Below are 72,089 nucleotides of genomic sequence, written 5' to 3'. Positions count from 1 at the left end.
AGTGGCATTTATTTTATTTTTTATTTTTTTGCTATTTATACCCGACTTGCCATCCTCCTCACGGGAAGTACAACTGTCACAGCTGTTTTGTGCACCATTCAAACTCTATTGCATGTCTTCAAATTGTCTAAATATTTCAGTCACTCATGAAAACTCATCATTTTCTCATTAAATGTCACCAAAATGTGTAATTTCACCTCTATATAGCCGCATCACAACCTAGTCCAAGTGTCAATTCCATAGGTAGCTTTTATAAGTCTTTCTAAATGTTCTTTAATACTAACGAGCTAACCAGTTGTTTCTCTTCCCTGTCATGCATCCATTTAGATCAGTTGTGTACATGTGCTACTGATGCTGTAGCATGCGAACTGTTAGGAATATGTATGGGTCCTGAAGATGAGGTCACACTATGCGATTTCTTGCCCAATTGTTTAGAATGTTGTTTTGAACTATTTAAAACACACTGACATTCAATAATTGAGTCAAATTAGCTGACTAACTGTGAAATAATGCAAAAGTCCTAGAAAACTGATCTATCTTTAAAGAGATATGTGTTTTATGACTTGAAGCCCAGAAAAATATTACAATACATCATTAATAAGTCAATTCCTGCACAGAGAAATCTTTGATGTGGATGTTGGCGCCTGCAGAGGAAGAAGAGGAGGAGTGAGTGAGGAATGCTGGATGGGGCAGAAAGAGGAAAAGAGAGAAGAAATGAGGAGTTTAAAGATGAATTGAAGGTTAATGACGAGATTGCCAGCCTCAGGGAACCGTTTATTGGCTGCAGACGTACATGCAAACGTGCACAGACACCTTAACTGCATGGTAAAACCCCAGCAAAAGCATTTGACCTGTGATTTAGCTTATCAGTCACCAATAACACAAGACAATTGCCTCCTTGAGTCACATAAACTCACAAGGCAACACATGCTTTTCCTCTTACAAGGAAATATAAGTATATATGCATTCCATCATTTGTTTATTCATCCATTCATCCATCCACCCAATCAAAATGTTTGCCCAGAAGACCATTGAAGGATAACGTGCTCCTTGCCTGTATTTATGTGCTTTGAGTAAATATAAGATGTCCAAATATAAGTGAATGTATTGAAGAATAGTAAGTGAACGTCATTTTAAATAAAAATAAAATTGCAGTGGTGTTCCAAAGCCAAAAAGTAAAGCTGAAGATTGTTAGGCAAGGGAACGATGCATCCTTTAAACTAGAGGACATCAATCCTGGTCTTCAGGACTCACTGTGCTGCATGTTTTTGATGTTTCCCCACTCAAGAACAACTGCCTCAAATAAGTGCATTATCTATTTTGAATGCCTGCAATTGATGCAGAAGCCTGTTAGTCACCCATCAATGGATGCACGTTGTGCAGCAGCATCGAAAACCTAAAGCATGTAGGACAAGTAGGTCTTGAGGTCCAGGGTTGGGGACCTCTGCTTTAAACTGGTTTACTCAGAGAAAAAAGAACACAAATGCAACACAAATTCCCCAGTACCTCTTACATAAGTCAATCAAACAGATATTGTTTATGGACATAAAGAAAATCCAGTGTAATTCACCTCAACAGTCAGAAACTTGTATCTTATTGGTGTAATTGGCACAACTACAATTAATTGTCTTTTTTTGAATTACACTTATTTTCTGTTTTGATGTACCGTGACTAAATGGTGTTGAATGGCTTCTGATCATCATTGACTCTGCTCATGCATACCAGCTTTCCATAGTTAACTAAAAAAAGACACGTTTCAAGCCAAATAGTTAAATAGGCACAATACGTACAATGTCTGTATTTGTTGTTCTCGTGGGGCAATGGTCTCAGTAAACCTTGACCATCTGGAGTGAAGACAATTTTTTAACTAATTTATCGTTTGCTGTGAGGTGATTAGTGCCACATGCAAGCACCCACACACACATACCCAGGGCCCATGCACACAGCTGTCCTTCACAGTGCACAGTTTCTGAATGACTCTGCTGCCAAAATTGGATACAAACAGACCTAGAGAGTAAATACAGAAACTGCTGAGGTGTAAAAATGGCAATCCAGCCTGTATAAAACCAAACCCTCAGAACCAATGGTGCTCACTAGAGGCACATTCATTGGAACAAAGCTTAGATAAATGTGTCATGTTGACTTAAATAAAAACTAGCTAATTTAACACATTTAGAGAAAATGTTTTTTATATTGTAAGAAATAGAAATCTAAGACAATTTAAAAACAAATAAATATTGTTGAAGTCAGCATCGTTAGAGCTTCCACAAGCAAGTGAACAATAATTATGCTTTATTTGGAAATGCTTCCACTGCTGTCATGCCTCTCTAATTTATTAACTTATTAAATTTTTCCACATGACAACACTAAATTTTTATGTATTTTATATATTTTTTTTGTCATAAAACATGTAATTGAAACAGCGAACATGTGCTCTGGTCAGATAAAAAAAAGTTAGTTTATTGATCTTTATGCCAACTCTTTGGCTTAAAAGTTACATTGCACATCACTTTCAACACACCATCCACACTATGAAACATGTGGTGGCATCATGCTGCCAGAGCAATTTTTGAAGCCAGCTATGGGACAATCCTGGGAGAAAATCTGAAAGAAGCTGCAACAGTCTAGAGTGAAAGTTCCACCAGGGCAACAACACAAAACAATGGTCAGCTAAAATAGCTATGCCATTTTAGACAGTATATCTAAGATGGAGTGGTTTCTGCAGTAAAACAATAACTGACTTCACACCTCTCCATTCAACCAATCAGAGCTTACACCAGACTGTAAAAATGAATGGCTGAAAAATGTGTTTCCATATGTATAAAGTTGGTGGACAAATACAAAAAGTACTTTGCAGTAAAAAATCATTAATTTGTGGGAGCTGATTTCAAAAACACACTTTGCTGATATACAGTAAATTTTGGAAAATAAAACAACTGGTCTTTTCTTTCCTTGTACTTCACAATGATGTGTCACTCTGTTGATTTTTGTTCGTCTTCGGTTGATTGATTGTCAGACTTTTGATCCAGTGCCTTGAGCCAACATCTAAATGACTTCCACTTGTCTGTGTCAACCCCAGCAGGGTGACATGCTGTTTCAAGTTCAGAGATTGGGCCGGGGATTTGGCAAACGGAGCTCAAAGTAATCATGTGATCTGATGGTGACAGCCCATTGAAAGGAAAGTGGATTTGGAAGACAAGCAATTGAATGGCCAAATTGTAGCAGAAGGACATTGAAAGATTCAGTAAGTCAGAAAATGTGCTAAAGAGCTGAAAGGATGAAGACCGCATAAGAAACAATGTAAGGTCAGTGTAATTCTTTAGAAGGATTAGTGCTATCTCCCTCAGAGTTTTGGTCATTAACGCACAGCTCAGCGAATCACACCACAGAAGACATAGGCCTACTGTCTGAGCATGTGCACACTCACATGGATTTATTCTGATCCTGTCATAATCACATCACATCTGAGGCTTTTTTTCATCACTTCTGGCAGGATGTACATAGACTGGCTGTTTGTGTGTCTATCAGCCTGACCATATGCATCTCATCCTAAAAGAACAACATATCTCCTCTTTGTGATCTGTTCACAATCTATGCTTTGAGGAATGTCAAAAGATCAAAAAATTTGATGCTTCATAAATGGAGTGAAAGGGAATGATGCAAATGCAGAACAATTGAAAACAAAAAGGGTAACTGAGATGTAGAGATAAAGAATACAGGCAAAATGAACTCATTTCCAGCTGCTTTTGCAAGCAGAACTTTTATGTTTAACCATTAAAAATAGTAGAAGGCTTTAAATTAAACCATCATGCATATTAATTTTGAAAAACCTTAGAATATGGACTCTTTTCTTGTGGTAAGATCATGGAAGTTTTTGTTATATCTATGAAAACTCAACATTATGTACGGCCAGTTAGCTCAGCTGGTCAGAGCGTGGTGTTAATCATGCCAAGGTCATGAAATCAATCCCCATACTGGCCAATTGAAACATAAAGTCTTCAGAAAATCAACACTTGAAAATACCAGGAGGTCTTGAAATAAACTATTATGCATATTGATTTTGAAAGATATTGGAATATGAGTTCTTTTCTTAAATCTTCATTGTGGTAACATCATGTAAGTTTTCTTCAAACCATGGAAACTCAGCATTCTGTAAAGTAGGTTAGCTCAGCTGGACATGGTGTGGTGCTAATAACACTGAGGTCAGGGGTTCAATCCCTGTACTGAACAATGGAAATTCTTTCAGACAATCAACACTTCAAAATAAAAAAGGGTGGAAAATAAAATCAACACTTCAAAATATCTAGAGGCTTTAAATTAAACCATTATGCATGTTGATTTTGAAAAACATTAAAATTTCACTGCTTTTGTCAAGATCATGTAAGTTTTTCTTACATCAATGAAAACTCAACATTATGTATGGCTGGTTAGCTCAGCTGGTCAGAGTGTGGTGCTAATAAAACCAAGATCATGGGTTCAATCCCCATACTGGCCAATTGAAATCTAAACTCTTCAGAAAATCAACACTTAAGCAGTGTTGTTTTTTATTCCAATATGATATGCTGGGATTTTCAAACAAACATTTATTGGACTTTCAGTGAATGGCAAATATATATATATATATATATATATATATATATATATATATATATATATATATATATATATATATATATATATATATATGAAAAACTAGTGAGCAGCAGTTGTGTGGGCGATAATATCTTCTTGTCCGATTTCAGTAGCGAATGAACACACTGATTTGAGATGACTGAAAGACAACAGCTCACATATCCAAGGTTTGGACAACATCAATATCTGAAAGCCAACAAATAGTCAATAGCCACACAGAGGATCGCCTAGAACAGAAAACAGACACAACAAAACTGAACAGACTGGATAAACATTGCCTGCTCCTATGAGTCTCAAATTCATCTGCAACAATCAGATGGTAGGATCAGAATTAGAGATAGAACATAAAAGCATCGAAATATCCTGCTGTTACTGATGTATGGATGTAGGAGACATTTTCTTGGAAGAAATAATATGTGCACTTTGTATGCAAAATATATGTCATTATATGCATATAAATGGCCTTGATTTTAATGATGGAACAAAATCAAACTCCACATCTGAAAACATCTAATAATGAATGAATTGCATCTGCATCAGGAACAAAGAAATCCTGACATCCCTCAATGAGCTGCAATGAAGAATGGTTAACAAAGAGTACAACATAATGCCTAATGGAGACAAAAATAAACATAAAAGCTTTGGACACTATTTCACACTGTGCACATAAATTCCTGCATATGATGTAGTTTGGTTTCATCATTAGAAAAAAGTATCAAAAGCTGCTCATTAAAAGAAGAAATGAGAAAATGCAGAATCTTACCCTAAATGGTGTCAGATGCTTAATAATGCCTGGCTCTGTCCCAACAGCTTTGGTTTATGAAATGTAATTATGTCCACAGGGTAAAAACTGGACACATTATAAATTGTTGCTGTTACTAGACTGATGCCTGAGCCTATTTACCCCCTACACTTTCTATTTAATTGATTTAACTCAAATTATTTTTTCTACCGTTGATTAGTTCTCACAGTTGATTTTCTTCAGTGTACTATTTAATATAGAAAATCGGTTTGTTCCTGTAAGTCTCTCCGGCTGGAAAAATGATAAATGGGGTATTCTGAATTATAAAATAATGGGAATGGGAAAATTCATAGACAAAAAGTAATAAAGGAAGACTTTATATCACCATTGCAGGATTTAATGTGCTTTCCAGTGAGTTTTCCTTAAGCCACTGACATCACCTGAGGCATTTTGTTGCTTTTGTGGCAAAGTCAGAAAACCCACAGAACAAATTTTAATTTTATTCTTCTCCAATAAATGCTGGTATTCTAGGCGTTATCTGTTGGATTTGTTATACACAATACAGCAGAGTGCAGAATGTCACCTGGTCTGTTCCTCGTGTTGTTAGCTAAGCTGACAAGGTCTGTTTGCTCTGGCCTGCCAGGTTTGTTTGCCGGCTCTTTCTTTCTGTCTGGTCAATTACTCCTTACCCACAGACAGTCTGATACTTGGTCAGAACATTCATGTTTAACCCTTGTTACCAATTTTCTTTTTTCTAATTATATCAATAATTGTAAGAAGCAACGCTAGGAATCTCTTCCCCTAAGGCACATTAACATATGCATCCACTTATTTCAAGTATTTTAACAGTGGCTAAAAATACTTAACAAAAGTCAGAAGGACATTGGAAATAGCCATTAAAAACAAGCAGCACATATTTATGCACACAAATAGGATATAGATTCACCATATTAGGCTCTAAGCATGTATAGAGGCTGTTTCTGGTTGGTAGTGAAAAATGAAAAGCCACAAGCAGGAAATTCTGTGAGATTTCCCAGAGATTTTTGTCTTCATGTGGTGAAGAGCTGGTTGCTTTTGGCCTCAAAGTTGGAAATAGAGTCGAGCTGTTTTACTGGTCAAATACAGGATCTATGCCAGACTTGTCTTGATTTACACCCTACAGGCAGAAAGTAAGATTGCCGTTGATATGTCACAACAAATCAAATAATTTTAGGTCAGATATGAGCTGGTTTAAATGGTGAAAATGTTCCTGCCATTTTGTCTCTGTTTGAAGTGCCCTGTGTTTTGCTTGTCCTGCTGGTTTTCTAAAACTAAGACAGCACACAAACTACCAGCATTAAAGCTCTAACTACTCATTAAGGCTTCAAACAGTCCTGTTTTAAGAACAATAAGAACTTAATTTGGTAGTAATTTCAAACCACTTCACACAGGATTGCTGGGGTGTTTTTCCTCTTCTGTTCAGTTTTCTAACATATTTTCTCTCCCAACTCAGCAAATAGTGGAGCTGTAATCAGAAGCCTCTGTTATTACATTTTTATCCACTGGATGTCCAGTTTGAGCAACCTTTTAACATGCAAAGCAAAACATTAATATTTCTCTTTCTGGGGGATTGATTGAGTCTGCAGTCAGTGGTTGATTGGAAAAAACAAAACAGGATTTCCTCAAACATCATAATTTGACACATGTGACTAGAAATAAAATGTTCATGACTGATAAACTAGAGCATCTTTATGTTTTACCATAATCAGCCATTGTCTAACAAAAATTATTTTGCAAAACTATTTTGCTTAGCACAGCACAACACCTAAGCAAAGTTACCTAAGTAACTCCAATGATTGTGTGCCATATTCACACCCAATCATCAATGGGATTATTCCCCTGCCCCAACCCCCACTCTGCCCCTCACTACAGGGTCTAATATTATTTTTACATAGAAATTAACAAGTAACAATTAACAAGTCTTCCTTACTAGTTGAAATTCAGACCATATTGGCTGAGTTTGGGTTGCAAATTGTAAACTTGGCAATGCAAGCATGCCAGTATATAGCAGCTTATCACTGCTGCCATTTATACATTTTGTGCATGAGGCAGCCATATTGGATCATGGAGTTGAGGTTGATTAGTAACCATTTGCTCTCCAACCTAAAGCTTAATTTTCAGTTGGAATTCTGCAAGACTTGTCCAACTTGTCATTTGGACTTCAATCATCTATAAATCACTCGGATTTTATGCCAAAAAGACTGAAAAAGCTAGAACTATTATTTACTGTTACATTTTCCAAAGATATCTTCTGTCAGTCTCATATGCAAAGAGAAAATGTAAAGATCATTTTCAATCTTTCAAAAAATCATTCCAACAAAAATGAATTGTAAACAACTATACATAATGCACACATTCAAACTAAATGTTCTTGTCATGTTGAGTAGTTTCTATAAACATGTTTTAAGCCAAGAGCTGGTTTTATTATGGAGGCTGAATGATGAGTAGATGCTTTAGAGAAGTTGTCCAGGGAGCATTGTGAAGATGATAAGAAATGTATCAACTACTGACTTTTTGCATGGTTGCAATTAACTCAGGAAAATTACTGTTGATCACTGTGTGGGGCAGGTAAGTGATGGTAAGAAAATTATCTATATTTTCTCTAAGGTTCCTTTTGATGTTGCTGTAGGGGTGCTTGAGTTTTGGTAGGGAAGGGGACAGGTGGTGCAGGACCAGTAGTTAGCTTCACGGTAGAAAGATGAGTTTCCCAGATGAGTTTCCCGCCAGATGTGGCGGTCTGACTAAGGAAGTGGCTTAAAGACCATAGAATTGCTCTGATATAAACTTGCGGGTTCCGTTTTTCTACGGTAAAAGGAAAGAAAAAGTAAACAGGAACTGTGAGAGCTATATCACTGCGACTTAGATGAGGAATCACTGAAGCATTGTGCGTAAGTGCTTTTGGCAAATGTTAGATCAAGAATATAAAAATGTATTCTAAAATGATAATATGTTATAAAACCAATCACTTTTTAAAATTGATTTTTGTACAAATGCAGAGTGTCTTTATCTAATATTGGAATGTGTGAGATTATCACATTTAACTGTAACAAAAAAGCAAAAACAGAGCACATACATTTCTCTGTAAATATATGAATATTTAAAGAGAAAAATAAAAAATAAAAATTTAAAAAATAAATTTTTTCAGACTTTTATTGAGACAAAAAGTGTCTCAGAGTTAGAAATGGACAAGTTTCATTACATCTAACCAATCTGCAAAGAGTAACTATTAGGGTTTGGACTCAAATCCCCAGTAATACCATACCAAACACTTTACCCCACAGGAAGCAAATGACCCAAATAGAATATTTCAACTAAACACAACTGAGCAATTGGGAAATTTGGCTTGTTTTTTTATATGAGATCATCAAGCTCTGCATCCACTGACTCAGAGCCTCCTGCGCGTCTGATAAAGAGCACACTTCCCTTCAATCTGTTCTCAAAGGGTGACCTTTGAGAACGTAGCAGAAAACTCCCTGGAGCCAGAGCATATTCAGCATTCACTAAAGCCCTTACTAAATGTCTGCTGATGAACAAGCCTTGGACCTGTAATCCCCTGGATTACTTCTAGCACAGACATGGGAGTATTACCTCTAAACTACTGGTGCTGAATTTTGTGACATGAATTTGAATTCCAAACAAGAAAACCTATTAATATCAGCAGTTATATTTGTAAATGTATTCAAAAAGCTATCTGAATAAAAGAAAACCATAGTAAACATTAATAGCCTCTTTTGAATTCTGCAAATATCCAATACACATGAAACCTTTATTTAAAACATGAACTGTGCAGACTTCTATCTGTAGAGAAATATTAAACTGCTTTCCACCTGTTGTCTGAGAAACAACGGAAGGAACATCAATCATCCTGCCATGCGGGTTTTAAACCTTGGTACTGTTGAAAATGTAACTCTTTCCCTCTCTCTCTCTCTTCCACCAAATCCTTGCTGCTATGACAACCGCCAGGGAGAGGATGTGTAAAACTCTGGCCTGTGTTTGGGGTTATGTAACTCATCCAGTCTTAAATTCTGTCCCAGCTTTCATTTTGCACCCTGAAAGGATCAACAGCAAAGCTGAGACACAGATCAGATCATCTTTGAGGCTTTCTTAAACTGAAATCCCTTTGGTCATCTAAATATGAAAGACCTACAGCAGACATGAAGTAGGATGACAGGAAATACAGCACGAAAAGTGTGTCAACATCAATGTTTTCCTCAGTAAATATACTTCTAATTGGGCTAACATAAACTTTACACCAGATGTCGGTACCAACCCAAGTAATAAAAATAACAAAAACAATATACTCCATACATTACATAAAACAAGGCTTACCAAAAACACCATGCCAACAATTTAAGCTTTGAACTGGGAACATTGTGTTGTGTGACTCTTTCAGCATAGAGTGCTGGCAGGATTTACATAATCAAAAGAGGAAGAATAAATAAATGTAGCAGGACATTCTTGGTCAAGAGCTAAAAATTAAACAAGGGTGGCCAAGACAACAAATCTGAACATTAATTAAAACTCAAAATGCTTAGGAAGCCCACAGAACTTCTAGACTTTCAAAACACTTTGTGTGGGAGAATTTAAAAAAAATAAGAAATCACATGTACGCCACTAGTTGCCACAAGTGAAATGTATTTACTTTTTAATTTCAGTAAGAATCTTCACATGTTATTCTCTTGTCATTTCATTTTATTGCACATAATATAGGAAAAAAATGTGTGTTATTTATTTTTGTGATGTCTTACATATGCACAAATTATTTGGATTGAACTTGTTGAATTTCATGTCAAGATCTATGTTAAGAAGTATATTTACTGACACAGAGGATATTAGTTACATTCTGATATATTTTGATTGTTCTTAAAAATAAGTATTAGAATTGTGAAATGAAGGCAAGATCAAATAAGATTAACTGTGAGTGAAATGTTTAATAAAAACCTACTTTGTATTTCCCATTCAGGCAGTAAATTTGTTAGAATGTGAAATCACATCTCACTTATGTATCCAGCCTTTGTTGAAAATGAATGAATCCAGTGTTTAGCTATTTGTCCAGACCTGCTGGTAGCAATAACACTGAACATCATTGAACCCAAGGTACCTATAAGACTGTTCCCTATTCTGCATGCATATACCAGTGCATTACATAAGCTAGCACACAAACAAGATTGCTCCCACACCAAGAAATGAACTAAATTATAGGCCGCTGCATAGTAAATGACAGACACTATCAAATGTACACATCCGTCACTGACTGACTGCGCTTCACCTCTTAATCAACTCACCGTCACACACGGCTGCACGGATATTAAACTTCCCCCTCTGGCCTTACTGTGACCACCTACAGATTAATAATTACCGACACACGGAAAATCTTTGAGCCTTAAAGAGGCAACTACAGTGTACACACACAGTCACACCCCCACTGTTAGATGCATGTAAAACATACACATGCAAGCAATTTTGGAGGGTGAGACACTCTGATCGTTCCACACTTAAAGTGTTTAACACTCACAAATCAGACCTTTCCGCATAATCCCATCTGCTTGCGTTTCCTCTGATGTGGCCTGTATGGTTGGGTTTGGTTGTATAATTTCTTGCAAAACAAGTAGAAGCTGTCCAGAGAAATGTGATAGCCCTGTAATTTGATGTTTGGAGATAGCTATACTTTCGCTATCAATAAATAAGCAATCAGTCACAGAGATGATCCCCGAACAGATGCCAAATTGAAATTCAGTGAAAATTTCCAATCAATCTCTTCATCTCTTGCTTTTTAAGCTGTGAAAGAGGTTAAATGTTTAATGCAGTTTATGTCCCAGTGAGATGTCTGTGGAAAATTAATGAAGGGAAAACCTTTTCATGTGGGATTACTGTCTGAAGCCAACATCTTATCTTATCCACGCTTGATTGTCAAATCAAATTTAGAGCCAAAGCACGCTGGAGAGTATATTTTCAATTATCTGAAAAGTGTATTAAAATATGGGTGACCTAGTGCAGAAAACTTAATCACTAGCTCACTGTAAAAAAAAAATGAATGAAGTTGTCTGAGAAAAAACTTATTTATGTGCATAATAAATAGCACATACAGAGATGTAGGGAAAAGTAACATTAAAAATCAAAGACTGTTCAGTTCTTGGACAGTTTTTGACTGCTACCATAACCAGAAATGACTGCATGTATCTGCTATAATCTGTAAAGTGACAACATAATCATGGTGCAAAAGGAAAAGTCTGTTTAATCTATTAAATTTAGTTGTTGGGGCATACAACTTTTACATTTTAAAGTGAAAACAGAAGGCATTATAAATAAGTTTAAATAGAGGAAAGAGAAATAAATCATTAATGCATGGTCCTCACTAAGACTGCCTGTGTTTGCAGAATAGCTCGGCCGCCTGTGTGCTTGTGTACATACACCCAAATGAAGCACCAAGCTCTCAATTTGGAGAGAAAATATTGTGGCTTTTTTCTGCATAAAATAGCTGAAGCCAGCACCCGAAAAACACAGGCTTCATCTTTTGTCCAACCTCCATCCACACACTCCCTTCCCCACCCCAACACACACGCACACAAAAGGCCCCTCTTTTGACATCTGGATAACGTTCCCTTTCAAGTTTGACATAAAAAAAACAGTGTTGCTTAGTTAAGAATTGTACAGTTCAATGCATTTATTCACATCACTGCCAGTGGCAAACTTTTTTTCACATTTATGGTCAATTAGACATACAATTATAATTTCTATTTCCTAGATGCCAAAATAAGGAGGGAGAGATTTTTTATTTTTTTTTTATCACTGTATTCAAAGTTGGTTTAAACTACATGGTTATTTTTGTATTGCACCATTTAAAATTTAATCAAAATTAAAATCTGTTTTCTCTGAAGATTGTCTCTTCTTGGTGGATATTCTACAAGAGGTTTTACTAGAGAATGGAGCCGAGTGGAAATAAGCTGATGTAGATTACAGTAAACTGTGCCAAGAATAAAATGAGCTTTCCATAAATCATATAAATTTGCTGTGAAGTGAAAACTGAGCCTGAGTTTTAGAAAAATGGAAACAAATTGTGAATATTATGAGATGATTGGAAATGATTACATTATAATGATTTTTAGATAGTAATTCCTTTAAGCTGTTGTTCACATGCATTGTTTAGCCGTGTTTATACGTTGCCATAAATTTTGGAGACCTCATAAAATATATGTTTTGTTTTGTGTGAAGCAGCTTATGGAAAACAATTAGATGTCTCTCTGCAGGGATGCACAAGAAAGATATCATTCTGACCTATTTGTGTGTTTCTAGAAGCAATTTATGTCTTCAGAAGGTAAAATATTGCAGTTATATTTTACTTGACAAAACAGATTGCAGCTCAGCTCTAAATTCTGGATCACTGAGTCTGAAAAAACGGATGTTTTATGCAGGCCCCAGATTTCATTAAAGAAGACAAGCTTTTCCTGCAGAAAGAGCTTGTTTGTCTAAGTTTTTTCCCAGTCTTTAATCTCAAACCACCTATAAGTCTGAAACTTACTGAAAAGGAGACAACTGTTTCTGCTTTAAAAGTAAAATACCAGAGCTACATGCTGTTCTTTGGCTGAGGAAAGAGCTACATTCCCAGACTGGATGTTACTTTATTGCCAAAGTGATTGCAAACCCACATATGCTTTCTATCGTGTGACCTAAAGAGTGTTGCATATGGGCATACCAATCATGCTAAAACAGACACAAAGGTCTACACAGAGTCACATGCATGCAGCTACATAAAGAGGCATACTTAAGCTTTATCGGGGACAAAGGCAGTACTTTGAGTACTTTGAGCTGCACTTACAGAGTCACTAACATTAGCGGTAAGACTAAAGCATAGCCTCTGGTCAGATCTGCCCCCCTGAAGTGAGGCAGACAAACAAAACTGCATACACACACTTCCAAACACACTATCTGGCACACAGTCACACGCACACACCTGTTTGTCGTCTTAGGTGTTTCCTGTGCTGGTCTTTACACACCTGCATCCATATCTTCCTGTTCAGACAGAAATTAAGGATGGAATTTGCAAAGTTTGGCAGCACTGGTCAATGAGCATACACCCAAGTTATAACAAAAATAAATAAATAATAAATAAATAAGATTTTTTTAAAAAAATGAATAGAGTGAAGAAACTATGTAACAAACTGGGAAATACAGAATGAAATATTTTTTTTACTTCTTGCAACAGCTGCCCCAAGGGGAAGCAAACTATGCTGTGCGGTCATAAAACAATCTGCTCCTCTTAGGAAAAGCAGACCTGTGCTGAGACAGACAGGAGATTCATAAGTTCAGCTGCATGTTGGTACAACTGAGATTTCCTTCCTATTTCTGGTCCTGTGAATATTTGAAGTGTCCTTGGGTAAGGCAATGAACTCCACATTGCCCCAGATGGTGTGCTGTATGAGCGTAAAGGGGTGAAGGTTAAAGTAATTTATGCATTTAAAGCTGTGAACATGTATTTTCTCCTCACTGGTTTTCTTTTTATGAGTTTTTTTTGTTTGTTTGTTTGTTTGTTTTGGGTTTTTTTGGCAAACTGAACAGATAATCAAATAAATATCAATATCAAAGACAGCCTGAGTAAAATTTAGTTCTCACAATTATTTTATTCATAAAGGGTAAATAAAAATCTGTTGACATGAACCTGACTCCGTTTTGCACAGTAATTCTCCCTAATCTGTAGGTTGTGTTTAGTCATGTTGTCCTTGTTTCATAGTTTTATAATATGAATTAATAAAGACTGACCTAAAAGCTAAAATAGAACGAATCTGTAAAGGAGTCGATGCTTTTTCACTGCATTTAAGTGGCTGGAATGACAGCATTTTCAATGGCAGCATTTTTCTTTAAAACTTCAAACAGGAAAGACTGGGCTGAGTCAAGACTCACCTCAAAAGAGAAATACTCTTAAAACGATTCAGACCATGACTGGTTCAGAAGTGAAGATATTGGTCCTATGAAACCGTCTGCTTAAAAAGATCACAGAAAAGTGAAATGAAGGAAATAGAATAAAACAGACATAAAAATTGAACTTTTGAAAGAATGGAAAATATAGACTAAGTTAGTCTGATTAAAGAGGTCTGAAAGTGATGAGATGTTGTTCCTCATGTGCCTCATTAAAGCTCTCAAGAAAGACTTGAAAATGTAGGAGCTGGGAAAAGGAGGAAATCCAAGATCAAAGAAAAAGGAAGGAACATGAGTTTAACCTTTTAAGAAGAGACTGAAACAGTTTGACCTCTGGCATCTGTAAAGTTAGAGTTACTCAGAAGCATGTTTAATAAACACAGAGTTATTTCCAAAATTTTTGTGCTCTGATATGCTTGTTCTTCAGTGTTTCATTATTGTTTAGATTAAAAGATCAAACTCAGAGACTCAGAAAACTGATGTTTTGGGTTTTTTGTTTGTTTTTGACATCTGAAATTTCGCTTGTTCATGGATTTTTATTTTCTAAAATATTAGGAAACAAAACAGCTTGAGAAGTTGAATGCTACTTGGCATGCTATTAGAGTGCCATTATTATTATTTTTTGTTGCTGATTGATTGGACCTCTAAGAGAGGAGATATATAGGTGACTGCAGACATGGCTTCTTCAGGGCAGTGTGTACAGTAATGCATATCAAGGGATATTTGGTGATTTAACTAAATTGAGCATTACAAGAGTTAATTTCTTTCAGTTATATGCCTCCGATTGTTTTGTACAGTTTTTTTCTTTGTTTTTATTTTTTTACAAGCACCTATTATCACTGTGATGAATTACAGACCAACTAGGCACTCCACAACATTTGCTAGATGTCCAAGATTCTCCTTCTCAGACAGCAGTTTTCCAGACTTCCAAATGCTAAATCACCAGCTGTTTATTCACCTTATGAAATCCAAGATGGAGACTTTGTCATTCCTTCTGTCTTCTTGGGTCAGAAGATCTGTATTTTCTGTCCAGATGTAATGGCATCACTTTTCTGCAACTTCTGGCTCCTTTGCCCTCTGTTTTTCTTTCTTCTTATCCTTTTCCGTTTTAGACATGAAAATATAAATAATTATGAGTAACAAATTAAAAACAACTGCAAAGAAATAGCAGCAAATTAATGATAAATGTGGCAAAGTATACGTACAGCTTTTCTGTGATGCAAAATTACAGCATGGTCAGACGTTCCTTCATTTAGCTCACTTTTCAAGACTTGTAACCTTAATTGAGAGACAAAGAGTACCAGAACTAACATTATGATTTTCCTTAATTTAGAATTTTCTCCAAAGGCTTGTTCACACTCACAGTAAAAGGGAAATCTTCTGACTAAAAGTAAAAGGGAGTTTAACCTATAATTTACTGATACCACAAAGACAGTTACAGTATGTAGGTCAGTAAATTAAGAAGCTACACTGTTATTGCAAAAGGTCTAGATTGGGAAGCTGATAGAAATCTGTTGCTCATGACAATCCATAAGTGTGATTCTGCAACTGTGCTCTCAAAGCACATTTTTGTTTAAAGTGAAAGCTCTGCCTTACAGGAGAAACTGAACTGCAAGCATGACTAAATGCATGAAGGCGATTTAGATCTAAGCCCTGGCCATAGTGAAATTCAATGAAGGATACATCTTTTTGTTGTTGTTGTTTCTCTAATCAAAGAAAATCCTATTGAACATTCTTTATGATATTTACCTACAAGGTCTTAATTGTGTAATCAGCATTGCTCTATTTAATATTTTTGACATCTTTTTAAGTATGACCTTTTAAAAATCCAGTTTGAAACATGAAACCATTATTGCCATTTTCTACATCATTTCTTCAATGCTTATTGATTCAGGTTCCATGTTATTGTTTCCTTCTTGGTCTGAAGTGCTGTGATTACTGACCAACAGTCCAAAGGATACGGCTGCATGACAGCTTAAGTAACAGAAATGTTGAAAAGGAGAAGCCTTTCTCCTCTCACTGTAAACATGTCTGCTATGGAACATCAGCCCCAATACTTATTTTATAATGGCTGCTTGCTGTGAAGGTTATTGTGAGTTCATTTCATACAAACTTCAAGATTTCTGAAAATTGGCAGGAGTCTGTGGGGTCCTTTTTAATGGATGTATTTTTCAAGCCCAAAAATACCTTTACAGAACTTTGAGAATAATGCCAAATGAAGTTTGTCAAAATTGGCACTATATTCCAAATGACTAGAGTATAGATCTCTATTTGGGCAAGTCAGTTCTTCTGAAAAATAATTCTTACTGGCCTCCTGCTGGTATCTTTATTGGAGTGTCATAACTATGTTTCCTTAAAGCAGCCTACGAATAGATTATCAAAAATTGCTTTCAGTCAGCGGTTGTCAAAGCATAAACAAAATGTCTACAAGCCGGTTACAATTGATGCATGGTTTGTACCAAATGTTCTGCGATAAATAGTTCCTTTTCATACTCTGGGTACAAAACAACAAAATGGTGAAGGGGTGAAACAACCTTTAAAAATAAAATAGATTCCTAATAAAAACAGAGAGTGTACAGCGGGTGTCCTGCAACTTTTAGATGTGTCTCTGCTTCAACACAAATGAGTCAAATAATCAGGTCCTTAGCATGACTCTGGAAAACCTGCCTGAAAATTGAGCAGGTAATTTATCCATTTGATTCAGGTGTGTTGGACCTGAATGTTTCAGCAAACAGACTCTTGGTCTGCAAATATTCCTAAAAAGAACAACAATTACATAAATTGTACAGTATTAAAGTAGTTCATTTAACACATTACCTTTTTAATGTAGATATTTAACAGGATTTCAGTATTTTATTATTTTTATGTCTATGGTGTAATAGATGAGGATAAGTACTATTTTATTGTAGAGGGTTTGATAGGGTTCCCTTAAGTAAAATAAGAAGATTTAATTGGTTTCCCAGATAAAACTTTCCAGTTTAACATTCATTATCCTATTAATCCCAGTTTTTACCACTAACAGTTCCCTTCACTCTAAAGCACACCCAAAATCAGAGATGCATGGGCATGTTTTCACTTACCAGGAAACTACTTTAAGGTTTTCTATGTTAGCATTCTGGTGCTGAATTTTCTCACCGCTACAAATCAGATCAGCCTTACCATGAAACCTGATCAGCCGAGAGCAACATTTCTCCAACTAGAGTCAACACGGCTGCAATAACAGCTGAAGCTGATAGAGAGAAAAAAACATAATTTCTTATTTTCTGCAGATACTAAGAAGAAGATATTAGAGTTAACAGCTTGGTGAAGTGGTTACCTATTTTACAATTTTATGTTTTTTTAAGCTTCCTGATTTACATTATTAATATTAACAAGCTTATTTGCTTTGTTTGGTTAATTTGCCTATTATGGACAGATTTTAATGCAGGTTTCTGACTGATGTGGCATACCAAAAAATCCAGATTTGTAATTGCTTTAGTCAGAGCCTTGCAAAAAAATATTCACTCCATTTATGCATTTGATCATTTTCAAAACAACACAACATATTGTATTTTATTTCATGAATTTACTTAAAGCTGAATATTGTGAAGTGGAAGGAAATGGCGGCATGGCTTTTCAATTTTTGTACAAATAAACACATCCCACAGTTCACTGTACTTTGTTAGTCATGTTGAGTGAAACTCTGTCGAGCTTTCCTGTCACTTCTGAAGCAAAACATATATTGTATATTTAATACATTTACAATATGCATTATGCAATATACACTTTTCTCCCTTTTTTTACATGTTATGCAGTTAAATGTTTGAAGTATTTAGTGTTCTGTTTGTAATTTTACATTTATTCTTTACAATAATAATAATAATAATTATTATTATTATTATTATGATAAATGATTTTGCATGCTGGCCTTCTGGCTTATGCAGTTATAGTTTTCTTACAATGGCTTTCATCTTATCGCTCTTTCAGCAACACAAGATTTGTGGAGTTTACGATTAAAAGTTATGCATCCAATTGATTTTCCCACCTGAGCTGTGAATCTCTGCTCCATAATTTCCATAACCGTCTTTCTTCTTTCTCTGTTTATCCGAGTTATACTGTCCCTGCAGGCTTTTTGTTTGACGTTCTGGTAGGTTGCATTTGTGTCAAACCCTTCACCTTCCAATGGTAGTAGACACTGGGTTTTATTTAGGGGTCTCAGATAAAAAGGGGACTGAATACAAGAGCATCTCAAATTTTTCCAGTTTTTACTGTTACAATAATTTAAAAAAAATGTACATAGTTTTTCTTTCATTTTGAAGGTATACACTTAGCTACATTGAACAAATTCTTGTGTATCCAATCATTTGACTGGAATTCTTGAGTGAAAGTTTTCTACTTACTGTAACATTATGTTTTATAAGTCACATTTGGAAAATGAAGTTTTTGTTATTAAGTTACAAGCTCCATGCTCTTGAATTGTCCTTTTTAGTAATAATATGTGTTTTAAGGAGTTTGTACTGAAACCTGACCTGACATTTGCTTGGTTTTCTGTCCCTTCTTTTAGAGGTCTGTATTCGGTCTGCCAAAGGTGTGAATACTGTCAGGTTTCATTATGTTGTGCAGAATAAACAGCTTGAGGCTATTTGGTCAGATTCACTAAGGAAACATAGCAACATCACAAGGTCGAGTGGGATCTTTGCTCCATTATAATCAGCTTAACTGCTTAAGAGTACACTCAGAGTACAAAGAATATTAAAATATATTGCACAAACACTAACATGTTTAAGTGGTTATCTGTGCCTTGCAGCTGTGAGCCCACAACTTACATCACAGCAAAACTCACACCTGGGAATATTCTAAATGTGCACACATCAAAAGCAACAACATGCAAAGACTCACATGGACAAATCTTTTATGTATTTAGTACACATAGCTGTGTAAGTTCCTGTGTTCAGGCATGAAGCAGGCCTGTTAAATTTAGGAATAGCTTGGTCTCAGCAGACTGTGGCTATACATCTGTCATTTGAATCAGAGCAGGGACACGGCACAGTACCTGGAGAGCTGGCCAAGTGATTCTGTTTGCCTCATCTATCTCTACATGACCAGACTGGGTAAGCAGAACCATTTGTCTGGGAGAGCCGTGCCACTTAAAGCACAGAGGCCAGAGTGGCTGCACATCCTGGCTGCATAATGACTCAAGGCTGTGGGTGACAAAGGGTGAAGGGTGAGCAAAGGTATTGCAAGAAAGAAAAACAGCAAATTGAATTAAAGATGACAGGAAATTCAATTTTGGAAAAATAACGTTATTGGTAAATATGAAACCACTAGTAAAACATTTAAAATTTCTGAAAGGAAGTTATTACTCACACAGCTTGTTGTCATACCATTGCTTTCTTGTTATTATCAAGTCATTCGGAGTTACAATGTTTTCTCTAAAAGGGTAGTACTCCATCCAGAGTCAGACTGATTGTGTACAATTAGAGGAAATTCAAGACTATCATTACCTTCCCTAGGAGAAATGTTAATGAGTAAGCCATCAGACAAACACTGAACAGCAATTGCATTCATAGTGTGACTGCAGGAAGATAGTTTCTGCACTTGAAAACAGAACCTTGCTGTTTGCCTACAGGCTATTGGAAATCACAGAACACCGGCTGTCAGAATGGATGCTATTTGGAAGAGATGAGATTAAGGTAACCGTATGCCTGGAGGAAGAAAACCACTGAATTCCAACATCAACCTAACAGCTATAAAACATGGAGGCTGTGGTACCATGGTTTGGGCGAGGCTTTCCAGCTGTACTTCTTGGCATTTTTGCAAAACAATTAAGTGTCAATTATAACAATTATTTCAAACCAAAGACTACAAGCAATTAGAACAGAGGTTGGTAGAGGAGCTTGTTAAATTTGTAAAAAAAAAAATAAAATAAATAAATAAATATATATATATATATATATATATATATATATATATATATATATATATATATATATATATATATATATATATATATATAAAAAATTCCCTTCTCACCCACCGCGGGTGGTTCTTATCCTCTGAGCTCGGGTCCTCTACCAGAGGCCTGGGAGCTTGAGGGTTCTGCGCAGTATCTTGGCTGTGCCAAGGACTGCACATTTCTGGACTGAGATGTCTGATGTTGTTCCTGGGATCTGTTGTAGCCATTGGTCCAGTTTGGGGGTGACTGCCCCGAGGGCCCCGATGACCACAGGCACCACTGTGGTCTTCACCTTCCAGGTCCTCTCCAGTTCCTCCCTGAGGCCCTGGTATTTCTCTAGTTTCTCGTGCTCCTAGAGCTCCTAGGCTGGCTGGATAGCTCAATAGATAAGGCATCGGTATATATATATATATATATATATATATATATATATATATATATATATATAGTAACAAGATAAAAAAAAAACATATATGTGTTTTACAGTGTCTAGAATATACAGTACATATTGACTAACTGAAATGCTGTTGACTGGTTGGGTTTTGATACAAATTAAAAAAAAAATCATAAGTTACTAAAAATAAGTGATGTACAGAAAAAATCTCCTCAGAAATCTCACCTCATCATATTGTCAACTCTGTCAGAAACAGTTATCCAGGTTTTCTTGCTCCTAGATCTCATTGTGTGGTGCTGGCCCAGAATTGAAATAAATCTGTAATTCTATATAAATAATCTATCAAAAATATGTAAAAAAAAACTCAAAAGACTCTGGTTCAGGACCTGAGAAAAACAGTATATACAAGGAACGTAGCATCTTAGAAACAAAGCTCTTCTAAAACAAACACATTTATCTGCTTACTGAGGGTTATGGATCCTTTGTTTTTGATCAAGTTTTAGAGTTATCTAATTTGGTTTTATTTCAGATAGAGATAGATAAAGGACATCAACTTTTTTAAGCGATATTACCAGAATATCGCTTAAAAAAGCTGGAATACTGCACCGTGAAAAAGTATTCACCTCCATACAGATTTCTTCTGATTTTGCTTCTTGTCACTCTGAAATGACCTTTAGAACATGCTTATATTAGACAAAGACAATCCCAGAAAATGCAAAAAAAAAAAAAACATAGTTTCTCAACATAGATTTGATGTATTATGGAGGCCTGAAGGCAGTCATTTTTGTGTCGTGACAGAAGGTTTTCTGAAACTGATAAACAAGCAGCAGACAAAAGCTAACTTTGAGGTCAGCAAAGATTATCCCCAGCAGTGTTTTGAGAAGTGATGTCTTCTATGCCTTAATTAGCTAAGGCTGTGATTCAATAGACCTAATTAGAAGGAATTATTTACAGATGGTCATAAAGTCCCAAAGACAGTTAATGGCCCATCCTTATAAATCGGGGGAACATCTGATTACAACAACATAATGTGTCATATGGGCCACAATCTGGATGCAATAACAATCATGGTTTATTTGAATTGTATTTTTTGTCTTTTTTACATTTTGTTTGATCCTTTAACTTTTGTCTGCAGCTTTGTTAATATCGAAGAGAACTTAGATTTAATAGCCAAGGAAAATGGCAGGAACTGGAACGAAGTCAATCTCATATTGCATAATTGAACCAATAAAAAAGCCCAACCTGTAATAACATGACCAATGGTAATGAGATGTTTCCAGCATTCATTTGGTACACTCAGCTACCCAGCTCATTGTAATGCTGCAAACATACTGGAAAATTAATAAATGAGGCACAGTCAGGATGCAGAGGAGCATTACAGCCTATAAAAACACAAGCCAGATAAACTTTGAGCACAGTGGGCTTCAGTGTGCTACAGGGGGTCACCAATTAGCCTGCTTTTTGTGCTATTGGAAGGGACATGGTGGCATAATGCATGAGATCTAGGAAGGAGCATGGAAGTGAAAAGAAATGACTTCAGCTTTTCCGCCTGCAGCTACTGTGGGGTTGAGGATGACCAGATTTTATTTACACATAATCAGAAAGAGTTTTTACACACATAATAAGAGTTATGTACCGTAATTTCCATTCCATAAGCTGCTACTTTTTTTTTCTTTTACACACTTTGAACCCTGCAATGTGGCTAATATATTGCTTTTTACCAACTGGACTGCTGCGTGATGAAGAGGACAGCTCAAGCTCAAGACCAAGGCAAAAGTGTTATTGCGAGCGACAACGAAAGACAGACTGAGGAATTGTGTGTGAGACCAGGGACGCCTGCAGGATAAAAAAAAAAAAAAACATCAATGCATCTGACTCACACAAGCCACTACATCTCCAACATGCATCATATGCACAAGTATGCTTAATGAATGTGATGCACATGGCACACAAAAACAGTCCTTCTGACCCACAGAACATGGACAAAACAATGCAACCAGACACATACAAATGTCTACATAGTCTATTTGTTGCAAATTACTCTAAATAACAAGAAAGGAAAACAAAGCTTACCTGTCTGAAGTGAACTTTCCTCCTGCAGGTTAGGTCTTGTGTCTGTGACATCCAAAGGACAAGTAGGTGAGGTGACAACATCTTCTTAACGGCTACCCTTTGTGGCAAACATTGTGACAAGATTAACTGTTTATTAAAAGTCTGATTACTCACTTTTGGCTGACTTTACCACACAGTCGCAATTGGCTTATGGAAAAAGCGTCAGCTGCCAAATAAAAAATAGTAAACTAACTAAAACACATTTTTGTTTCAGATGTATGTGGGCCCACCCTCACAGTCAGATACAAATGTGCATACAGGATATTTTGACACATATGATCATTTATATTTTTTTCCCCACAATTTTGTTAATAGGGTAAAGTCAAATAGCAATAATGAAGCATTTTTTTAACTCAAAGGAAAACTTAGAGACAATCCAGAGACAAATTCAACCTATAAATGTAATTTATCTTATTGTTTATTTGTTAGTGGTTGTGGGTTATATTCAGGTGCATCTGGGAATTAGTGTTTTAATGGTTGTGTGAACATGCACAGTTAACAGTGTAGGAAATCAAGTTCCTTGGGTGATTAAAAAAATAACGCATGCATACAGTACAGGTGAGGATGAATAGTCCTTTTTTTACCAGCTATCCAGTCTAAGCGGGTATGCAGTAGTAAATGATGGAGGCTTGACTTTGTGAGAGAGAAAGTTTGATAACAGTTTTAAAGAGGGGACAGTCGGTGCTGAAAAGCCAAATTTCCTTCCTGTCTGAGACATCATAGTCCAAGAATAACACATATATTTTCTCTTTTTTATCTCTGTCTCAGGCTTTAGATGCAGACCTTACTCACTGATCTGACAGAGAGAGAAGTGGATGGATGTTCCCATAAACACAGCCCCTGATCCTACTCTTTTGAAAAGTTCAAAAAGAAACACACATCCTTGCAAAAGTATTCATACCCCTTTAACATTTTACACAACAACAACAAAAAATAGAAAAGTTTTTTTCTATTCATTTTTTTTCTGGGAACATTTATTTACCAGTCTTGGCAAGTCAGTTATCATTTTGGTTTGATCTAAACCATTCATTATACCTCTGGTTGTATGTTTAAAGTTGTTGTCCTGTTTGAAGATGAAACTTCCCTCAGTCTCATGTCTTCTGCAGCCCTAGAATAAGTTTTCTTCAATGCTTGTATTTAGCTTCATTCAGCTTCTCATCATCTCTGACCAGATCCCCTGTTATTGCTGAAGAAAAGCATACCCAGATCATAAATGCTTTCACCACCATGATGGCGTTTTAGTTTTTCATCATACATAGTTCAGTTTGGTTACCTTTTAACAATTAAACAAAATGTTTGCAATGTTCCGTACATGGTTTATGGCAAGCTACAAATGGGAAACCTCAAGTACTTTTTTAAAACAGCTTTCTTATTGTCACTTTTCCATAAAGGGCAGATTAGTGGAATTCAAAACTCGTAGTTGTCAAGTTCACAGACTTTCCCATCAGAGTTGTGGATCTCTGCGGATTCTGTTAGCTGCATTCTTAAAACATGCATTTTTTTGCCCAGCCTGTCAGATTAGATGGACAGGCAAGTCTTGATTTGCAGTTTTGTGAGACCATTTTAGTTTTCAAAATGATAGCGTGAAAAGTGATCCGTAGATGTTCAAGTATTAGTATATTGTTTTAGAACCCAACTCTGTTTTTTTACGCCTCCACAGTTGAATCCCTGAGGTATGTGTTTGCACTTGATTGTACGTAGGGGAACTGGATAAAAGGAGGCTGAATTCATATTCATGCCACACTTTTCCCTCCCCTTCACAATTTAATTGGGCAACCAAATTAAATATCTATACTACACATTAAAGTTTGTGGTTTTCATTTGATAAAATGCAAAAAATGTTCAAGGAGGATGAAAACTTCTTTAAAGCACCCAAAGCAGGAGAAAATAATTAATGAATTCATTTCATGTTTTTTTCCCTCCTATTTACTTGACTAGATAATATTTTTACCACTCAACATAAAAGTTTACCAAAATAAAAATGGGTAAAACATGCAAAAATTATAGGTCACTAGTATGCAGCCTGGCATTTGAAGTGTTATGTTGAAGCTGTGTTAAAGTGTTTTCTCAGGTTTGAAGCTGCTTCCCAGCTCCAACCTCTGTGGTTTAGCACCATTATGGTTTCTTAATTGTTACGCTTTAAGATGGAAAGAAAAAAAAAAGCAAAATCTTCTCTCTAATCCCCTCTTCATCTCATTTACCTCCTTAATAACCAGGAACAATGCTGACCTCAGCTGGACCTGACGAGTTACTGCTGTTGTTTACACTCCGTTATGAAAAGCAGCAGGCAGCATAGATGATTGACTATTGTAGCCGTTCTCCCACAGACAAGAAGACTAACCGAGCGTGCAATCAGAGAGACAGGAACAGGGAGTGGTGAGACAGGGGAGGCAGCAAAAACAATTCAGACATATGGAGAATGGGCTCCTAACAGGTAGGAAACTACAACATAGCAGCAACAGGGAGGTGAGACAGACAGATGATCAACAGGAAGTGAGGCAGATGAGCAATATATGTGCTTAAGTGTCCCACACTTAATTAATTAGGGAATGGAAACACTGCAGGGCTTTTGGCTGCTTGAATCATATAAGATAACCACACCAGCACACCCACACTGCAAGAACAAACAGACCCAGACATGTGCAAAAACAAAGTGTGTGTTAGGACATGAAGGAAGAACTCTATTTCCCCTCTTTGTAAAGTCTTATTCAGAGGGCAGGTGAAGAAAACAGCAACAAAAAAAATAAATAAATAAGTTGTGTGAGGCAAAAAGAACAGCGGTGGGCGGGGATGGGTGTTAAATGGCAAGAGTGGGAAAGGGGTGAATGAAGAGAAGAGAGGAGGCAAAGAGCGGCTCAAAGCAAAGACGGAGTGAGGATCAGTTGGGAGAAAATGAAACCATTTGAGGTAAAGATAGATGGTCGCAAGGAAGGAGAGAAATGGAGTGTGAGATGAAAGAAAAGAGATGGATGCAGAGGGAGAAAGCGTAGGAGGAAGAGGAAGAGGAGGAGGAGGAAGTTGGATTAGATGAAGGAAGGAGATGTGGGGAAAGAGTGTAGTGAAGTGTAGTGGAGAGGAGAGAGAAGTGGAATGAGAGATGAGAAACAGGAAGCTGTGACCTCACATTCTCGGCTGCAATAACGCTTTGAAGATCATCTCAAGGTTGCTAGATAAAGAGGGGACCCATTCAGACCAAAGGGGAGGCGGGTAGGGGGCAGTGCAGCAAAGGTGGGGTGGTTGTTGGGGGAGGGAGAGAGGTTGATAGTGAGCAGACAAGCAGAGAAATAAAAAGCAGGAGAGAAGCAGATGAATAGGAGTGATGAAGACCATGAAGAAAATGATTCAAGATGCCTCTAGGTATGCATTAAGCATGTCGGAGGGGGTGTGTGTGGGAGTGTGTGTGCAAATCCATGCAGCGTATGCATCACTTGTTGGGAGATATGTAAGACTGTGCAGGTTTGTTTACCAGCGTGTACCTGTCTGTGTGTGTATTTTAGCAGTTCTCACTTTTCACAACAAATACTAACGTTGTAAGGACCCACTACACCTCATGGGGCCCAAACCCCAGGGCCCATAAGGAGCAGTGCTGTTTTAGGGTTGGGGGTGAGCTTTAGGACTAAAGTGTGAATTGAGTTTAGGTTAGCTTCAGGGCTACGGTCAGGGTTAGGGTACAGAAATGAATGAAAAATGAATGGAAGTCAATGCAATGTGAATATAGGAAGTGTGTGTCTTTGTGTGTGTATGTATATCTAAGTGTGCAGTTTGGCAGAAGTGATAAAATGCTGGGAGCCTGCCAGCCAATAAACAACCAGGACGGCTGTGTTCCATTCCTTAATGAGTTACTCTTATCAGTAACCCCACGCTTCTCTCCTCTTTACATGCATCCTTTAATTATTCTCTATTACATTATCTTCTTCACTCTTTCTCCTGCATATGTCCTATTATCCTTCGTCTTGCATCCTGCACTTCTTCCTCTCTTGATATTTTCTGGTTCAGCTGCTGCTTTTTTCTTTATCTAGCTGCTCTGCCCGTGCCTACTCACTTCCTTTAAATATTAAAAAAATCACAAGAAAATTACTTTATCGTATTACAAATTGTGAAATGTGACACCAGTAAATATACTTAATTTAAACATGAAATTTGATATGTAATCGTCTTGCGTTAGACTGCTTTTCTTCATATTCCATATTATAACAGTTTTTGGGTATGTTTGACAGCTGCTTAACTGCCCTAAACAGGACAGCTCTGCAGGGACAGCTGAGACTGTAATTACTTTTGGATGTACTGCCATGATATTTTGCTCAGAAAATCATGTTCGCTTGAGAAAGGTTAATGAGTCTGGTGATCTTTTGTCTCAAGACCAAATTGTTGCAAAATTAACATCTGCTTCAGCTGTAATTTCCCTAAGTAATTGTAAGCCAGTTAACACACCAATTCTATTATTTAACTCAAAACGTCACTGGGTGTAAAACACAGCTGCACAGAGAGAACTGTTCTCAAGTCTTCTTTTTTTAAATTTTTCTCTCAATGTGAACCATGTTTAGTTTAAATGTGGATAAACCCAATCTATACATATTTGGTTTTATTAATGCATAATTTATATATAGATTAGCGAGTTAAATATTTGTATCCATGTGAGTATTGAAGACTATTTCCTGCACCCCAACTACACATTTGGCAATTAAAAACAATCTGCAGCAAACACAGCACAGAACAGGAGTTTCAGTCTGGTGATAAAGCTGACTGTTGGTTAGGGTCAAACATACATTTAATCCCTTTCCACTCTTTGTTAAACTGCTGTCATACTTTCCCATCATGCCTTTCTAACATAATAAAAAAACATATAATATGGACAGATTTTGCAAACAGCATGTCCTGTCACATTTTTGATATACGTGTGCTGCTGTTTGTAATAGTATGTGTATACTGAAGTCAAAGGTGAGGATTTTAATCTTTTCTGAATTTACTTTACTTTACTTTACTTTACAGGAATTTACTTTAAACCCTTCCATAATTTTGAGTAGTACTAATGACTCAAAGGCAAGACTGGATCTGCTAGTTGTTGCAGGAAGACAATGGTCTATTAAAAAAAAAAAAAAAAAAAATTTGGGGAAAAATTTTGAGTTGCTTTGCCACAAAACAAACATCACCACAATTGTCAGGAACATTTTTGATGTAGATGATTGTAGCAAGCCAAATCAGAGTTGCAAACAACATTGTTTCAAAAGTGGTAAAATAGTGGTGGTAATTACTACACAGGGTTATTTTGACTGAGTTTAAGACTATTGGCTTAAACTCATTTTAATCTTTCCACTGAAAATATTTCTAAAAAGTATATATTTTTTCATAACTTTCTCAGTTAAATCTGTCAAAATACATTTGGAATAAGGAAATATTTGAAAATGTATAAAATATTCACATCTAACACACTTTTCTAATAGACCCATAGCATAAAATGAGTCTATTTAGAGGTTGAAATTTAAACCTTCAACAGTAAAAACTCCTCTTGAACTCCATCAGTCAATTGAATATTTATTTTTCTCTCTCTACTACAAGTCTGAGCAGATATATCACTTTCTATGAACATAAAATGTCCATTTATTGAGGCAGGAGTGAAATCCAAGACAACCTGCTTTTATGTCAAGAAAGGACCACCCAACTCAACCACCCACCAACAATATCATTTGCCTCATGGATCACAATTTAGCTCTGATTAATCAATCTCAGTAGCAAAGCTCAGTCTTGATAACTTGATAACCAGCCTGACAACATGGAGTAAATAAAAATCTCAAAAAGTAACACATCATTAAAAGGAATTAAACAACATATGGAAAACAAAGCCCTTGACATCTATTAGTCTAGACAGCCTTAAAAAGTCACTTGGAACAACAGCAAACCACCGTGAGGTGCATTTTCTACAAATGGAGAAAACACCTAAGCAACATCTAAACAGATATACTAACAAAAGTGCTTCTGTTTCTAATTGACCTTTGTTTTGTCTGCTGTGGAGCTAATAGTTGGCAAGATAAACAAAGCAAGAGTGTTTTCAGTTCTGAACCATTCCTAACAGGCCTTGACATTAAGCAAAGGAACACCTGGTCATGGATTCAACTCATGCATTCTGACATGGTGCCTTCCACAAATCAAATTAAGTGGAGTTAATGGGATTAGAGGAGGGACACAATGTTGGAGACATCAATCTGGTCTGGAAGTCAGCCATGAGTTTAGTTTGTTGACATCTAACAAGGTCTGCTTGGCCAGCTGACAGTTGGTGATGGTTCATTATGATTTACATTTATGCCTACTAATTGCCTCTGCAGTACTGACTTCAGTCAGATGCAATTCAAACCTATCCAATCTCAGGTAGAGCTTTACATTATATTTGACTTTAATCATTATCACATTTTCAGTCTAGAATATTGCAAAGAACTGCAATATGAGGTCAGCCTATAGATGTGAAGAGCTGTGCCTTCCATCTAGTTTGCTCCACATATTTGACCAGTTGCATTCATTCTGACCATCTTTCTACAATCCTTACATTAAAGTACAGAAAACAGTGAAGCACCTGTACTAATGGATCCAGTGCCTCCTAGTTAAGTGTTTACACCTGTTTGCAGCGTTTCACCATTTGTTGTACTATTACCTTGCATTTGCACCTGTCGGCCACAGTAGTGAACTGTGTTGCAGCAGCATGCTGATGCTGATCTGCAGGGGCTTTATTTGGAAATAAATATCTAAGAAACACAAATAGGACAGACTGCTGTGCCCTAGATATCATTAATTAGCAAGTGTAATGCCTAAAACAGATGTTATGTCACTGCATAGTTAATCTAATACATAAGCTAAGCTTATGTGTGTAGTATTGATTTTCTTAATCTTAAAGAAGTATCAGACTGGGATCCTTCCTCAGTGGGACGTCCTCTAGCATACCTTAGCAACGTAAAAATAAATGTAAACAGATCAGAATTGATATAACATTAGAAGTTATTTGACATAAATAGTTGTGTAATAAACATACCACAGTCAGTTTATAGCATCAAAAGATGAGCAGACCTTTCATTTAAAACACATAAAAAAAATCTCAAGCTGGGGAGAATTTTTTCACTGGTACAAATATGATGATTGTGTAATGAAATGTAAACTTCTGATAAATATTTAAATATTTTTATTTAGAATGTGGGATTAAACTAAATAAATATTCTGCTTTTAGATTTGCTGATGACATCAATGAATTTATGTTTATGAAAATATTCAATACGTTTTAAATCTTATTCTGAATTCTATTATGTTGGACAGAATACTTTTGTTTTTCTTTTAATTTTTGTCTAAAAGATATCAATTTTTATGGATTTAGATGTGAATTTCATTTTGTCATAGAGTCCACAAAATCTACAGTTATATAACCAAGCTCAATGTTCATTCACAAAAAACACGGCCATAAGCTTCTTGTTACATTGCTCATATGTTATTGATCTGCTACGTGCATTTTTTTTTTTTTTTTACCCCTCCAGGGGGTCTTTTGTGTGCTCTAGTGTCCCTTATATGATAGTAGGCTGACAGGAAACAGGGAAGGAGAGGGGGGAAGACACGCGGCAAATGTCGTCGGGTCCGGGAGTCGAACCCGCGACAGCTGCGTCGAGGACTGAAGGCCTCCAAATACGGGCCGCGCTAACCCCTACGCCACCACGGCACGACCCTGCTACGTGCATTTTTGCGAAGAAGTTATGTCCTCTGAAGATTTTCTAATTGCTATAAATAAAAGAACCATCAAGTTACAGAAAGAAAATACCCACAACAAATTAATTTTAAAGTAATCAAATATCTAATTTAAACAGTGCCATACATATTAAAACAGGGACAGTAAAAATGTAAAATGCACAACAATTGTAAAATACTGATATTTTTATTTTTCAAAAATGCAGCAGAAATGTTTTAGGCTCGTCACACGCCATCCGTCTGCTGAGACGGCAAACCCATAAGAAGAAACAAATATTCATCCAAACATCCTTTAAATATTATTTTTGTATCGTTTTGTAAAAGTTCTTTGTTCGCCACAAAGTTTTCAGCAATTTTAAATTTTTCACATATTCAGTTAACAAGTGACTAAAAAAACTCTGAGGAAAACTAATGAGGAAGTTACTTAGAATGAGCAGAGATTATATAGGTCTCAATGTGACAAAGCTGCTTGTGGTCACACATGTTGAGGCTGGGAAGGAGAAGGGATGGAAGGACCGGACTAAAGTTGGATGAAGGAAAAGGGCTGGGAAACAAATGTAGTATAATACATAAATGCTGCAAAACCTTTGCTAGGGCACTTGGTTCAGTTACTGGATTTTAAGTCATTACGGGTCCTATAATCATTTTTGTTAACTGGAGCACTGCAAAAGGCTTTTATATGGTCTCCATGGGAGCTCTTTAAGTTAAATACTTTACTTATGCATGGAAATTGTTTGTAATGGATTTGAGAAATGCTTGATCTCTATTGCTAATGTCGAAGACCAGTAACAACCATAGCCCTCCTACACTCACAGTGAAGTCAACAACAAAAACCTCAGTAATGTCATTATGTCCACAAGATGATGGTCAGAATTTCAGAGATAGATTTCTTTTAATTCAACATTTTTAATTAAAAAAATGATCCTGTTTGAGGATATAAAGGCTTTGGAAGCAGCATGTTTGGAGCCTTGTTTTCCTACAGTGTTACGTTGCTCTCATTATAACCCAAAGCTACTTTATCTTCGCCTCATTAATCAAAGCTTGCTCCAAACCAAGGTCGAGGAAAGTAAACCCAACTTCAAGCTGTAAAAAATTGATTTTAGGGAAGTTTTTTTAATCAGGGCCAGGATTTTTTTTTGTCAGCACTAGGTAGTTTAATCAGGGGAACAACTTGGAAAAACAGCGGCTCTTCGTGAAGTGTAAATATCAAGGGCACAGTGCCTTTCAGAAGTATTTGTACATTTTATGTTAAAACCACAACCCGTAAAATACTTTATTATAACATATCAACACAAAGTTGTTAAAAATTGTAAAATGGAAGACAATTTATGAATTGTTATTATTATTATTATTATTATTTTTTTTTTTTCAAAAAACAACTGCAGATCCACATTTACTCTGGTACGTAAAAATAAAATCTAGTGTGCAAACTTCACCTAAAGTTCCAGGGGTCTCAAACTCCAGTCCTCGATGGCCGCAGTCCTGCAACTTTTAGATGTGACTCTGCTGCACCACACCTGAATAGATTAAATAGATCATTAGCAAGGTTGGGAGAACTGATCTACACAAGGAGGAGGTAATTAAGCCATTTCATTCCAGTGTTTTGTACCTGTGGCACATCTAAAAACTGTAGGACAGCGGCCCTCGAGGACTGGAGTTTGAGACCCCTGACCTAAACTAACAGACAGTGCAAAACAGCATTGATCTGAGAAGCAGCCAATAGTAATATGTAAACTGATATGTAATATATAATTGCATCAAATCATATTGATGTGTTAAAATGATCCAGTCAAAGTCCAGATGTAAATCCAATTGAGAACCTTGGACTTAGAACCTGATGGTTACAAATGGTTCATCAAATTTGAGCTCTTTTGTAAAGAAATATGGACCAAAACGATTCTTTAAAACAAAAAAAGGTTTCTATTTGTGCAGAGCTGACAATGACAAAAGATTTATAGCTGTAAATTCATCAAAAGTTGACAAATCTTCCACTTTCCAATGGTGTACTACTGTGTAAAATGTCATTAAATTAAAAAACAGTTTGTGGTTGTAACATGAAAAAAGCGAAGAAGTTTCATAGATTTAATTACCTTTTAAGGATCTTTTACAAGAAATAATGCCTCATTGAGTTTTTTATACATTCCGTAAAATTCTGGGCCCCTCACCATCATCACCATCTGTCTGTCTTTCAAAAATCTCATTATGAGTTGGGGTTCAGAAAGGAAAATCATGTAAGAACAATCAGGGACAACAGGATAAAGGGTCAAAGGGTTAATGTTTTTTTTTTGTTTGTTTTTTTTGGCTGGTGCTTAATCATCAAACCAATATTGCATTATCTACACAGTACTAGCTCATTGATCAATGTTGAAATAAAAAATGGCAGGATGATGTGTAAATATTCTATAGTTCAGCTGCTGAACAAGTATCTATATGGTCACATGTAAAAAAAAAAAACATCTCTAAAATGATTCTGCATAGCAAATGTAGCTTTTATATCAATGTACTGTGTAAATACTACAGCAGGTGAGATGGAAAGACAACCAGCCTTGATTTAGGACACCTATACAATAATATATTAATATCTGAAATGAAAGCAATAATGTGGTTAAATAAGTCATGTTTTAATGCAAGTAGCAGGTAAATGCTATAAATCATAATATATCTGTATCTTTCCATTATATTTACAAGAGTTTGACACATAGCTGGTTAGAGTGACTCCTCAGTGAGTCTGGCAACGCTTCAGAGGACCGTTCTTCATCTAAATCTAACCTCTGTCTCTTGGCATACTTTCTATGTTGTTTTTTGATATCTATCCTCTTTTCCTCGCTGTCAAATATCACTCAACAAAATCTTTATCTCCCTTACAATCAATTTTTTTTCCTTCAACTGAAATTGTCTTTTAATCTTTCTCTTGTAAATCTTTTTTTTACAACCATCCCTTGCTTTTTTTCTTTTCTTTCCATCTTAGCTTAGTTGGATCCTTGGCAGATAGGGCCTTTGATCTATTTTAATGGAAAAAAAATGCTACATTCACATTTTAACAGGTTGTTCAAGTTGACATTAGCAGTCTGTGTGTGGTACTTCTCGACTCATTTCTACATCGGCGTCTGATATCCTCACTCCCAGGACAGTCACTCAGGTGTGGTAGTAGAGAACCAGAACTGACCCACGCACCATTTATCTTCTTCCTCAGGTGTAGAAAAAGCTGATTTAAAATCCAGAGCAGGTCTTGACATATTGGGTTTCACAGAGTTGTGTCTCTGGGGAACCCAGTTTAACTGCAGTTACCCAACATGCAACACACACACGTCTGCCTTCTCATTCTGACAGAAGTCTCTCTGTGGTTCAATCTGTAACAATCCTGCAGGGTAATTATTAGAGGTATTTCAGTCTGTTTTATGCATGTGTGTGAATGTGTATGTGTGCATGTATAGGCGTGTTGGATTGTGAGCTGTAGATGTGTTTGTCAGTGTCTGGCTGCGGTTATACACGTGTGGTGGAGTGTGTGTGCGTGGAGATGTGTGTGTGGGGCAAGTGTGTATTACTATACGGGCTATGGTGTGTGTATCCCTGGTGAGGGTGGCCCATCCTCATCCCAGCCACCGATCCTGGTGTCATTGGGGTCATTGGTGTTGCAGGAGTAACAGGGTGTGACCCCGGGGTCACGGGCAGCGAGCCCGGGGTCAAGGAGGTCATGAGAGGAACGTCATCTGGAGAGCGGCGCAAGGTTAGGGTATAATCAGGTGGACAGGTGAGTCGCACAGTGTCCAGTGTGCTGTAAATGTCCTGGGTGTCCAAACCGTCCAGGGCATCAAGCGTGTCCAAAGTGTGATGGTGGTGGGCGTTGTTTCGCTCATCCGCTGACGCAACATCACACTCGAGCTGCTTCACCTGAAACATGAATATTAGAAAGTAAGCACAATGAAGATAAAGAAAAGAGAATGAATTGTAGAGATTTTTACAGCATTTTCAGTAATAAATGCAGATTCAGTCAGTGTACAGTACCAAATGATGGAAACATTTTTTGGCTTTTGATGACAGAACAATGGTTCAATTTCAGTGAACCTTAAAAATAAAAATCATTTGCTCAAGTTTAATATTGAAGCTGATTTTTTTTATATGGACAGTATTATTTATTTTTATTTATGTTTAGTTATTAATCAGAAAATAAAGCATTTCATGGCAGGAGGCATTAGTAAAAATATAATGAGAGAGGTCATCTATGTATCATCTTGGCAAACCAGATTATTACTTAACCATTTCATTTTTTTTAATCCAAACACCAAAACACTAAAAGGGATCAAATTAAATAATGATCTTTTTCCCAAAAGACTTTAATTCAAAGTAGATTGCTGAAATGGTAAATATGATAATCAGATATTTATTTTGATTCATATCTGCTAAATCACCTTAATGATATTGCTGGAAATGTATTCATTTTCAAATTCAAATAAATATTAGCCGAGCAAATTTTCATTTATAAGGTTTTAAGAGACAATTGGCACTACAAAAGAATTTATAGGAATGAGTAATAGTCATAATTTTATGAAAAATAATTTTCTTTTTAGAGGCCCCTTAAACTGCTTGTCCTTCCTCTAACATAATTTTAAATACATTTGAAGCTCACAATTAGCTGCCATTGAGATTTATTCATCTCTAAAGGTATCAATAGTGAGGACATCACATTATTAGTTCATATTAGCTCCTATGTTATGGTGCGTTCACAAATTGAAAACAATAATTGGATATGTGTATCTACTGAGCACTAAGCTAGCCAGTAAAGAGGAATAAAGCTATTCTTATTTCATTAGCAGTTTTGCAATTGGTCCATCCATTCAAGCAACATTAGATATCATTTGGTCACTTCATAAAAGCTCTGCTATAAATCAAATGAGCAAACACACACTGTATCTTAATATCACTGGTTTACAGACTATAAAACTTATAAAGTTATTCTAGCACATGCCTAAATTGCATTTGAAACCTGTAAATTAGCATATCAGTCCTCAACTCAAACATGGATCACAATACTGTGTGTAAAAATGATGGAGTTTTTTTTTGGGGGGGGGGGGTTCTCACATAATCTAAAAAAAAAATAACATAACAGACCGTCTAAGCAGGTGTCCTGCTCAGCAATATAGTTGAATTGCAAATGATTAGAAATTGTCTGGCATAAAAAGTATGTAAAAAGCTTCACTCAGTGTAATATTTTCAACCGAAACACAGAAAATGCATTTGAGACATTCAGTGAATGAATTGGAGGCAATTTGCCGCAATTCAAGCCATTGTACATCCACACACGCGCACCCATCCGAAAGCTCTTTTGCATTTTCATACTGATAATATCCTCTGATGACAGGCTGTGAGTCAGAAGAGCGATCTGTCAGCAGCTGTGCTTCCGGCAGGCCAAGAGTTTAGTAAATCTTTCCTCACAACCTCAACCAATTGAATCTCAGTGATTGACTAGTTCTGTATAACTTTTGTTGTTATTAAAGTCCTGTCAAACTCACTAATTCACACAAAAAGAGTTGAGTTATTTATTTAATACAAATAAATAACTTTATGCTGTCAGGGCAGATGTTTAGTAGTTTTAGCGAAACACTGGGTCAAAAAATGTGACCCAAGTTGTTGGATTGGACAAAGGACTAGAATTGTGTTACTTTTGTTACTCTATGTTACTTTTTTGCATTTTTGTCAAGATATTATTTCCACTTTATTCTCATTGTCATTATTTTTTACATTGATCACAAAATACAAGTTAAACTTTTTCTTTTAATAGAGTTTTGATAGAGTTTAATAAAGTTTTAATAGACTTTATGTGGTTGTTTTTTTATTGGTTGGATAATTTATAAATGTAGTCCACTTATTTATGCAGAATTAAACTAAACCCACACCTCAATATTAGTTATTTGTTGCTCTAACAATTTTTGTAGAAAACCTAACACAGGAATCTATAGTAAACTCATAACACAGTCGGTTAAATTAGATCAGCTTTGAGAAGGTGCACATGGGGCTATTTTAGAAATGGACAGAAGATTACTCACCTGTAATGACATCAGCCCCTCCCCCTGCAGGTGGGCTGCAACATCTGCAGGAGTTATGTCTCTTCTAGGAGGAGGCAGCGGACGTGGTCTTCTGTGCTCAAGACGTCTTTTGTCTTTCTTATAAAGCAGAGCCGCGAATGCAAGAATATTGAGAAACAGCAGTGATGCTCCTACTGCTATGGTAACTGAGAGTTCAGTCGAGTAGTCCTCATTTGGGATCCGAACTCCACTTTCCCCTCCGTCCTGACCCAAAGCGGACTCCGGAGGCTGTGGCGTTCCTCCTTGTGAACTTGGATGACGTGTGCTTATAGGAGGCCAACCTTTGGATAGACGCTTGGTATAGGAATAAGGCGTATCATCTTGTGGAGAGGGACTGTGTGTGAAGGAGGAAACAGATTGCAAGAGTTCATTAACATGATGCAAGTGAGGAACAAGCTGGAGCCAGAAGGAGATCTTGGTGGCGCGGTAGTGGTCTCTGACACGCGGCTTGAGGCCAATGTGGAGGTACAGTTGCTCTTTGGGGGTGTATTTAGACCAAGCAACTTCTTCAAAGCGATTGGGCTTTGTGTGGATGAACTTGGTGTCTTGAGGAACTGGCTGGTTTGGATCCCTGAAAAAAGGAAAAATATTGACTGGTAAATCATTGTGAGAACATTCAAAGTGGGCTTTTTTGGTTTTAATAATTAAAATGTCTCATTTTAAATTTTTTGAATCATTTCTTGAATTAAGTGCTTGTATATTATCTAATGTGTCAGAAGCTTCCAATCTTAACTTTCCTTAATTATCTTCCCTTTGAAATTGAAATTACACGTATACATTTTGCCATAAAGTAATAATAACAACTTTAGGGCAGCATTGATTACTTTAATTTAAGTAATATTTAATGATGATCATCCTGGCTTTGAGAAACTTTTTCTTCTATTTTCTCAAGTTTTTCCTTAGTCAGCAGCAAGCTAGAGCCCTATAAGCATTTTCCGATCTTATTATTCTTTCTAGTGAAATGTTGTCCAATGTTGATTTTCTTTTCTTAAAAAAAACATACTTCTGGAGAATATTAAATGCACCACATGTTCTTCTTTGTATGTACAACTGTTTACTCAATGAAAAGGTAAAGGTTAATGTTTCAGGTGAAATTACTTTCATTGAGGACTTACAAAACTGATTTTAGTTTTGATAATGAGATGAGATGATTATAAATATTTACAGGTTATAATACTTACAACCAATGATCACTTGAAAGTAGCTAGTATTCACTAAAATAAGTAGAAATTTAACTGGGACATCTATTTGGTCCTTAAGGATTTGATTGACTGAGATAACTTTTTGAACTCATAAATTTACATTAGATAAAATGATGCAATAAAGATCAAATGGAATTATTTTAATGCATCATGTTCAATCTCGTGTGGTTCAGATGTTTTTTGAAAATCTACCATTTATATTTGTATTTATTCTTTTGAAGTTCTTAAATCTAGCGGAGTCCAAAAAAGCTTCTGAGCTTCTTCTTAGCCAGCCAAATTCCTCTGAGGAAACTGTTTCTCTCAAAGCTGGCCAACAATTTCACACTGACATCCATCCAATCAATATCAAGGTGACATGAAACAAACTACTGGCAAGTAAATTCTCAAAGGATACATTTTGTTTTTGGTGTGAGATTTTTTTTTCCACTGAACATAACTCAAAAATGATTTATGTGTAGATCACTGACTTTTCCTGGTTATGTAATAGTTGGACACGATACAGCACAAACACATAAGACTGAGAGGGCAAGAGTAAGCAAAGATATACATTCAGGTATTTATAGTAAGAAAAATATTCATTTAGTAATAAAAAAATTACTGTTATGAAATATATTATTATCTACAATAATGAAATAAGAAAGGGGGAAAATCCATCTTCCTGAGACATGAACACAGATATCCTCCACTTTCTTTTTTTTTTTTTTGCAATTTGTCAAATTATAACTACAAACTTCAATGAATTGTATTGGGTTTTTTGTGATAAACTAACACAAGTGTTGATTTTGGTGGCCTGAGCACAAATATGTGTCACAGTTTTCAGGATTTATTTGTAAACAATGTTGAAAACCATGTTTATCCCATTGCCCCCCTACTTTACAATTATATGCCATTTTCAGTTGATCTTTGACATAAAATCCTACAATGAACTGTTAGTTTTTCACAAATGTGAAAATAGCAAGTAACATTAATATTTTCACCTGACAACATATTTGCATCAATCAGCATACAGTATTTGCATTAGCAGTCAAACTGTTACAAAATGTACACTAATTTTGAAATTAAAATGTCATTTGCTGATTTTGCTGTATGAGCAGAGCAGAAATGCTGCTATAGTGGGAAGCCCAACCAACACCCAAGCAAGTGCACAAGCTGAGGATTGATACGCCCACGCAGCTCACAAAATATACATCTGGGAGTGTCGCCTCGCCAGTTAAATTGAGCTGTCGCAGAGTTCCATCATCGTCTGTGGCGCTCTCAGCAGAGTGGAATCTCTTTTTCAGAGAAAGTTCCCCATTGATAATTGAAGGGTGGACTGAACTCTTCACATCCCTCTTTTGGTGATTTTTGTTCTGCGACTTGCTATGGTGGTAATGATAATTCAAGCTGTGCTGGAAACTGCAAATCTAATGTGATGTCACTGCTTTAGTGCATCCACATTAGAGATATGTTTCTTTATTTCTTTTTCACACGTCAGAGTTAAATCTCTAAAAGCACTTTTCCTATTCTTTATGTTGTCAGAGAGAGAGAGTGTTTGTTTAGATTAGCAGTTACACTGAAGATGTCTCTATAAATCTAAAAAGATCCTAGTGGAGGGAGCCTCAATTGAATTAATCAATGGTAATTTCTCACTTATGCTGGTCTATGCTCAGCTATTATATTTGTCTCTTAGAGTGTTAGAGTAAAGAGATAAGCAAAAGTCTCATCAGTGCCTGCAAAGGTAATCACACCCTTTCAATGTGTTCACATAATGAACATAACATTCAATGTAAAATGTTAAGGTTTCATGTGGTAGATCAACCAATGCATTACTGCAAATAGTTGTTAATGTGAAAAATGGCTGCAAGATAGCCCAAACTCAATCAGATTGGAAGGAGGGCTATGACACAGATTGGCAATTCATTCTAAATCTCAACATCGATTAGGCCATAGAAAACCAAACCAAAGCCATCTCAGTCTCAAGCCTTTTGTCAACTCTAATCAGCTTCCCTGTCCCTGCTGAAGAAAAACATGCCCACAGCATGGTGCTGCCACCACCATGTTTCATATGGGTAGGATGTTTCCAGTGTGATGTTCACTGCCAGTTTTCAACCACAAAATGTTTTTCCTGTGGGGATTGATGTTCAGGCTTGGTCCCATCTGACAAGAGTACTTTCTTTTTATAAGCGTGCTGTCTTAGGTCTCCCTAACATAACTGCCTGATGGCAGATGGAAATTTTGACAGCATTCTTTATGGCCACTTTCTTCTTGCTAGCTTTTTAATGAAAAGCAGATGCATAAAAGAGGTATTTATGTTAATGGTGGTGGGGTCCTTCTGGACAGATTCTCTGGCTTTTGCCTATAATCCAAAAACATACAACTGCTCTCTATGCAACTGCCTTAAGAGTGAGTTTGTGTACATTGTTGTTTGCCCCATGAATCTCTTTGCAACCTTGTGATGGACTGGTAAACTTCCTAGGGTATACACCGCCTCTCACCCAGTAACTGATGGAAATAAGCACCAGACCGGCCCACAAGTCCCAGTAAGAATGAAAGAACATTGTTACCAAACAGATGAACTGAATAGTATTTTATGAGACATTGAAAGCGTCTGATTCTGTTTTATAACCTAACTATGCTTTATACTTCTCCACAACTGTATCTGTGGCCTGCATGCTGTGCTCCTTGTTCTGCTTGATGCTGTTTGTTCACTATTGTTCTCTAACAAACCACTGAGGCCTTAAGTGACTTCAGCAAATCATTACTTGCTCTGGATTTTATTTAGAGGAATCAAAATAAAATGGATAAATGCAGATTGATTTCTCTCTTTTACATCTTTATTGGTAAAATATTTAGAAAACCATGAATGTGTTTTCTTCCACTTTGCATGTGTACACCTCTTTGCTTTGGTCTACCGCATAAAATGTACATTGTGGTCTATTGTGTTATGTTAACAAAAATAAATAAGGGTTAAGATGTTTGCAGGGCCCTGTATATACTGTCAGATCTGCAAAGTTTAAAAGTGATATTTTTTCTATACTTATATTTCTCTAAGCCACAGGCAGATAATTTCATTTTCAGTTTAATAAATTGAATCCTCTAGCTTTAGGCAGTACTTTTTCATTTAACATTTTGAGTAAGCACTCCATTCTGCAGAAATGATCGAGTAGAGAAAAGAAGAGAGTAGGTTACTTCAAGGCCCTGAAAAAAATGAAAAGGCCTGTCAAGATTTTGACAGAACATCACAGTGCAACCGCTGCCAAAACAATCTGCAGTGCTACTTTCATGATTTTATTTGAATAAGTATCTCCTCATCACCCTAAGATGCTTTGAAGGAAAAACACAGCACCTCACCTGTCAATTCATTGTTTGTTCATATTAACACTGTTTTCTACTTTAAAAATCTGTTTTTGTAGTGGAAACTCCCCTTCAAAATAAAATAATTCCATAATATAAAAAAAATATATGTTATGAATAAAAATGCAATCCTGAATGTCAGTTAGCAATTAGAAAGAAGATATGTATTAGAATATGTGTTATGAATCACTTTGAGTTAGCCCAAAGAATTAAAGCGAGCGTATTAAGAACTGCACAGTGAAGAGGCACAAAGCTGTTTATCTTAATAACAACATTGACTTGAATCTTGGCCGTCTCATTTTAAGCTTGGATGAGATTTGTTCCTGTAAATTCAAGAGTGAGCTGTCCACACTCACACAAACAACACTGTATGTTGCCAAACCCTTGTCTCTGTGAAGTCATACAAAAAAACGAGGAGGAAAAAAATCAATCAGCACACTTTATTTTACATTCGAAAATGTGATTAAATGTCTGGGCCTTCATTCATTAAAATAAGACCTCTTCTCCTCGTAGGCAAGGATTAGATATTGATATCGCAGTAAAGCTAATTAGCTGAAGAGATGCTTTGTTTTTCATGAGTTTTTGCTGCACAAAGAAAATGAAAAACCCTGTCAGTGGGATTTTCCGTCTGATTGATGTTTCACGTCACTGAACCTTTTTCAGCTTACCCGGTCTTGGCGAAGTTGGTCCAGTAAGTCATTACCACTGCACTCAGCATCACGTCGTTCTTGGAGAAGTTACAGTTGAACAGATCAGTGGGACCCACCATGGGCACGCCGAACACGTAGGGCACCTACACACACCAATACACATGCTGGATTAACCTACACAATACATCCAATCCCTGCTTAAAATAAGACAATATGTAAATTGACTTCAAAATAAAGCCTCTAATTCTTTTGAAGATTTAAAAGGATTGTGGTGTAAGTCAGACCTAGAAGACAGTAAATACTTCTTTTTTTAGAGAATATGCGTAAAGCCTTAGAGCAGAACATTTTTAGCATCAGTGAGCTAAAATTTCATAACCACTCAAAAGACTGTATTTGAAGTAGCCTAAAAGAAAATTAGAACTCAGCTCCTTCTCTCTCTTCAGACTTTAGAAGAGCCCACATGAATGAAAAATGTGAATAAAATGTTCAGAATTTCCGTATTGAAAACAACTGCCTACACTGCAAAGCAAATAAAAATAAGGGGGGAGAGATGTGGAATCGCACAGAGCAAATTAAGCACATTAAAACCCTTTTCACCTTTAAGGGTACTTGTACAACTGATGATGCATCCAGCAACTGCTGTTTTCTAAGCTTGGTACTGTTCTCGTTTAGATATTCCTTGCAGTATTTACATCTCTGCTGTAATTAAAACAGGTGATTAGGGTCTTTTTTTGCTTTGTTTTGCCTTTTGCTTAGAATAGCTCTCCGATAATTATAATAACCAACTGTGAAACACAGCTCACATTTGTATTTTTCAAGCAGAATTTTAAATTGATCTCTTTCTTTGCACCTTTTTGCCTGCCTTAGCTTTAATTAGTTGCACATAAAAAGTGAACCCACACCTATAGTAGAAAGTATCAAAACATAGACCAAGGAAAATAATTCAATAGTTTTTTTCACCTTTATTTGACATCTATTTTGTACAGTTCAACTAAAAAAACAAACATCTGTTGGAAGGAAAAATGTACAACTTGATTTGGTTCAATTCTGAGTATTTCTGCTGTGAAGCTTTTTGAACAATTTCCGAAGAGTTCATCAAGAGATGGATTATTTTCTGACATTTCCCAAATGCTCTTGAGTATTATTTCTCCTCTTTTCATTTAGCTTCATAAATTAACTTTTATTTAGCAGGAGTACACTTAACCTGTGTTGCTGTATGCCTTTTAATTTAAAACAGTTTTGAGCAGTTGAGTGTACTTTAAATATTAAAGTTGTACTTGGCACGAGGGTAAAGTTGAGAAAACAGATGTAAATCTATTTACAAAGGCATAGTTGTTGGGTTTTGAGATCATCACAGATCAGGCACTCACCATTAACATGAAAGTTATATTCATTAAGTGCTTTAATTGATCTGCTTAAACAGTTTATTTTTTGTTTTGTTTTATTTTTTGTTTGGACTTGTGAAATGTGTAGCATCAATGCGGGATCAAAATCTCACATACAGACTGACATTTAAACATTCACCTTGCCTGATTTGTATTTGGATGAATGTCCCTCATAAAGCCGTAGATGAAGTGCATCCTTTTTGGAGCCATCAACAACCTTGCAACTTAATTTTGCTAGAGTATTTGGCCACTTCTCTTATCAGAAATGGTAGTTCAGCTTTGAAGCATGGTCCAAACAAGTTTAAGAGGGCTGAAGTTGGCGCCGTTCCAGAGCCTAAAATGTTAGACTGATTTATTCCTTTCAAAACCACTGTTTTTACATGGTTTTGGGATATGTGCTTCGTTGAAACATTCAGTTGTGTCCAACTTTTTGACTCTCTGATTCTAAATGTCATTATTTATATTGCTCAGGGGGCAACCGAGTTACCACTAAAGCTCAAGCTTCCACACACTGGAAGATTCCAAAACACCATGAAGCCACTTAAAAATCACATTTGCCGAGCTACCAGCTCTGAAACCGACACCTTGAAGGGGAAATGAAATTAGCTGCAGTTATTGGATAAGTACCTTTTGGTGATAAAGATTGATTTTTTGGGCCAAAACAACAGAAAGAGAGTCAAGGTAAAACTTTTAAACCCAAGAATACTATACAATCTTTTAAGCACAGTGGCAGCAGCCTCTTGCTGAAGTCTGCACAAATCTGGTGCAACAATGAAGATGGAGGACTACACTTAATTTTTTATCTTCTCCTCCACAGCTTTCATGCTAAAACCTGGATTCAGCGTGGTGGACCAAACAGAAAATTATTAAACAGTTTTTTAAACGAACAAAGCAAGCAAAAATATTAAGCTCTGTAGACCCCTAAACCTCAACGTTATTGGAAATGTAACAACTATCCCTAAAAACCAGAAGAGACTTAGCTTTATTGCAACTAATAATACCATTCTAATCTTACCATAATATGATTTTTTTCATACTGTGTAGAAAATACTTAATCATTTCTAAATTGTGTACCAAAATTATGGAAGTTGTATGTTGTATCATCATTCCATTTTGAAAAATTGTTTTAAATAAATCATTGAAACCCCAAAATGAATCACATTTATGCTCATAGTGAGTGTATCTAAACATCTACATATATATTCTCGTTTTCTTAACATCTAATATCATCTCTTTTGGCAAATCAAAAGCAAATATTAGGAGAAACACAGCAGTCTTACCTCATCACCATGGGCAGAATCAGCCCAGGGTGGCGTGGCATCACTCTGGCAGTGGTGGTAAAAGGAGTAGAAGTAGGTAGGAGACCCATACTGTGCATGGAGATCTGCTGTAGCAATGGCTGGCGCCACCCACTGGTGATCTGTAAACAGTGCTACCAATGTCTTTCGACGAGTTTCTGCGTTGTCGCGGTCTGCCCAGTCAGTGTACATGAACCTTCACAAAACATATTTGAAATCAGCTTGCTGCTTGACTAAACAATATATTTCACCTATACCAAATAATTTGTGCTCCTAAATACATTTTCTGCATGGTCAAGTATTTACATTTAATGCATTAGCTTTCCAAATGTTGGAGTCACAGATGGTTTGTTTAAGTTATTAAAAATAAACAAATGAACTTCAGGTCTTCCCTGCTGCTCATTGAGTACAAAGCTTTCAGCTTGTTAATAGTACTGTAAGCTGGGTGGTCACGCCAGTGCTGGCAAAGCAGTTTTCTAACAGCATTTTATTGCTAAAAGACAGTAAAATAAAGGACGGCATCTACACGGAAGTCCTTGCAAAAAATAATAATAATTAAGATTAGCTTGGCAGAGTATTTTGAAATAGTGAGAGAAGACAACTAAAATGACAGATCAAGTTAAATGGGCCCCACCAAACACACCCAATGTGTGTGCAACCAACAAATAACCAACAACCGCTCGGTGAATCTGGCTAAATGCTAAATTCATTAATCGTGCATGTCTACCGTGACATTATATAGCTGAGTATCTGAAATCTTTAGAGGGTGGTTTTACTGCAGGGAGGAGGGAAGTACAGAGGAGTTGAGAGCAGAATGATGATCAGACCAATGAGTACAACAAATTGACTAATGGATGTTACTGTCCAGAAAGAAATCCAGCGATCACTGTGTTACTTGGCAACACAGAGCTTTGTATGCACAGTAAATCATGGGAGTTTATAGGCTACAGTTGCTGTGCGAACAATATATCTGGGACTGTAATGCTCAAAGATAGTTGTTTTATCTACATGTTTATCATCTGTGAGGGTGGATTTTTATTTATTTCATAGATTATTATTTTTACCTAAAGGCCATTGACACCTGATGGCATTGAAGTGGTTCGTTCTCCTCAGTATGTTAGCAACTTGCAAAATTCAGTTTGTCTGCACTAAATCAAAGTGTAGGGATAAAGATACAATATAATTGGAATTATCTTTAGCCATACTTTGTAAACTATGATTTTATCAACGCATATTGTGTTCATTTGTGAGCATTTGAATTGCAGCTGGCAGACTTTGGTACTTTCCACTCAGACACATTATTCCCCATTAAGAGCTTCAATGTTTTGTAGCATTATTCAAAGAAAAGGTTGTGCTACATAAAATTTACTTTTGTGTTAATCTATGACCATTATTAAGCTTTTAAGCTTTTTCGTTTTTGCAGAAGATCAGCAGATATACAAAGATCAAAGTCAAGACAAAAGACAAAGTTGAGTTCGAACTGCGTAAACCCTGCTTATTTCAGGCACGAAATAAATAGAAATGTTGCTTACAAACCCCCATTGCTTTAATTTTATGCCATTCCTTGAAAAACCTTTATCAACATTCTTTGATCAATAATTATTATTTCTCGAAAAATGGTTGCGACTAGGCCTGTCATAAGCATTGCGTACACCAAGGTTTCAAAACCAAATGTTTTGAACGCCGCCACCTTGAGCAGGCATAAAGAATAAATATGTTTGAACTCATTTCCAGTCATTGTGTTCAAACTAAACGAGTAGTGTCAGCACTCTCATAAAGGTATTGCTATTTTAAAACTACAACTGTAAAGCTATAATCTGCATGTCTGACAAGCAACCAACTGCAGGCTAGATAGTTAATTCTATTATTAATCAGCTGATATCAGCTTGTTATGTTTTTCAATAAAGGATTTAAAGAGAAATGGGTCAGACTAGAATCACCTGATTTTCAGTTTGACTGACCCTGACAGGTGGATTGCCCAATATAACCTCAAAAATCAAGTATTTTTCTCATCAGTGGAGAGTACTGAATTTGGTTTTACCAGATCTTCCATGTGTAAGTTGTTACTTCAGGGAAACCCAAAATTTGATTGTTTTTTATCTACCAGAAGTTTAAAATTAAGTTTGAGAAAGCTGAAAAAGTGAAAGAGGATTGAAACTGCATTTTATGCAGAGGATGAATGTAAGGCTGTTACTTTTACTGAGAGGCTTACTGAGATAACAGGTTTGTTGTAAGTGCTACATCTCAATTGCAATGTTATTGTTTGATGTCTGTTAAGGATTGCTGGATTTGGAAATGTTGGCAGCTATTAGGGTTTTTTTTATGTGTTAATCTTAGCAGAAGAATCTCCACTTTGTAAGAAATATACAGAGACAACTGTTTACATTTAATACTACTAGCCAGACTATTTGAGCTAATTTCTAATTGAAGATGCTAAGGACAAATTCCTATTTCAACTCTAATAATTTTGTCTTTGTTTTAAAATAATGGTAAAACTCTGTTTTACAGCAACCACTCATGAAACATACACTTGCCACTCTGCTCTTAATTATAATTAATGGTGAAAGGCTGGATAAAAATAGTTAAAAAGGGTTTATTTATAGTTTATTAAGACAGTGGTTCTCAAAACTTTTCAACTTCTGACTGACACATAAGCAGCAGAAGAGACCGCTGAGGCAGAGCTAAGGTTCATTGTGCCAGCCTTATGTAAGTCAGTTATACATGGGGTACAGCATCAACAGTGAACACATTGTCTTTCATCTATTTGTAAGAACTGTTTTTTAATCTCTTCTAAAATAGATAGCATAATTATTCTTTCACCATTATACTTTTTGTTATTTTGTGATTTTTTTTTTGCACTCAGTATTGTGAACTTGTTGATTTTTAACCCCAAGTGGGGTCCAGACAGGCCCGACTTCATGAACCAGTACTTTAAGACCATCAAGGAAAACTGGGATTGGTAGGTCAGCTTTACAAAAAAACTTATATCTGTCTTTCAGCCATAAAATCGGTACATCTCTGCTCCTGGCGTTACTGTAAAAAGAGCAACATGGCTTTATTTGGTATTATAGCAACTACTGATGCTATGAGCTATAATTATTAAAATATATTAGTAGCAGATATTTGAAGTTGTCATACCGCAAGAATCTCATATTCATTCATGCATTGTAACCACTAGATAAAAATCAATAAACATAAAAAGAATAGTATTTAAAGCAGTAGCTCATGACTTTTAAACTGCTTCTTTTCTAATACCCTGCATTAGCAAGCTGTGCTGCAGTCAAAACACTAGATTCAGGATCATAAACAGCAACAACAACCGAAGATTCAGTTTGGATTGTAGCTTTCATGTCTACAAATAATACATTCATCACTGCCTTTGCTTATTAAAAATATAAAAGTCTATATTTTCTTGTAAGGAGTTTCTGTTCATTTCAGTTACAATGTCCTTCAGCCACCTTAAGGATCATCACTACCAAGTGCAGCTGCATAATGCTTGCCAAGTACCTATTTCTTCATTCCTCCAACATACAATTATGCATCTGTGGATGAGGATAATGTGGACCCATTTATTGCCCTTTTCCCTTCTTTGTCTATTCGATTAATTCTAAGCAGGAAGGCTGGTAATCATACTTTCAAGAATGTCACATGGATGCTTAAACATACATAGATTTTCACTTTCTTACTCACCGTATGCTCTCTCTTAGTGTATCTCGGCCTTCTGGGTAACCATACAGACTATCCACAAAGTCTGACACGGCAAAGTCAAAGTCCTCGGCTGTGACACCGTCCTCAGAGTCCACAATTCCCTCCACAAACTTCACGCCTTCCCCTTGGTTGACCCCCAGCATCACATCATAGTTCAAAAACTCTCCCTGCTCCATCAGAATCTGAGGGTCATCAGGTATAACGTCGCCATCAATCACCGGGGCAAAAGCAGTGTGATATTTGGCCGGAGTAATGTTCTGCTCCACAAGTTCACGGAAACTCCGGCCCTGGAGGCAGGTGACCAGTTGAGTGCTATCATCAATGCCACAGCCAACCCTCTCGCCGAGCTGCCGGGCATATTTGCTTGGCTGGTAGTTGACAGCCCAACTGGCTAAAGCGCTGCCACTCTGGATAATGGCTCTGTGGAACAGATCTGATACAAAAAAAAAAGAAAAAATTAATAAATGCAAAAAGGCTCATTTTTGTAAATACATTTTTGTACACAAGCCCACCAACACACATGTATACTAATATTTTTTTGGTTAAAAAGTGTAAATAGCCTTGTAATACATTTATCTTTACTGTCCAGCTCTGTCCGGATTTGTGTGTGTGTGTATGAAATGTGTTCATCAATGCCAGAACAAAAGTACAAGACTAAAGAAGAGGCTGATTGTAAACGGGGTTAAATGAGTCCTGGGTTGACATGACATGAAAGGCCACTCAGACAAGTAGAAGCCAGTTCTCCAACAGCAAGTTAGAAAGCCAAATGACAGCAAAATAAGATGCAAAGTTTTGAAGACATGTCATGTGGTCTGATGAACTTACATTAAAGTGTTCTGCCATAATGACTATTGCGAAATTTTGAGAAAAAAGGGGGACATTTGCAAACTTGAGGTCAACATCCCAATTGTGAAGAACGGCAGTGGCAGTAGCATGTGTGGTTGTTTTTCTGCAGCAAGGACTGGTGGACTTCACGAATTAAGTGGCAGTATGAGGAAAAGAACATCATGTGATAAAATTGAAGCAACATCTCAAAATTTCAGCTATGAAGTTAAAGCTTTTAAATGCTTTAAAAGATTAAAACAACTGGAAATGTTTCAAAGGCTGAACAAGGACCAAAGCATAACTTGTAACCACACAACTTGAACAGGAATGCAATGGAGTTGATAATATCCAAATCCCAACATAACTAAAATAAAAGGTATGTGAATTGTATCCAGTCAATTAAGTTTTATTTATGGTCCATTTTTCATGTAATTAAATGTAACATGAAAGAGTTCAAATGACCTTAGAAAATCACACCAAATATGCTAAACTAAGTAAATAAAAAAATAGTGAAACATTAAAATTTTCCTGTACATAAAAAAAAAAAAAAAATCAAGATTTAGCACAGAGTTGTAGCAAAATAAAAGTTGAATTGCAGCAAACAAAGATAAACTTACTTAAAAAGTGATAAATGCATAAAATGTAAAGGCTTAAGTAAAAACCAGAGAAAAGGAGACAAGTTTTTCATTTTATTTGAAAGGCAGCATTTAAGGCTTTTTATTCTTATTTACCTTGGTTCCAAATATGTATGATACATAATGAATGAGTTTTCCTAGAATACACCATCCTCATCAATTTCTGTTTACTATTTTTTACGAGAAAAAAAAATCAAGTGAAAACTAAACATCAGTGAGTAGTGAAATTGTATTGCATGATTTTCTCTTACCTTCAGAGTAGTGGGACAAGGTGAGGAGGCTAACGCATGATGCACCAGCACCAGATCCAAACACGGTGACCCTGCTTGGATCGCCGCCAAAGGATGCAATGTTCTCCTTCACCCAGCGCAGAGCCTGAATCTGATCTAGCAAGCCGTAGTTCCCTTTTGCTGCCTGGTCACCTGTACTGAGAAATCCTGCAGGTAGGCAGAGATAAAAGGAAGTCATATTAACTGCAAAACATATACGGCCATGCTCAGTTGACTAAAATGCGTGTTCCAGTTCATCTCTTCTGTCAGATTAAAAGTACCATTTGAAAATAACTTTTAAGCAGGTTTTAAACATACTTTTGCAGTAAACCCAGATTTCTGAATTAAAATGTTTCTTATTGGTCTGACTTAATATTCTGATTTTAAATGTAATGTTTTTGGCCAATTATAAGCTGGAAAATCATAATAGTTAACGGATACAAAACAAATTGTTTTGAACTTAGTGGGCTTTTCAATAAAATTCTCAGTGATTGAACATGACTGTATGAATGTACAACTTTTACAGTATCTTTTGAAATATTCATGCTGCTTTTACTTTTTCACACACTGCTGTGTAATTTAAAGAAACTAATGGGACTTTATGTAACAGACCAATACAAAGTAGTGCTAAATTGCAGACACATTAATAAAAATATTTAATGTGTGTTATTAGTTGCTCTGAGTTAACTAACTCAGGGCTTATCACGAATGTATGCCACACTTTTCAGATATCATTTGTAAAATATGCCGAACACTGTGTCCTTTTCCTTCCACTTCACAATTATACACATTTTTGTGTTGGTCTTCCCCTGTTATCATATCTCTATAAAACACATTGAGCCTTGTTATTGCATAGTGACAGAATGTGGAAAATTTCATGGAGTATAAATACTTTTTGCAAGGAACTGTATTTATCATAGCTTTAAAAATTAGATGGGGAAAAAAAGATGTGGTGTTCTTATTTGGTCTTAGACTGGACCAAACCACAAAGGTGCAGTCATAGTACTGTGAACTTACACAAGCAGAAAACCACACACGCTTGCCATCACACCCACAGCCGCCTCCTATTCCCTCTTCTACTGACATTATTAAGTAAACACAGAAGATCCTAATGGCTCATTTTGCCACAGTATATCTCATTACTGCAGAAGCTCATTTCTGTGAACCTCCGGCACAAAAAGAGTATAATAACCGTGAAGGCAAGGCTAAAGCAGTGCATTACTTCCCTCCTGTGCATTTTATCAGACGTTTTATTGAAGCAAAAAGGAAAATATCAGGATTATATTAATTCTGAATGGTTACAGGATTATATGCATTCAAGCAATATTTAACTAAAACTGTTTAAGGAGTTCACATTTTCACAGAGGCATATTTCATTTCCAGGTGAATACTGCAGAGTAGGCAAAAAAATCATTGGCATAATAGTGTATTGCATTGTGTAAATGGGCTCACCTCATGCATCCACTCATGACGATGGAAAACAGGGGGAGGAGGAAGGTGATTCTGCTACTCAAAATGAGGAGGATGATGATGATGGTAATGGTGAAGATTGTATTGGAGGTGGCATAAACACACAAAATGGAGGGAGGGGGGGTGAAGACAAAAATAGGTATGTAGAATTGTTCTTTGTTTAGCTCACAATGTTGATCACATCTGCAGCAGCAATTTTCCACAAGGTCAGCCTTAACTCTGCATCTAATAAAAACATTTAATTTCAATGTTTAAAGATGTTTACATTTTTTTAGAAAATGTTCAACTCTGATTCAATACATTTTCAAGAAAACCTGCGCCGCCTGAGGCGACCTGATAGCTAAGCTGTGAGGGCACATGGGCATAAATGCCTTCAAGCAGCGAATCCCAAGACCAATTCCAAGCCTGCTGGACCTTTTACTACATGTCTTTCTCCACATTTCCTGTCTGAACCGCTGTGGGCTAATAAAAAAACCATTATCTGTTTAATTAAAGCTGAGCCAAAGATGTGGTGTTCCATTTAAGAGCAGAACCTCTCATAAAGTCTTCAAATGCTTCCATGCAGCAGAATTAGCATCAGCTTTGTGCTTTTAAAGAACATTTTAATGGATAAACAAACTTGAAACAATGCCCCTGACATTTTGTTATTGTTATAGTTTTTATATAAAATATCAATATCACCGAGGCAATTGAATATTCATCTTGTCCGGTTGACTTAATCACGCTGAGGCCATAGATACTCTGCTCGCATAAACAACTCAATACTCCGGCTCTTAGTACAGCCAAGTAAATGATGCTTTGTGGCATTAAATGTTTTAACCCTCATGTGCCCCTTCCTTAGCTATGTCACACCGATAACTGCAGCTACAAAAAGCCTAAATGGATTTTAAGATAGTCTATTTGTTCAACTCTTTGGCTTTGTAGGGCTGACTAAAATTAGAAAAACCAAAGGGAATTCAACATTTTTTTCTCTTCAGAGAGCAATGAGTTGAAGAGCCATGGAGTTAAAAAGGATCAGATTCAAGTCGATGACAGTAGTGGAAGGAAAAAATGGCTTCAGGGAGGTTTTGTTTCCACAAGGGATGCTGAACATGTTTCCATTCAAACAAGAAGGAATAGCAGGAGAGAAACTGTGCTCTGGGTAAGAAACAAATCACTGATGGTTTGAGCATTTTTATAGCTCATTGAAGGATTAAATAACCCAGATGGTGAAAATTGTATAAATTTGTTCAGAAAAATGAGCTGTTGTGTTGAGATTAAAAAGTTACATGCAGAATCACCTTATACAAAACTGTAATGAATCATTAAGGATCCCTGGATAATAGAGAAATAAGTTGAAAGATAATTATCAACCTGCCAGAATTAATCTTCTGAATCAAGTCGCAAACTATAGGCGTATCTCAATAAATTAGAATATCAATGAAAAGTTAATTTATTTCATTAATTAAATATTAAAAAGTAAGACTTTGGGCGTGCCGTGGTGGCGGAGGGGTTAGCGCGACCTACATTCAGGCAAAAACATAGCCTCGACGCGGCTGTTGCGGGTTCGACTCCCGGACCCGACGACGTTTACCGCATGTCTTCCCCCCTCTCCTTCCCCCTTTCCTGTCAGCCTACTTTGAAAAAGGGACACTAGAGCTCACAAAAAGACCCCTTGTGGGGCAAAAAAAAAAGTAAGACTTTTACATACAATTATTATTCATGGAGTAATATCTTTCAAATGCTGAATTTTGTTCATGTTGATCATTGCAGTTTGCAAAGTTGCTTCTTAAAAACACTGGCTACCACATAAAACTAATAAACATGTATCCCATCATATTACAGTATTTGAAAGTTTAGTGGAAGGAAAAGCTGTGGAAGAAGCAAGAGTTCTAGCAACAGAGAGAGATCTGTGAAACAAATTCAAGAGTCCGGGGGAGATTCACAACAAATCACCCCCAGTGGTTCTGATTCCACTGTTTGGAATCACTGCTACTAGATTCACCACACATAGATGTTTCCAGAACACTGGACATGTCCTGGACTGTTGTACTCTGTGGTGCAATCTTTGTTACCACTTTGCTACTCAATAATGCAATAAAACGTTTTTACTGCATAGAAATGGTGCATGAAGTGATGCAGTTGCAAGGGTCTCATTTTTAAAAGTTATCCCTTTTCCAAAGCCCTTTCACTTTAAATTCAAAATGACAAAGACTATTTATTAACACATTCCATTTGTGAAAGGAAAAATAATTCAAGTACTTCATGAATTGGTCCAATTTTTTCAATTAAGCAGGTGCAATGTCAGTGCATCCATGAATACGCTGTAAAACTATGTAGCCTGCAAACGACTTGTGTTGAGATTAATGTTTTTAATTAATGTAAGACATCAGAGTACACTACATTTCACATTACAATAGTTTTTCTAACAAACTATATTTTTTACTCCAAAAATTGTCCACTCCAATTTAAAAATTGTCTATCCCAATTCAAGCATTCAGCATGCTGAGTTGAGTGAATGGTCATCAGTGCAGGCAAAGAATCTATGTTTTATAGCACTAGATTAGGTAACAATATTGCTATAACATGTTTATAGCAGAGGGAGGAACATTTGTGCAGTGCACATGTTTACATCAGGTCATGGAATTTTAAAACCCCCCAAAATGTGTGGTTGCTTGTCTTACTTGGGAATGACATTACTTACACTATAATTTAATGTGTAGAAATTTGAAGATAAAAATAATTGACCTTTTTCCATTTGTCTTCACATACATGTAAACCAGAAAGGGTAAAGTGTAGGAAATACTTGGAAATTGATTTCTGAACTCTGGTCATACCTGACTTTTTAAGCAAATCTCTGTTTGACGAGCCAAGTAGTGCTACCTCTCTGCCAACCCTCAGCATTACAAAAAGGGAAGGAAAACCCGGCGACCTTGGTATGAACGAGCAAATTAAAGTGGTGCAGATATGGCGTAAGGGCAAGGAATGAAAGGGAATACAGGTTTTCTGTGCACTTGTCCTTTTGGACAAAGAAGCCATTAGAAGTAAATTTGAAATGGTCCAGAGAGATTCCTTTTGAAACTTAATGAAACCTTTAAACCTTGACTAAACAGGTCTTTTTCAGTGAAAATTCTAGAATCCTATTACTACTGAGGTGCAAAAGCTTGACTATGCCAATTAATGACTTTATATATGATCTAATCAGATTTCCTCCACCATCTGAAAAAAACAGACACCCACAAAACAGTTCCAATAAATGGAACAACACTGTTGTATTGCTGCTATGGCAAAGTAGATGTTGGTTAAACTGGCAACACGAAGGGAAATTATTACATAAAATGAATACATTTAAGGGAAATTAAGGTTTATTTTGGAAAAGTATTTTATACAAAACTATACTCATACTACTACTACTACTAAACTTATAGCTACTTGCTAGCTAATAACATAATGTCCTGCACATGGTTACACAAATGATGTATTAAACTGAGATAAGTGATTCTTTTTACCTAAAACTCCAAGGCGATAGTTGAGGGTTATGACAATGACATTGCCGTAGCTTGCGAGCACACTGCCATCCATCATGTTCCCGGTGCCTTCAGAATACGAGCCTCCGTGGACGTAGACCATCACTGGCCGCTGACCTCCCTCTTCATGGATGTCTGAGATAGACAGGCAGATTACCAATGTGTTCAAATCATCAAGGTGACATTAGTTAACCACCAAAAGCCAGAGGGTGCAGTCCTTGATTTGTGTGTGCATGTGCATGGGTTCACATGCATTTATATCAACCAATATGTATGCATGAGTAAGCCTGTGTCCTTCCCATTTTCCTCCACAAGTAAATGCGTAAACCCCTTAGCGACTGACGCAGGTGTCTGCATATTAAGCGTCAGTTCAACCAGCGGCATGTTGAAGGGGAAGAGAAAACAAGGCCCATTTTTAAAAACCTTTATTTATTTATTCAACAAGCCTGAGTATGTGCAGCAACAACTCTCTGCCATGTTTTAATAATTTGTCAAAAGTATCATTCTCTTAGCTCATGTATTCACCATAGGGCATAAACCATAACATGTATTCCCAACCTTAACTGTCCATGCAAATTTAACCGCCCCAGCCCCGTAAACTTACTGCACATCGACAAGTTCACTCACCTTCCTCTGTGGGTACGTAGATGTTGAGGTAGAGACAATCCTCGCTCTGGTGAGTGAGGTAAGTTGCTGCTATATCCAGGTTTGCAGTGAGCCAGGATGGCATCATATCTCCCAGCATGCTCCTCTCATCCAAAGCCTGCGGGCACACTGGAGCAAACTGTGTCACATTCCGTATTCCGGGCCACGGCAGAGGCGGCTCAGGTGCCTGAAAGCGGCGATCCCCAGTTGGTGGCCTTGCATACGGTACTCCCAGGTACTGGATGACAGGCCCCAGAAGGTCCGAGGGCAGAGGGGTCAGGATGCCACGAATGCGGCCCTGCGCCGTGGAAACAACAGGCACTGTCTGCTCAGCCGACAAAGAGGTCGGCTGGAGAGAAAGGGAGAAGCAAAGGGAAAGGAGGAGGGATGGAAATCCAAGTGGGGAGGAGAAGGGGGAGGGAGGGATAGTTCTGCTGGTCCTCAGCTCAGACATGACGGTTTGATTAGGCAGAAAACTAGAGGGATGAGGGGGAGAGTGAGGTGCTGGAGGCAGGTTGAGGGTTATGTCTATGCTGACCCCTCAGAGGTATCCAACTCTAACGCACAGCTGCTGCTCAGCTTGGCCCATAACACACACTGCACGCAGTCCTGTCTCTTGAGAGCAACCTTTTCCCCTTGTGTATGTGTCTGCATGTGAGTCAGTGAGTCTTTGCCTCTGAGTGTGCAGTGACTCAGTCACTGAGTCCCTGTGAGTGTACGTATGTATGTGCTGGAGAGTTTAAGTGAGCGTGTGTGTCCTGGACTGGCAATTTGAGCCTGCATGCATGTCGGTATGTATATACGTGTGTTGATGCATGTGTGTGAATGTGTCGTTATGTAAACAGTGGCATCACTGTTCCTCTGTCACTCTCTCCTTCCGGTCACCCCCATAACATTCCCAGACTGACTCCTGGAAGCAAGAGAAGGGAGGGCAGGAGGAAGGGATAGAGAGAGACAGAAATAAAAGATGAATTTAATTAGTTTCCAGTGAAATACCCTCACACACACACATGCATGTATGATACACACGTCATCAGGCTTTTGCTGAGCTACCTTACTTGCTCTTTTAAAAATAGATATGAAAGTGATAGATGGGGCAAACGAGATGTTGTCCGCTCAGCTTAACTTGGTGTCAGGCTGTCAGGGCTGCTGCTCTGTCACATCCTCACTACAGATTGTTTCACAGATCACAGGACCTTGTTGGGGGAAGGGGTGGTGTATGTGTGTGTGGGGTGGGTGGGTGTCACGTCACACGCTTAATTAAATCCTGAATGCACCACGGGGCTCCTGACCTGTATGTAGCGTAAGGCTGGACACATGTGACACAAACACACACTTGTTTCTCCTCCACACACACACACACACCTTGTTTTTTCCTTGACATCACACACACAACAAGCTGAATCAACTTTCACCCTGTTACCTCTGATTCCTACCCTTTGACCCCATGTTACCAAGGATAGAGCATCCCAATTGTTTATCTGGATAATGGGGAGGTTTAAGGGGCAAGCCTTCACAGCTCTGAAAACTGAGATTTTTCAGAGGCACACTTAGAAATAAAAAGATAGAATATCTCCCAAATTGTTTTTGTTTTTTTTTGTCAGTCATTACATTTATGATGGAGTAATAACCTCTGTAATGTGCTTTTCTTATCAAATGGCAAAGATCAAATTTTCCCTAATTTAGAATGAAACAACCATTAGATGTGTGGTTAAATGTATACCTTTGTATGTTCTATGATATTGTTTTCATTCCTCCACAAGCTATGTCTGCTTGTTATATCTATTACTTTGTTTATATACTAGTGTATAAAGTGTATATTCAGCAGTCATTAAGTAAATTTGAAGATGAGTGTGATAAAGTCTTCTATTTTGGCAGTACATTTTTATAAAAATGTGAATATTGAACATATCAAAGCAGATTTAGTCCATAATACAGTACAAGCAACTGAGATCCAGTTGCTTGAGTTACTGGATCTCAAGCAACTTGGCCTGTGTGCCTTTACACTCTTGTTCAGATTCTCTGAAACCTTGATTTCAAAATAAAATGTAATATTTATTTTTATTTAAAAGGAAGATATTTCACACCTTGGCAACAGTCCAGATTTATTTATATCTCTACTTCAGAAGTGGCTTGACACAAGGAATTGTATAATTGTAACCTGTGACTTGGTGCCTATGCTGTGTGGTGGCTCTTGTGTGTGTGAAGTGACTCCAGTCATGCTCCACTCTTGCGAATCTCCTCCAAAGTGCTGAATGAGCTTTGATTCACAGTCATCTCAAGGCTGTAGTTATCCTTGTTAATTATGTGTTTTTACCTACCACTGTTTTTCCTTCCACTAAACTTTTCATTAAACAGCACCGTGCCAACTGACTTTGACATGGAGGGTATCAACAAATTTTTATTGGACAACTGTCAAGTCAGCAATATTTCCAATGACTGTGTCTAATTCTAGTTTGTTTTTTTTATGTATTATTATTATTATTATTGGGTTTACGCAGTTTTCGATTTTTCAAAAGATACATGTTTTGGTTTTCTAATAGCTGAAGCCTATAATGATCAAATTAACAGTAAAAAACACTTTGAATATATCATTTTGTATGTAATATAAAATATATTTCCACTGAATTTTCCAATTCAGTTGAATTAGAAAAATAAACAAGTTTTATATTACTATTCTGACTTCTTTTTTTTTTGATGCACCTGTATGTTTATGTACAAGTTGATGCATCAGCATCTTGAAAGAGAATCTTATTTTGACCACTACCAAAACTCAGGTGCCAAGAGTTAGAGGGAGGAGAGCAGAACTAAGGGCTGGGGTAACCTCAGTAAATGGGATTCAGCCTGTAGTTCTGGTCACCTTTCGTGCTCACACACACTCCTTTCTCCCTCTGTATCTCAAACACACACACACACACACACACACACACACACACACACACGCACACACACACACACACGCACGCGCACCCCCACAGCTGCTTCCCAGCCGGGTCTCTCTGAGGGCCTGAAGATAGAATATTAACACATCCGCACACCCCCTCTGAGAAATTTCTATACAATCACACACACAGTGATCTCTCACCCGTATACCCCTCTATAAGCTGCAGTCGTGTCAGAATATAGCTATGATCATCACTATCTCCTCTCTTCCTGGGTCGTATTGGTGCTGTCCAAGGTGCTAGTTAACATTCCAGTGGTGATCACACACACGCTGATGAATAACGCTCCATTTATCAAGGCAGACCCGCCGCCTGCCACCCTCCCCCTTGGTTTATTTTCATATGGAAAGAACTGATAAAAGCAGCAACCAAAAAAAAAAAAAAGAGGATGGGGAGGAAATGATTGCCAGTGAGGCAGAATATCCCGTCTGAATCTCTATCAGCAATGAAGCTGACTACGGCAAAAAAAAAAAAAAAAAAAAGAAAAAGAAAAGAAAGGAAGAAAGAAAGAAAGAAAGAAAAACACACACTCTACTGCTTTTTTCACCCGTTCTTTCTTTCACACACACACAGACGCACCCCATACCAAAATGCACAAAAACTCAATCTGCATTCCCGCTGCAGTAAATGAACAAAAAAAAGAAAAAAGAAAGAAAAGAATCCCCAAATGACAGATGCACCGTACCCAGCCGGGGTGAGCGGAGTGAGATCCCGCGGTGCATGTTCTCCTCTTCCAGTCCACCGCAATGATCGCCTCGTGTTTTCGCTGCTGCGGCTGATCCGACGTGCCCGGGATGGGATATGGGGAGATATTCCTACGCTGCTGCTGTTCCTGCTGCTCCTGCTGCTCCTGCTGGTAAATGTGGTGGTGGTGGTGGTGGTGGTAGCGCGTCTCCCGGGTGAAAATAACCCATATAAGAAAGAAAAGAAAAAGAGGTGGTGGGGGGGGAGGATCAGCCCTCCAGTCCCTTTCAGTCCGCTGAAACGTGAAAGCGGTGGTGGGGGGGAAAGAACAGATAGTTGGAATGTAGGTATTTCTTCCGTGAACACAGGGCCCAGGACGTTTAAATGATCAATCTCCTTCTCTCTCTCTTTCTCCCTCTCCCTTCCCTTCTTTCTTTCTCCTCCCCCATCTCCCTCTCTCTGCCTTTCTTTCTTTCTCTATTTTCTCCTCCTAGATGTGATTGGACAGTGTGGCAGGCAGCAGCTACTGATCCAATGATATGCACCTAGCTCTGCTAGACTGGGGGAGAAAAAAAAGAAAGAGGGGAGTAGGGGAGGCACACTATTGAAGAACATTTGTGGGTAAGCACGCATGGCTTCACACACACCTGTAGAGCATGACTAAATCACTATTGCTGTCAAATGTGGGGATTTATACACCTGCTTGCACACGCCACCTCTCATACACACAAATAATGCTGAAGTACACAGTGACCTCTTCAGGACCAGAACAGGAGAGTCTGTCCCCATTCTATTTAGCTATGGCTGCAAGCAGCTCCCTCCCTTAGGCACTCTGTGTCAGTCGAGTGTGTGTGCATGCGTGCGGGCGTGTGTGCGGGTATGGTAATGCAGTTGGTCCGCAGTCGCTACTAACTGTGTTTGGGAACACTCCTCACGTCAGCACACCCTGCTGCAGCAGCATTCAGGACATTTCTATTCCTCTCCTCAACAATCTCCTATCCAGTCATCCATCTACTCCTGCTCCTGTGTCTGCTCTGGAGCTCTCTTGTGTCTGCTTAGCCCTCCTGCAGTTATTCTCCTTCTTTAAAACCAATAACGAGAAGGAGAAGAAGAAAAAGAAGAAGAAAAGGAAAAATAATGCTACTCAATTTGCGATGGGGTTTAAGAGGAGATTTAAAAGGATGACATTGACTTCTAGTCTAAGCTTCACAAAGTCTTGCAGTTTGGGACAGCAAAAGTTCTGTCGCTTTTTCTTTTTGAACTCAGAAATGAAACCCTTCCATTGGTAACATGAGCAAAACTCTGGCTTATATTGGCTTCCAATGTCATAGATGTAGATGAAGGTGAGGGCTGTTGAATTTTTCAAAAGTTGTAGCTGAAGTTCAGTGAAATCTTTTGCCCTCAGATTAAGGATGCCACAAGTATCTACAGAGATGTTTAATAAAGTTTAAAGAATACAGAATAGGACATCACCTAAAAACACAACAGACCCGCAATCATAAACACAGAACCCGACAATGTTTTCTCAGTAAATTTATTTCTAACAAGGCTGCTGATGGGATGTTCACAACAGCTGTTAGTAATAACCCAATCATCTTCCCAAATATCAGTCTTCAAATCTTGAAGGCTCTGAGGATCTGTTCTATATGCTGGTTTTCAGTTCTTTCGATGCATTTCAACTAAATTCAAGTCAAATGATTGACTTGATCATTCTATCAGCTTTGTATTCTCTCTGAAACAAACCAGAGGTTTTATTGGCCACATTTGGGATCATTGTTTTGCAATCAGACTGCACAGTGGCTGTACAGTAGCCATGTTGCCTCACAGCAATGTTCTTCTCATGTAGGTGTGGGTTCTCTCTGGGTTCTCTGGTTTACTCTCACAGTACAAATGACTGCTAGATTAATTGATTTCTCTAAATTTTTCCCTAGGTGTGGGTGTGTTTCCCTGCAATGGTTGATTGCAAATGCAGGCCACACTTTTTGGATATTTATTCATAGCTAAAGAATATTTATAGAGCTGTAATTGTCTTTCCATTTCATGGCAATGTAACCTCATGAAATGTGAAAAGGTTGGAGAAGTCTGAATACTTATGCAAAGCACTGTATGTATCATTTGTTCTGTTCGGAAAAAAAGTTAAATCATCATTAAAATATTTCTGTTGATCTTTACCACATGGTTATTTGCTATGTTTTCCCCTAACTAAACTTAACAGCAATGAATGGTTAAAACCTTTAAGGAACTACATTTGAATTATTGCCCTTTAATTTGCAGACTAAGGATGTTCTCTCCCCAAACTTGGCCAACCTGTGCAAAAACAAACAGCAAGCCAATTCATAACCTCCAGGGTGCATCTAATGGAAATCAGAACATGCTTTATGTTTCTGTATCCAAGTGGTTTTATTAGGTTGTTTTAAGGCTGTTAAGGAGATCTTGATAAAATAAAATCATCCAACTTTTTTTTTCTGGACTGCAGTCTGACAATCTTTCATTCGGTAAGCTTATTCCATCGTAATTTTACAAGCATGCAGTGGAAATATCCGGCTTCCTCATATTTATCTTCTCTCAAGATCATCTTCACACCATCCTGCCTTCACTGTATATTCATACTTTGTCTGTACTCTGTCAGAGCTTGAAAACCAAACCCAAATCCCTTGTTTGCTTTATTGGTCAAAATCTTGACCAATAAAGCAGATTCTGATTCTGTAAGACTCCTTTGCAGTTAACTGAAAATTATTAGTCATTAGATATGAAGCCAAACTGGTGTTAAAACAACGTATAAGTCCTATCAGACTAGTATCCACTATAAAAGCCTTCTGTGTATGAAATATGTAATAAAGTAAGTAAGTTGTAACAAAGTAAGTAAGTTATATACATTTTCATTACTTGGTAAAACATTAATGACTGTCATGAAGTTGCTCCTAAACTAATACAACAGAATCAACCTGATATTTTCTCCTCATAATAAAAATATTTAAATATAGAAGTTTATCCATGTTACACTGTAGGTGTCTGTATTAAGCAAAATGCCATAGTAATCACAGTGACAAGGCAGCTGACCTTTTAATAACTTGGCTTCACTGAGCCGCAGTACTGCACTCTGTATGACATTTAAACAATGTATACATCATGCTCCTCCAGACTACTCAGGGTTACAACTACAGTTAGAATCAAACACAAATGTTACTGAATTCAATAAATGTATAAACTTCTCATGTCTTCATTGTTAATGTACTGGAGCGACTGTCATTTTTAGAAACAGAAGCAACTTTTTCCTGTTGTCTGATCTCACAAAATCTTTATATTGATACAGTAATTTTCATTTTCATAATTAATTCCTCAAATTTTAGTTGGAACTGAAATTATTTTAAAGTATGTTTTATAATATAACTACAAAACAATTACAAAAATTACTATCATTTTGTTAGTTAAAAACTTAAAAACTAACTAACTTTTGACTTTTTAACAGCAGGTTAAAAGTTTATAAGTTTTAACCTGCTGTTCCTTCAAGTGAAATTGGAAAAAAATATTCAAGAGAAACAAAAAAAACATTATGACACTTTCGAAGAAATGCTCGGAAAATTCCTCAAAACCACTGCTTTGACAAATATAATTTAACACATCATTTAGAATTTAAACTGTTCTGATGTTACCTTTCTATTTTTTCTTTTGTTTCACTCAAGTTAGTCCTTTTCTGTGGTGTAATAGGAGGTCTGGGAGGAATGTTTGTTGCCATAAACCGAAACAGCTATGACAAGCTGTGCACAGCGTCAGGAACAATTTATCATGCAAGAATAATACTGTCAGAAAATGGATTAATAGACTTGGACTTTGCAGTAATGAATTGCAATTTCTTCTCCGCAGATTAATTCAAATGATTATGTTTCATTACTGTTTTTTTAAATAACATTGTTATTGAAAAAAAAACTGACAAAGTGAAAAACAACTTCAGGTGTATTTCTTAGGTATTCAGTACTGAAGTGAGGAAAAAAAAAACACTGGTTTTGTCCTGATAAGGTCAAAAGAAACATTAGATACATGCATAAATGGAATTGCCCAGACTCATTCCATGTGGAAAGAAGCTATTTTCACATTCTGATAGATCTTGATTCCATGGAATCAGATTTGAAAAGTATTGAAGGACTTTGTTAATATACGCTTAAGTATCTTTTTCAGGTATTTGTATTTTATTTAAGTATTTATTTTTCTGACAACTTTTACTCCCTACATTTGAACTCAAATATCTATTCATTCCACTGCTTACATTCTCAAAACTGGCTTGCTACTTCTACACGTCAGTAGTACAAGATAAAATCAGCTGCATAATGAGAAGGTGGGACAAACTGTGGAACCACAGTCTGTGACAAGGAGAACAATGACATGGATGAAGAAAGTGAAATGTTACAGACAACAGAAAAATTCCGAAAAGCGAGCCAGTCCGCATCCATGGCCTTGAATTCGCTCATCGACGTTGTCGGCTCCAATAATATTTCACAGCAAATGTACTTTGTTTTGTCCTAGCCTAAAAAAAAAAACATGTTCTTTGACGTTCAAGAACTCTTCATCTCTGTAAACTATCCTATTTTGGGTCTCATTCATTCTAAGGTTTGTGTTTACAATTTTCTGTCGCTTTTAATCTTGTCTTTTTTAATTTGTATCTTTTGCCCCTTTCGCTCAAGTGGTCCTCCCATTTGCCAGGCAAATTTAGCTGTAAACATATATTTTTTTCTAATTCTGCCCTGCCCTAATTCTGATTAAAGTCTAATTTTAAGAAAATTAAATAAAAACTGATATTCTAAGTAGAAAAGATCAGAAAACAGCTTTCTAAAACCAGCTTTTGACACAGATTTATAAATGGAGAGAGGCTTATTTTCCCAATATTATACATTGGGAAAATAATGTATATATTCCCAATATATAATATCTTATCTTATCATAACAAAGCTTGTGTTGTGATGCTAATGCAGTGTTTCCCAACCCTGGTCCTCAAGGCACACTGTCTTACATGTTTTAGAGGTTTCCCCGCTTTAATGTCCCTGATTCAACTGATTGCAGTTCAACAAACTCCTGTTAATCAGTCATCAATTGAAATCAGCTGGACTGAAGCAAGGAAATACCTAAAACATGCAGGGCAGTGTGCCTCGAGTACCACGGTTTGGAAACACTGTGCTAATGGATTACTTATAATTGCAGATACAACAAAGCAGTTTTTCTAATGAAAAGGTTAATATAGTTCACTATTTGGACCAACAGTGCAATTTTTCATCACGACAACAAATATTTTTAGGATCACAATAAAAAGGGTCCTTGTTTGTCAGAAATTGTACCAGATGTTCAAAAGATTCAGCCTAAAATGTAACACCAAGGAACATAAGCAATCAGAGCTGAACTTAAGGTTACGAGGGAGAAGTAGAATAAATACACTGAAGGTAACAAACAGGGACTGATATTTGCACCATTATTATCCAATGCCCATGAGCAAACACAGTTTGTTTTTGCAATATTGCATTTTTTTATGCTGTTTATAAACAAAAGATAGGTTTTCTCATATCACCACGGGAGAGTGCATTGGCAACTTGAAATATACACATTACTTTTGGAAAAACATACGTTGCAAAAAATATACATGTTGAACCTTTTAACATTTTCTCAACCACGTTATATATTTTATTGGCATTTAGTGCAAACGACACAATACAAAATAGTGCATAACTAACAAGTGGAAAAATTGTTTTACATGTTGCCAAAGTCTCAAAGTCAAAAAAAATGTTGTGTGCATTTGCATTCAGCCTTCCTGTGTCAATACTTTTAAGAACCACCTTTGGCTGATATTACATGCGTATGTGTTTTGGGATAAGTAGCTACCAACTCCGCACATCTAGATTTTTAACAGTTTTTCAATGTTTTTATTGCAAAATTGTGTCATTTCAGTAAGATTGGATGTTTTCTTCTATCTCTACTATAGTTCTAGTTGAATGTTTTGGATAAATGTCATCACTTTTGAAAGAAACAACCTCATTGCATCACTTTTGGTCTCATCTCAGTGAAGTATCTTCTTATACAGATTCTCCCAGCTGATCTGTGGATTTCTGTTCAATACCTACAGGCTTACAACTAGCCTCTTGGCTAGGTTAGGTTTAGGTGGGCATCCATATTCCTTCAATTTTTAGATGAGGGATTAAACAGATCTCACAATGCAGGGTGTTTACCGTGTGTTCATTTGACCTCCAGATAACATAACAGCCTCAGCAGATAACATATAATATTAGAACAATGAAACATAACTTTCCCAAAATTGCTACAATGGGGAAGAAAGAGCAAAAGACAGAACAAAAAACAGACATGGCACTGTAAGAAGTGTTTTTGCATAATAATCAGATTTATATTTCAGCAGCTGCTTGAAAATTGTTTCATCCTGCTTGCCAAATACTTGCACGTCATGTGGAGGGGGCGACACAAATCAACAACATATTTTATCACTTAATTCAGTTGACTTGTGTGGTGATGGGTTTCTGCTTTGCAGCTCTGCTATTACTGTCCTGCGTAACAGTCTCGGTTATGTAAGAAACTCTGTATCCTCATTTTTCATCCTCACTTACCACACTACTGCACAAGTACTAAAGCCATTGCATGTGTGCTTTCAATTGCAGATCATATCTGATATCTTCTCTTGTGCAGTATTGATTCTGAAATGAACCCTGTGTCGAAATCGACTCATCCAGTACATGGGCATTAATTAAGTTGTTTGGAATCTATATTAATTGGGTAATTATTTGCTTTTCAGAGGTTATTAGTAACTAAGCAGCTCATTTGCATATATATTTGTGTCTAATAGGTAGTGGCATTTTTCTAACCACCACATTTGGGATCAGTTCAGTTTTTTTTATATATTTCTTACATGAGGTTCTATAGTATTAGCTTCACATATTTACCTTTTTTATTTGGTTTTTCCCAGATCCCGGTTGAATAAAACATACCAAGATGTTTGTGACATTCAAAATGTCATAAAATATTTGGACTGGTACTGACAGGGCTTTTCATGTTCATTCTCTTGAGTGCATGTACTGGTACTGTTTTCTGAATACTAACCATTCAAGATATTTATAAGGAACAGAAGTAATTATGCCTTCATTAGCCAGCATAATGAAGGCTGAAAAACACTGAAAAAAATCAGAGGTTGTGATAAGGCAGTTAAGAGCTGTCCTGCTGTGATGTCTAAAAGAAATATTATATTTCAGGCTATAAAAACAAACTTCAAAAGCAAACTTTGTTTTTAAAATTGGAAATTTGTGGAAACTCAATTACCATTTCAAGATTGTACATGGGAGATTTAATCTAGCACAGTTCCCCTACTGCGGTGCTTTGGATTCCTTACAGAAACATTTGTTACTACCATTTTATGATGCATTAATTCTGACTGTACTGCATTATAATTAGATTATACCAAACTCCTAGTGACATAACTTGAAACTGAAACTGACTGTAATTGTAACTGAGCTATATTTGAATAAAACGTATTATATATAACTGGATATTTATTTATGTTTGCAGATTGACTTCTGCAGTGAAATGGACCTTAATGAGCAAGCTAAATGAAATCAGAGCTGTGCAGTCTCCCAAAGTACTAAGAAGAAGTTGTTCAGCTTGAATCTGCTCTCACACTTTTACTTATCTCTTGCCTTATTTCATGTTTCTTACCTTGCATTGTGCTAGCGTATCTAAAAATAGGTTAACCATAAATAAATGAATTACATTTTATAAAATATCAAGTTTTGCTTCTTCCATGAGGCTGTCCTTGCATTCTTGTTGAGAGTTTGGAGTTCATGGACAGGATCTTGAGGAGTAAATGTGCAGAAGAGGATGTCTGGTTTTGGAATAACTGGATAAATAAAAAAAAACAAGATTCCAGACACAACCTGCCAAAATGTGCTTAAATTATGAAGTCAAATTTCTTTTAAGTCATATTTGACATATGTAGCATTATTATACCAACAGAAGGAAACATAATTACGTAACTGTGTCATAAAGTGGCACTATGTACCTGGAAAATACATAAAACTGCCCCTTCAAATAAAAGAAAAAAAACAACTAAAAACAACATCTCTCATTTTTCTGCTATATAGAAAATAGAAATAAATTTGATAATCCTAAATGAACTAAAATATAAAACCTTCAGTGTATTTTGAAGTCAGACAGTGAGAAAAAAATGTTAGTTGAAATCAATTACTTTTTCTGAATTACTTTTGAATTTCAGTGTTTAAATGAAAATGTCATCTACAGAAAGGTCATCCAAGACTGATGTACAGCTGTCCAGGCAGTTGCTAGTCATTACGATGTCTTATCAAATCAATAAACAATCAGACATGTCTAGACCCTGCTCTCTGTATGCTAACATTACAGCTGACCCAAAGGTAAATTGAAACACAGGAACATTACACCAGAAAAAGAGCTGCAGATAATAAGTAGTTGACAACAAAGTCAATATTATGTACTACAAAAAGTTGTTCCATCTTTTGTAAGGCGTGACACACAAATAATTTAGATTTTTAATTGAAGTAAAAACAACTGTGAAACTGGAACAAGCATTTATAAGGAAACCCACAGACCTGAAGTATTGAGGAGCTGAAAAGAAAAATACTGAATGCAGCAAGTAATTATGTGCAATTCTCTGCTTTTTCTTACATTTTCAATTGCTCTTGTCATGTTGATTAAAATGTATTATGTGTATCTCTATTGGATTCTCTCAACCTCGACAACAGTTAAGAATAAGTCCTAACAAGCAAAATACTTGAATAAGTTATCAAAATATGTCAAGCATAATTCGAAACATTCCCATTCTACTTTTTTCTAAATCTGTCCTAAAATGGTAAATTGCTCCCAGGTGAATCTTGACTTTCTTCACATATTAAATGTGTGAAGTATTAGATCAACCAATGATCAGTAGGTCAAAGGTGCATCTCATGAACCATCAACTGGCAAGTATGTAACGTATATAGCCAGAACACAACAACGTTACATTTCTGTCAAAGGAAGAACAAGGATTTGGACAACAAAGAGGAAGAGGAGTGAGGTTGTGTGGAGGAGTAACGAGGCAAAACAGAGGAAGAGTCAGAAAAAGCCAAGGACATAACACCAGTTTCCATCACTCCAGCATCATCAGGCAATGGTTTGTGACCCACAACAGGATGCTGATGGAGTTCCTCTCACCCTACTCCTCATTACTTAGTCTTATTGAGGAATTTTCTCAGAAGCTGGATGCTTTTTGTCTTTGTTATTGCTCTGTAGAGCTGTCTTTTCATTTCTGTCTCACAATGTCATGGTCTGTCAAAAAATTAAAGTAAAACCATAGCAGTAGTACTACAGAACATCCCTCTACTGTTATATTGGCAACATGATTAAGCCCTTTGACTGTCTCATTAGTACACAATGAGACAAGGACTTATCATTCTGATGTTTATTGACACAGAGATGCTTCACTTTTGAGATATGTATAAAGGATTTTGAGAAATAAACTGGCAGGTAATCCATGGTGCTTTGCTGTGTGGATGAATTGTTTTGAGAAATGCATTTACTGTTTTGCAAAAGTTGAGAATGATTTGAGAAATGCCATGGTGACTGAGAAAAACTGTGATTAAAACTTACATTTAGAAAAAAGATATTAATAAATAACTTAGGTTTATGTGACTAACCTTAGAATTTTATTAAAATAATTGTGTTTTTTGTTATTGAAAGTAGAAATAGTTGCTAGAGTTACTATACTTTTTTATACCGGTACTATCCTCCACTTTTTTGACAATTTAATGTTAGACAAGCAAGCAGATGGACGGATAACTTCTATGTGCATTAGCACACTTAATTGTTATCAATTTGCTATTTAAAGGCTAATTAAATTCATATATTATCAGCTGTATCTAATTAACCTCTAACATATCACCAGTGGAGCACAAAAGCAATCCAAGTTAACTGAACTTGGGTCAGTTGTTTCCTGTATTAAAGGAAGAGCCCAGTTCATCATCTTAAATGGCTCCACTGCTGTCTCCACAGCAAAAAAACAAATAGAAATATTATTTATTTCACTGAAGAAACAATCTGCACTGTTTGGTTTCAATATTGTCTCAGAAAGCTAAAATCTATTTTTCTTTTCCTTAATTTTCCATCAAATAGTTCTTTTTCCAATTTCCCTTTCAAGTCTTCAGCTGTCTAAACTTTGAGTCTGCCGTTTGCTTCAGATTTCAAGATTTGCTTATTAGACATATTCCTAATTTGACAGTCATTTATTATTTGTCAGGCTTATCAGGTTTAAAAGCTTTTTCCCCCCCAGCAGTCTTTTGTCTGTTTGCTCGTTCAACCATCTCATCAAATTAATGTTGCATCCTCACTCCGTTACTTATTCCTGATCAGTCCACCATTCATTCTCCTCATATCTCTTCAGCTTCTCTGTCTCTCCTCCAACACATTCCCTCTGCCCATCTATTAAATTATCTCTCTGTCTCTCAGCAGCCCAACTCTTTCTCAGTTTGTGCGTGGCTCCCGCAGCTCCCACTTGCTCCTAAAATATTCATTGATGTCTTAAACACTTTTTCTGTTACCTATCCATGAATCTTTCATTCTTCAGTGCAAACCCCATGTGCATAGAATTGCATTTACATTCATTTAAATATTCACTTTTAAATTTTATTGAAACTATTATTAGGATATTAATTTTTAAAAGTGATATCTTGTGGCATGTTTTATTGCACTATGTACTTTAGTATGAGGCGCCAGAATTTGCTTTTAGAGTTAAACAGTTTTTCATTCTTGCATATTAAAAACTGAGCCACTCATCATTTTCACATTGGAGTGCATGAGAAGTTTTTAATGGAATACAGAATTTAATTGAAAATACCTTCAAACATGGTCTGTATGTGCAGAAAGAGGTTTGTTGTATTGCTGGTTTGAAACAACAATACGAAACAGAAATAAAGGAACAATGAAATATGTAATAGTGACCCATAAGCACTAATACACCCCTTTATTATTACAATACAGTTAGTGCATTGGATAACAAGTTAAATGGCTTCTCTCAGATTAAGCATGTAGAATGATTTCCAAAACCCTTTTTCCATGGTTCACTTGAGAATTAATCAGTTCTCCAGTTCACATCAGTCTTCTCTGAATGAATTCAGACCCAAGACTGTTTCTGGATCCTGCATTGTTATTGCATGGATGAGCTTGAAAGCAACCATGTTCATTTACAGTTCAGAAGTGTTTCTCGGTTTTATGCAATGACTTCAGCAACAGAGTAGAGTCTAGTTTTAATGCAATTCAGCCCAAGGCTTAGAGAATCAAGACAATTCAGTAATCTGTTAATATTAGCATCCAACCTTCAAATGTTTTGCAGCAGTAAAACTGGCCAAAATTGTTTTTTGTTTCAGTTTTTGGTGACATTACAAGTAAACATTGTTCAGGGCCCATCATAGTGTAGAATAAGATTTGTTGAAAGTATTTAATGTTGTAACACTGTCTTTAGACATAGGTTAAATTTCTTGTCATTGTTCATTTTCTGGAATTTTAGAGTTACACTCTATATGGTGGATCACGCTCTTCTGTTAAGCAACTCTCAGGACGATGTTGGAATTTGTTGAAGTGACACATGTCTTATGCATCTAATAGACCCTATTCTGAAAAAATGGGAAATTCCTTTCCAATTTTTCCCAGCGTTTTGTTCTAGGGTCAAGTTTTTCACAAACACTTTAAACGTTGTTGGTCCTCAAGGATCCATTTTGGGGTCAGTATTATATAGTTAACATGATCTTCCTTCTGTCTTTAATCACACATTTTGCAGATAACTCACAGATTTCCTTTCCACTGAGTCCAGGTGATACCACACCTGTAAGACTGATTATGAACTGCATTGAAAATATGACAACTTTCTACATTCATAGCACACGAATACAAATCAGAGATGGAAATGTTTGTTCCTCCAATTCCTCTGCACTCCTCACATTTATCTTAGCTCAGCATCATTAATCTTTAGGCACTAGTTAGAATTTTAGGAGTATTTTTTATTAACTATATGTGTCTTCTCAACTTATGGCAGTTAAACTCCCCCAAACAGATCAGCTCTTTGGTTAAGAAAAAAAATCAAAGCTTCCATTCATACTATAATTTAGAGAATGACAGTTATCACTGTTTCAATCCCTCAAAGATTAGTTTATGTATTTTGGCATCATCCAGTCTCCATTGTCTTGTCTGTCGCTGGTTCAGAACTGTCTTTCAAGAACCACAAAAAGAGGCATTTGAAACCAGATGTGTACATGCACCGTTTAACAAGCAATAAAGGCTTTTTTTTATTTTGTAAGATATGAAATTGTACAAAATCTTTTTGTTGTAGGTTGTTTTGTAGTATAAAAAGTAATTTATTTGCGGAAAGCATCGTGTTTTGAGGAGCTAATGCTGCAAGAGGGACTGCTTCACTCAAACAAAATAGATACTTGTCGTTTCATGCAGAAACGACATTATGTGAAATCAACTGAACTACATTGTTCTACAGCTAATATCGAATTCGAATGTATGCAATTAACTTTGAATATTTCTTTAAAATTAGGTTAAATTAAGCATGTCTTACTTTTAATAACTTGGATCTCCTATCTTTTATGAAGTGCCTTGATACAACATGTTCTGTGAATTGGTGTCGTGTAAATAAACTGAATTGAATTTTAGTCATATTTGTAATCACAACCAGAGAGCTTAAGCTTCGGCACAAATACGTCCTTGGAATGGTGTCATTTCTTCCAGAGGAAATATTGCATTTAAGAAATGTCTGATAAAAAAATCTCCTCAATCATTCTATATTCATAGAATATATTCTGGTATTTAGCAAACACAAAAAACGTTGCTAGTCTTAACTCACCTTAAACAAGAAACATTTGATGAGTCTGATTTAATGTCAAATGGTGAGAAAAAGAGGACTGCATCTTTTTTATAAAGTG

At 36.6% G+C, this 72,089-nt stretch overlaps 1 protein-coding gene across 1 annotated transcript; it reads right to left on the bottom strand.

Moving 5' to 3' along the window:
* Nucleotides 1-31,785: 31,785 nt before the first annotated feature.
* LOC102221468 (neuroligin-4, X-linked-like) lies at nucleotides 31,786-59,570 on the bottom strand. The gene is made up of 9 exons (XM_005800700.3): nucleotides 59,120-59,570; nucleotides 55,475-56,402; nucleotides 54,830-54,982; nucleotides 49,854-50,039; nucleotides 48,125-48,575; nucleotides 44,417-44,630; nucleotides 41,770-41,894; nucleotides 36,528-37,137; nucleotides 31,786-34,374 (listed from the first exon to the last, which is right to left on the bottom strand). The coding sequence occupies exons 2-9, from the start codon at nucleotides 55,944-55,946 to the stop codon at nucleotides 33,967-33,969; spliced, it is 2,619 nt and encodes an 872-aa protein (XP_005800757.2). The 5' UTR covers nucleotides 55,947-56,402; nucleotides 59,120-59,570; the 3' UTR covers nucleotides 31,786-33,966.
* Between the last annotated feature and the right edge of the window lie 12,519 nt (nucleotides 59,571-72,089).

The sequence above is a fragment of the Xiphophorus maculatus genome, chromosome 7 (genome assembly GCF_002775205.1).
Source record: "Xiphophorus maculatus strain JP 163 A chromosome 7, X_maculatus-5.0-male, whole genome shotgun sequence".
In the NCBI taxonomy this organism is placed as follows: Eukaryota; Metazoa; Chordata; class Actinopteri; order Cyprinodontiformes; family Poeciliidae; genus Xiphophorus; species Xiphophorus maculatus.
The sequence above is the reverse complement of the archived record's forward strand: the minus strand, read 5'-3'. Positions and strand labels throughout refer to the sequence as shown.

Bases quoted from the DNA above. Each gene is read 5' to 3' on its own strand.
- LOC102221468 (XM_005800700.3), bottom strand. From the start codon at position 55,946: ATGTCTGAGCTGAGGACCAGCAGAACTATCCCTCCCTCCCCCTTCTCC. The intron at 44,631-48,124 runs GTGAGTAAGAAA...TGTTTTGTGAAG, and splicing joins ACACTAAGAGAGAGCATACG to GTTCATGTACACTGACTGGG. The intron at 34,375-36,527 runs GTGAGTAATCTT...TTCATGTTTCAG, and splicing joins AGGGGCTGATGTCATTACAG to GTGAAGCAGCTCGAGTGTGA.